A 66,527-nucleotide genomic window follows, 5' to 3' on the forward strand; every position below is an offset into this window, starting at 1 on the left:
AACTACCAAACAGGATATAAACGGTGCCCTTAAATGTGGTCGAATATTTCAAACCCTCTTGGTGCATTTGAGTTTGCGAGTTGTTGGTGTTTTCATAAATTGCTGAGATGATTATAAAGATAATTATTTAGCGGGTGGTGAGTTAATATATTGTAATTTTAGGCATAAAGAGTTTTTTTTTTTTCTTAGTAATAGTTTGCCCAAACGTTTCCCGCTTGCTAGCTAGCTAAACTGTTAGCTGCAGTTAGCTTGAACAGCAAACAAATCGCGTGCACGACCTTAAACGTCTTCAGCGGGAAAATACAGCACACGCATGAATGCAGCAGTGGGATTACTGATTTTAATGATTTAACGCCGTAATCGGACATTTGAGGCTTCTTCCACAGCGAGGAGGAGGAGGAAGAGTGGCGCAGTGCATTCTGGTAGTTGTAGGTTTTCTGCCTTTAGAGATGGTGTCTACATCTGTCTTCATTTAAGGCTTTTTAATGCCAACGTTTAATCATATTTAAAGCCAAAGAGGCGACAACGAAGCGCTTTAAAGCCTTGAGTTGTGTCCTTGGTAACAGAATAATGGAGACATTTGAATTCAACTCTGAAAAAGAACATTTTTAATTAAATGTTGAGGCATTTTGAGCTTGAAGTGGATTTAAGGCTGACAGGCTGACTCAATGAACCATTCAAGACCTTCACAAACTGACTATTAAGACTATTTAATACTTTTTGAGGCCTAATGTGACTTTTTTCTCCGTCCTCGCTGGTCATTTAGCTCCAATTTCAAAAACATTTGCACCTTTTCAGCCCAAATTTATGAACAAACAGCAGTGAAACACTAATTTAATACAAAAACATCAGATATTATATTCAAACGCTGACTTTTTTTTACCATTTTACTGCAGAATGAGCACTTTGACTTGCAGTGGAGTGTTTTCCCGGTGTGGTAGTAGTACTTTTACTTGAATAAAAAGGAGTACTCTGAGTACTTCCTCCTCCTCCTGTCGGGCTAAACTTGTCACGTTAAAGATCTCAGAATGCCGCCAAACCGGTACCGAGTTCCTGGGAGCGGAATAATCCTTCAGAGGAGACCCACGCCGTATGGAAACATAATTAAGGTCAAGCTGCAGAGGGAAGCTCGACCTGCAGCTGAACTGATTTACAGCCTCACATGTGGAGGAAAAGACCCGCTGACGGGTCGGAGAGATGAAATATTGGCCGGCTGATGCCACCATGCACGACACCGACCCACATTCCCATCTGAAACACACACACACACACACACGCACACACACACACACACACACACACACACACACACACACACACACACACACACACACACACACACACACACACACACACACACACACACACACACACACACACACACACACACACACACACACACACACACACACACACACAGTGCTCGGTCGATCGTCCTGCAGAGGCCGAGCTGCACATCACGTCAGAGTTACTAAACATTGATTGTTTTATGACATTTCAGACACGGTCGCTCCATCCAGCTTCTCCAATAGGAGGATTTACTCTGGTTTTAAATCACTGGAAACTGATTATTGTTGGGTTTTAACATTTAAAAAGATGTTTCCTGTGACTGAATTGAAGTTTTTTCTGAGTTAGTAACAGAAATGAAGGTCAAAACTGTAAGAATCTGCAAAAAACACACAGTTATCCATGAAGATTAGAGCCAGTTTGAATAAATAACGTCACTAAACCATCAGGATGCTTCAAAGCAGCCTGACGAAGAGCCAAACTGCCATAAATCTGCCAAATAACATAAAACTTTACACATAAATCTGCCAAATAACATAAAACTTACAACATAAATCTGCCGAACTGTTAAATAACAGAAAATTGTAGCTTTGTGCTGAGAAACTTCTGATAATCAATTAAAACCTCTGACGTTTGTGGCTTCTCACGTGTAAAAACTAAAAGGTTCACCTGTTAAAAAGATGACAAAGGTGTTCGTGTTCGTGTTCGTGCGGCGTAACCGTGACGTAGCGAAGTACGAAGTCAGAGTGACGTTAACAACGAAACGTGAGACTTTAACACTGGAGAGCAACGTTTGTTTGCCGTTTCACACCAACAGTTAGAAAAAAAGCTTGACCGCGATCGTTTCCAGACGTTTTTCATCACGTGTTGTGACGAAACTGTGACGTTTCCACAAAACTGATTTATTTTTCAACACATTTTTGATTTTGTTTGATGGTTTTCTGCCTTTCATGATGATAAATTAAACAAAAGCTCAACATCTTTTGGGTTTGAACTTGAAAATAAACTAAATAAAACATTTGAAGACGTCAATTTGAGCTGCGTTTTTAATATTTTATGACAAATTTGACGTAGAACTAACAACCACACGACCACCGAGCGACTCCTGAACCTAATTACAGCTTCTGTTTTCATTTCTATTCTTATTTTATACACATTCAGACACACACACTCCAACAGCAGAGGATCATCTTATCTTACTAGTGATCAAACAATAAATTGGTTAATGATTAACTGATAGTGAACATATTTGTCACATTACTCCCCCAAAAGCAGCCTGAAAGTCCTGCAGTACTTTTATTTTCTCTTTTCATCAGATTGTTTAGAATAAATTTGTTCAGATGTTTAGTAAAGTTTAAAGAGTTTTAGAGTCACGGGATGTTTTAAAATCAGTGGATCCAACCACAGAAGCCAGGATATCAGACTGTCCTCTGATCTTTACCTTTATTTCTGGTCAAAATGTGGAATAATTTCCCCTCTAAAATTAAAATAAAGAAAAAACTGCAGTGTGGTTGTGTATCATGAGACTCGTGTTTTAAAAAGGTGCCAAATGCAAAAAAAAGGGCATGAAAATGATCAATTATTGGCTTAAAATACTTAGATATTGATTGGATCAGCAGGCAAGAGCTGATATCTGCCAAACAGTCCTGTGTGGGACAAAGTCCAACAAGAGCTGATCAACTTAACCTTCACTTTCTGTTTGCACCAAACTCCATTCAAAAAACAGCCGTTTTTAATCAGAGATGACTGGCAGTGCTGCTGGTCTTGCAAAGCTTCAAATAAGTTGTAGTTCCCACAAACGCGGAATTAATCACCCGATCTTTTCTTTTTTTCTCGTGGGTTTTCATACAAGAGTCTGGAAAAAGATCTTGAAGCGATGAGCTGAGCGACACAATGAGAGTATTTTTCAGCAGAATGTGAAGGGAAGATTTGTACTGCAGCAGCTCACTGAGTAACAAGTGGTCTGACAGTGAAGCTCCTCACCGAGTCACAAACACATAAATCACACTCGGGCGCCACATCACCAGCTCACCGCCTATAAATCCACCAAACTGCGCCAAAACGGGAACAAACCAGCGATCAATCGATAAAAGTGCTGATCGATCCGGACCTGATCAGACTCTCATACTCACTAAAACAGAGAAAGACGCACCAGAGGAGCAGAGTTTGCAGGAGAAGTTTCCCCAGCTGGAGGTTACTTACATGCGTGGGTCTGTTTGTTTTCTCCTGCGGGGATCCTGAGTGCGGGTCTGAGTGCGGGTCTGAGCGGACTGAGTGACCTCCGGACCGACGGGAGCAACAAAGAGTGTGTGAGGAGGAGCAGCAGCAGCAGGAGGAGGCGGACACACACACACACACACACACACACACACACACACACACACACACACACACACACACACACACACACACACACACACACACACACACTCCTCCGGTCCACCGTGTGGCAGATATGAGAAGTAACCAGCCTGCTGCCCCCCCCCTTTAACCCCTGAACCCCCGCAGAGCTCATCAATAACTAAACATGCGTCAGTTTATCATAATTATCACTCAGAGGGCTTCGATCAGAGAAAGGTTTCTGTTATTTCATAGGAAGTTTTCAATCATTTTGGAAAAGTTTCTTATTAATTTGATACATTAAGTCATTATTTGGAGAAATTAAGTCATTTTTTAATATATTAAGTCATTATTTGGAGATATTACATCATTTTTTTAATATATTACGTCATTTTTTTAATATATTAAGTCATTATTTGGAGAAATTAAGTCATTATTTGGAGATATTAAGTCATTTTTTAATATATTAAGTCATTATTTGGAGATATTAAGTCATTTTTAAATATATTACGTCATTATTTGGAGATATTACATCATTTTTTTAATATATTACGTCATTTTTTTATATATTAAGTCATTATTTGGAGATATTAAGTCATTTTTTAATATATCAAGTCATTATTTGAAGGTACTACGTCATTATTATAAGAAAGTTCCCCGCAGCTCATCATGGAGGATTAAAAACAGGCTCCTCTGCAGCTGCTCCACTAAATATGAGCCTTGTACTATTATATAGTCATTATTTTGATATATTAAGTCATTATTTTGAGAAACTTTCATTATTTTGGAGAAGTTCTGAGTGTCACAGCCTATTATATATTCATGTACATATATTATATCTGTATGTTGTTAAATGTTGAGAGAAACAGAACATTTCTTGCATGTAAACACATTTTTGGCCAATAAAGCTGATTCAGCATTAAGAAAACATGCACACAGTGAAAAACATTACTGTACATTCACTTGTTTTTCATCTATTGATTGATTAGATATTTAAAAAGTCCTGGGATCAGCCGGTGAAACATTAAGCATGTTTTTGACAATAGATAGAGGAGAATAAAGACATGACGTCAGCGCTGGCGAGTACAAGGTCTCCAGATAACAGTGGTCATACCAGGAGGAGGAGGAGGAGGAGGAGGAGGAGGGTGATGAAGTCAGGGTCGGTCTGAAGGGTACAATGCTCCTCCACACACCACGACACACACAGTCAGCGTGAGAGTGTGTGTGTGTGTGTGTGAGGCCCACGAGTGATGTTATTCTGGCTGGGTGACAGCGCTGTGTGATGAAGAAGAAGAAGAAGAAGAAGAGGAGGAGGAGAAGAAGGAGAAGAAGAAGAAGAGGCTTCTCTCATGGGCCTCACATGGTTTCATGAGCTCTGACTCACAGACGGGATCTCTTCTCTCTCTTCTTTCTCTCTCTTACGTCGCAGCCTCCTTTCTTTACTCCACAAACGTCATGGTCACGCTCAGAAGCGCTTATATCATGTCCTTAAAGGGCGACTCCGCTAAAACAAACAAGAAGACCTCTGTAGCTCCTCATCTCTGCTGCAGTCAGATCTGTTACTACAGCAAAAGTACTAATATACTAATAATAAACTGTAGAAATACCAAATAACAAATAAAAGTCCTGCATTGAAAATGTTACGTCTGTATAATGAGGAAAAGGTTGTTAAAGTGTTTAAGCAGCAAAGTGTCCTGTTGTACTATTATATATTCTATCAGTAGATTATCATTGATTGAAAAGCAGGATTTTACTGTTGGAGCTCATTTTTATGTGTTTTTAACCAGAAACAGCTCTTATATAGTTCTCTTCAAAGCCACCAGACTCCATTGACAAAAACACTAATTTTACCTTGAGGGCCAAATGAGTTGCTGGTCTTCTGCTGCCTCGGTCGGTTAGTTTGTTTGTGTTATTTTGTGACTTTGGTGTTTTAAAGAGTTACTTGGGATCCAACTCAGAAGTGGTGTAACATATTTTAGCACAAACTAACTAACTGACTGAGGCAGCAGTAGGCCAGCAATGCATGTGGCCCTCAAGGTAAAATTAGTGTTTTTGTGAATGGAGTCTGGTGGGTTAGAAGAGGGCGCTATAATGGCTGTTTCTGATAACTCCACATTAGTCTGAGAACAACCTACAGGGACTAAAAGTAAATTCATTTGCTTTATAGATTTATGGCAGATTCAAATGATAAAGCTGGTGTTAATACTGTATTTTTTTTATCATTGTGATCAAGTCTATGAGTGTAGAATCTACTGAAAGCATCAAGTGTCGGTGAACCGGCTGCGTTTATAGTTTTATATTCCACTAATAAAGGGAATAAAAGACCAAACAGAATAAAATTAACCACCTGAATTCAAGAGATTTAAGCATGAAAATATTTTAAACATATAAACATAATGTAAACACTGATTGTTTCTCGGGTTGGAAAGTTATATTCTGATTAAATACTCACATTTTATCAAACCACTTTATTTAGCATCCAAGAAAACAGTTCAGTTAGTCTCGAATCAGACTGATGAGAAATTGTCCATATAAGTATTTCTTTATTTTATCTATTTGGTACCAAGTCAAGTACTTTTAAGCAGCATTTTAATGTTTGTGTCTTGTTTTTGTCCCTCTAAAGCACTTTGAACAGCCCTGTGTCTGAAAGATGCCATATAAATAAATGTGTCTTGCCTTAATGTTGCAGCTGGTTTAGATGAACTAAACACTCCATAAAAATTGAACGCCTCATTTAGTAGTTTAATCAGCAGCTCAGCTGAGGAAAATACACCAATATTTCCCCAAGATCCTGCTTATTACATGTCTTTGTACTAAAAGCATCAATAATTTAACAAACATTGATTGAGAAATGATTTTATTGCTCATTTAACACAAATACAACTGTAGAACATTGTGATTAAATCAGAATCAAGTACTCAAAAAAACAACTGCATAATAAAATGAAATCTTAACTGTACAAAAGTGCAGGACTTAGTGTTAAAACTTTCCCATCTGTTACACTAAAACTAAACACATTTAAAGACTAATTTCTAAATGATGAGTGTTTTTGGTGGGTGAAACTTAAAAACCAGATCCAAAAGTTTGGTAAACAAGTTAATAGTTTAACTTATGAACACAGTCGATGGTTCAAAAAAAATGAAACGTCCATGAAATGAGGCCAAATCCTGCATGTGTGAGATTTAACACAGAGAATTTCATTTAAATTCCAGTTATGTCCAGGTTTTTTTAAGATAAAGCAGCATGAGGGAGGAAAAAGAACAAAGTTTAGTGCTGAGAGTTCATCCTGGTGACCCAGAGGTTGATCGATCAATAAAAAAGCTGCACTGGAGTAAAATCTGTACCTTTGAGTTGCGCCCACATTTCTGAACAAACCACAAAGTTTGGATCAAAAATTATAAAAACATTTTATTAAAATCTAGTCTCCACAGGTCGTGATCGATCTAAAAATAAAGTGCAAGTGAAATGTCGGAAGGAAACGTCGTCCTCAGGGGTCTTTGAGCAGAGCGGCGGCCATGTTCCTCACGATGGAGCAGCTCAGCTGAGGGATGAGGCTGATCTTCATCAGCTTGCTGCTCGAGTACTTTCTCTTGATGGCCTGGAAAAGAAAATATAAAATAAATGTAAGAGCATCTAATAATTGACCTGAGAGCTCTTAGTTTAATACAGGAATGTTGGATCATTCCACCACACCAGACTCCATTGACAAAAACAGTAATTTTACCCGACAGGACATGTGAGTTGCTGGTGTACTGCTGCCTCAGTTTGTTAGTTTGGATTATTGAGAGAGTTTGCTTTTTATTAAAGGGTTTACTTTGGATATGAACCAACATGTTAAAGACTCTAAAGTCAATGCAATCAGACCAAGAAACTCCAGGGTTCTGCGAGGTAAAATTACCATTTTCATCAATGGAGTCTGGTGTGTTTGCAGAGAGCGATATAACGGCTGTTTGTGGTTAAACCAAAAGGATCTTCCAGGTCTCTCTCTGTAGGGATCCTTTCCATGATGCTGTCACACACTTAGAATAACACTCTGAGCCTGTCAGTGGCTTTGTCATTCACTCCGTCTAGTTCTTGTGCTTCGTTTCTCACCTGGAACTTTGTTTTCCCGTCGTTAACCATCACAACGTTTTTGGCGATGTGCTGCATGACTGGCTTCAGGTGGGCCTCGTCGTAGGCGGAGTAGTGCTGCTGAGTGGACGACTGAAGGGGAGGAGACCAATTAAAGAACACAGCTTTACTAAAAAGCGTCAATGAGGCAGATTAACGACATTAAACTGCTTCAGTTCTGTCAGACTGACCCACGGCAGCCCGTCGAGCAGCAGCTGGGAGAGGCAGAGGGAGGCTGCGGCAATCTCAGAGGGCCGGTAGTGCACCATGTCGTAGTCGATGAGGGTCAGCTCCATCAGGTACTTGGCCAGCGTGTGTCTCTCTACGTCAGACTGAGACAGAAACAGTCCAGGTGTTAAACACACAGCTACACTCATGAATTCAGTCCTGGAAAATTATGGCTGCAGCAATTAAGCAGTTTGTCAAAATGAAATTAGAACATCTGAGTTTCCACTGGAAGGGTTTTAAACTGAGAAGAGCTTTTCTCAGCAGTAAAAAAAACAAATTCAGATAAATAAAACTAATGAAATGCTCAAACCTGCCTGTAATAGAGTCTGATGTTTGCCTTTGTTTGTTCTACACTCCCTTAAATTCAGCCTGCTCATAGAAAATGGCTGCTGGTCTCCTAGAAGACCTTGAAGGTTATATTGTTGTGGCAAACGTATCCAAACACTCACATTAGCCACCTTGGAGGCCCGTCTGAGGAAGTGTAAAGGAAGAGGACGTCCCAGCTGAAAGTTGAGGCTCCTTAAAACCACCTGCTCCATCTCCAGGATCTGAGACTTGGTGAAGGCGTTGTCTGTGATGTAGGCAAAGTCTCCGACCTCCGGAGCGTACATCTCCTCGTACTTGCAGGCCACCAACATGGACGTCACGCCGACGAGCTGCAGCTTTCTGCGAGAGACCGGCTGGACCTGCAGCACAGCGAGGAGAAGAGGGGTTTTCAAACAGAGCTCACAAATCCCCCAGAGAGACGAGCACGCAGGCGGTTCTTACCTGGAGGAAACGATCCAGGACGGCAACTGTGAGGTACAGAGTCTCCTGCAGCAGCTGGAACCTGGAGTGGACCTGGACCAGCCAGTCGATCAGCAGAGCTCGCATGCGTTCTGTGATTTCATAACCCTGCATGTAGTTTGCTCGTACGGCCTGCTCCACCTGAGGACACAGACGGAGACGTGAGACAACCCCACGCAGGGCGAGAGCCCAGAGTTCGGCCCCCAGAGGGATTAAGTTACCTCCAGGGTGTGCAGATAGTGGTAGATGTCTTTGACATATTCGGAGCAGAGCTGCGGCAGGTCCGAGTCCTGCGCGTCCACGTCCTGCACGGTGAGCAGCGCCTCAGAGAAAGCCTGGCACAGCTCCGCCTCCTCCCTCATGGACACGTCGGCCGACTCCTCTGACACCGGGGGGAGGGGGTCTGCGGGTGCTTGGACCTCCCGGACCGCTGGAGGCGCCGCCTGGACCGCAGCAGGTTTGGCCGCCAGGGTCGACGGTTTGGCTGCTGCTTTGCCTCGTCCCGTCCTCTGAGGAAGTGAATCAAATGCAGGGTTATTTAAAAATGGATGTTTGAGTTTTGGGCTGTGAGGCTCGTTTAGCACAGCTTTCAATTCAGCTGTTTAAAGGAAACTTAATTTGCAGCCAAACTGTTGTGAAAGCACATTAGTCATTTCAGGTAAAGACGCCGTCCAAAACCTACTTTTACATCTGTAAAACCTTTATTCCATTTAAAACCAGTATACTTTGAACCAAAGCCGTCTCAAATCAGAAATTTCTAATCTGGGTTTTTGTTCTCAGCCTGGTCTGATGTGGTTTACCTGTGGGGAGGAATAAAGCAGTGAAGTGTCCTTTATGCATTTAGAAATAGGGGTTTTAAAAAAGTGAACGTGGGTTTGAGACAGTGTTTAAGTCTTTAGCTGACACGTTTAACACTTTCACAACCGCAAGTGCTGCAAAAACGCCAAAAGCTGGAAGTTTCTCTTAACTATCAAACTGACTTCAGTGTCTTTGCTTCTCTGTACATTAAAGAAGGTTGGAGTTGGAGAACAAAACCAGATACTTTAGTCCAGCTGCAGTCAGTGAACACTACAGCCTGATGATGGTTTAACAGCCTCCACACATCGGACCATGTGGAGCAGCTTGTGTGTCTTCCTGTGAGTCATCATGTGATCCACAGAGCTGATTACAGGTGAATCACAGCCCAGAAGCCGTGTGTTGCTCCCTGATGTTACCTTTGTGTTGACTGCAGCAGGAAAGTTGGTGATCTCCCCCAGAGCAGCTCTCCTCAGACCCGCTGCGGTGCTTTTACCCATCTTCACCGGGTTCTCTGCGGCTGAAAGCTGCTAAAAAACAGACAGACACAAAACTAAAAACGTCAGAAAAACACAAACGCTGTCTGGTTTTCACTGACAGTTAAATTACCTGCATTATAGAAGCACAGGTGAACTAAGAGCCGAACAGGCAGGAGACGCTGGTGTTAGCTAACAATGCTAGCTAGCTAGCTAAAGTTAGCTAAACGCAGCAAAGCAGCGAAATAAACTCACTTTACTCACCGCAGCACGAACTTCAACAGAAGACATCGTTAGTGTCCGCAGCTACGAGGCCAAACTGTGACTCAGAGAACCGAAAAAAAAAAGAGGATTCAATTTATTTACCGATAAAACAAAAGATCCGTGGACGCCAATTTCTGCACGCTAACAACACGGAAACGAGCAGCTTTCAAATAGCGCTCCGTCAAATCTGATTGGCTGCAGCTTTGATAGGACGCTCCTGATTGGCTGACAGCCTGAGGTCACATGAGCAGGTCTGCAGGTGCTTAATAACAAAACAAACATGTTATTATTTGTTACTGTGACAACACGTGAAAATAAACAGATGAATAAGGTAGAAAACATATAAACTAACTCATTATTAAATTAATTAATATAATTCTCTCATTAGGGAGTTTTACTGGATGATGTTTAATGGAAATATCTTTACTGAAAAGTCTGTTTTTATTCCGTTATTTCACCTTTAGTGACAGTGGTGATGTGGTTAACATAATTATAATTAAAGGTAAATCTCATTTACATAAATGGGAAAACTATAAACCCTTCATTTGTATGAAAAATGTAAATACTGTGTATTATCTATAAAAACTGTATAAATGACTGGAGGTATATGTGTGTGTATAAATGTATATTATATATTATACTATATATTATATTATATCTTCCCTTCATGAGATTAAGTCATTATGAGTTAAAAACAAATAAATTAAAGTGTTGATGTCAGCGCCGTCCGACCTGTCAGCCAATCAGATGCCTCCTTTCTCTGACAGCCAGGAACTAAACCTCTTTATTTTAGCTAACGCTAACTAGCTAGCCCAATATAAAGATGTTTCTTAGTGTGTGTGTGGAGACTTTAGCAGATATTTGATTCAGCACGACTGTGACGTCTTTTCCCAGGAGAAAAAAATTACATTTAAATCTATTATTTTTTGGAGACTGGAAACATGAAAGTGAAGAGAGTCGATCAAAACAATAAAGCTGTGAGCCATAAAACCAAAACAAGAGGCTGAAAGACGCCAAAACTAGGAGTTCATATTAAGAGGCGAAGAATAACGACAGCGAGGAGTCTTTTGTTTAGTCTAGAGACGTTCGGCAAGAATAAAGTTTTCATTCTGTATTTGTTAGAAAAATGAACACAGTTTTGTTTTTACGACGCTGGAGTCATCGGCATAAAGTTACACTTTTAACGTTAATACATTTTGGTGACTGAAACTTTGAACTCATCAGCTGCTAAAAACAGAAGCCCCCATTTCTGAAAAACAACAATCAACAGCAGCATCTGAGTTTTACGACTTTTTTAGGACATAACCAGTTTTTCGTAGTTTTTTACGTTATATAAAGCAGCATTTTAATATTTTATTGGAGTTTTTCGACTTTTTTAAGGACATAAACAGTATTTTTCGTAGGTTTTCACGTTATATAAAGCAGCATTTTAATATTTTATTGGAGTTTTTCGAGTTTTTTAAGGACATAAACAGTATTTTTCGTAGGTTTTTACGTTATATAAAGCAGCATTTTAATATTTTATTGGAGTTTTTCGAGTTTTTTAAGGACATAAACAGTATTTTTCGTAGGTTTTCACGTTATATAAAGCAGCATTTTAATATTTTCCTCACTCACACATCAGTCATTCAGGAGGAATCTACGTTGGAGGAAACTTTTCTTTCGCACACTAAAGCTGCTTCAGGAGCAAGTTGTGGTTCAGTTTCTTGTCACGCTGACTCAGAGGAGGATCGAACTGCAGACCCTCCCATTGATGGACGACCCACTTTACCTCTGGGACACAGCTGAACGGTGCTTTTCAACTTTTTTGTGACGTAAAAAACAGCGTTTAGCAAATATTGTACGAAAAGCGACGGTATTTGGCACTTTTTGAACATTTGAAGGCAGCATTCGAATAAACCTGTTCTGTATTAATGCGCCGCTGAAAGTAGTCCCCAACAAATGCACCATTTTCTTCTGTTTGAGTAACATTTGATTTAAGCAGTTTTAGGAAGTTAATGATCCTTACGAACGTCAGAAAATACTGACAGAAAGACTAACACACTGTTGGTTTTGGTCTTTTAGTTGGATTTGTTCACAGGAATAAAAAATATAGAATATAACTAAGGTCAGACACTGCGACGGCGATTAAAGGAACATTTCAAAAAACTAAAAACTTTGACGTCAAACATCCAGCCGACCTCAAAACAGGCTCAGGAAACAAGAGTCACAAAGAAACTTTATATAGTTTTCAAGTATTCAAAACTGTTAAATAAGTACAAGATGTGTTCACATGATTTACATATTGGACAATATATGCACTGCCCATTTTTAATTCTCTTTACATGTTTCCCACTACCCACGCAACACGCTAAAATGTCCGCAAACTATTCACATTTGTTTTACTTTTTTTTTTCTTCAGTTTTTTTTATTTTTTAGACTTTTTGAATCAATTGGAAATCTTGACAGCTGTCTATTGGACAAAGACCACACAGACGGTACACCTGGAACAGTTTACAGTGTAGGATGGAGACGTCCGACGAAGGTGGTGGGGGTGGTGGGGGGGGCCGTGGGGTCGGGTTTAAGGGGGTCGGGGGTCGGGGGTCACGGACTGAGCCAGGTTCAGAACGGCGATTAGCTGCTGGTGATATGAACAGTACATATTAAACACAGGAAAAGTGGGGTTAACATTCGGTCTCAGTTGATCCCTTGATCTGTTGGACAGTTCGTTTACTTCCACACAACAAAAATAAAATAATATACAGAAGGACTGACGCGTTTCTGACGGGGGGAGGGGGGCAGATGGTGTTTGCATTTCCACTCGTCGCTGATTAATGCGGAACAAATTTGGTCTAAATGTGTCAAAAAGCTGTTCGTTAAGGCACCTAATGCTGTTGGATAGACTGTTTTTTTATGTTTTTTTTTTTGAGGGGAAACTAAAACAAACTGAACGTGTGTGAGCACCTGCGAAGACATAAAACAAAACGTTAGGAAACACTACAGATATAACTGATAAGAATTTGCATTTCTGGCGTAAAACTGGCGTGTATTTCTACAGAGATGTGGCCCGTTGGAAGTTAATGCTGCCACCATCTACCAATAATGAGGAACACAGGACAGATGAGGAAATAAAAGTAGCACCATTGAGAAAACAATACATGATTATAAGCTAGTGAGAATGTGATTTTCCTCCCCAAACTCTAGTGTCAAGAGACATTTGTTAACTTCCAAAATCAGATTCGGGAAATAAAAAGTGAGAATAAATGTCATGGTTGAGCTGAGGGACAAGGAGCCAGTCTTTCTGTACATTACTTTCAGAATTAAAAAGCATATAAGCAGCCGTTATAGATGGATTTTGCCTTTTCAGTCATTTTTTTTTTTTAAAAGGGTCGAACCACCATGTTACCATTATACAGTAGCTCCGAAAACAAAGAGGAAACACCGATCCATTTATTCTCCCGTCTCAACTGTACTCAACTGATTATAAAAACCTTGTGTGCTTTTATTTCTAGGGGTTTTGCAGCTTAGACAACTTAATTTATTTACAGAGCTCTGAATAAACCGCAGGAGGTCGATTCAGTGGAAAATAAAAATTGTGCGACGCCGTTGCAGCGCTCATGAATGTGTGACGACTGCAGGCGAACTAAAAACACACACACTGTAGTTCCTCATGCACATATTGTTACGGCCGACGTTTCATTATGATTTTTCTTTCATGTGAGATTTGTGCGTCAACACTTGGACGTGGTTTTGGTGCATGTTGAATCCATAATATACATAAAACTGTAAATCCTGCTTCAACAACTCTTTCCATCAGACCCAAGTGTCCAACATGATAGCATAGACTGAATAACTGAAGTATCTTTAAACCTGGGCCCCATTTTTTTTTTTTTTTTACATATTTTGGTGTCCACAAGACTGGCAGGTACAAAAAGTGTTGGAATTGGTCGACGAGTGCCGCCAAAATGGGGTGCAATATCTGTCATGTGATCCTTTGGGGCAACTTAAATCAAAGTAGGTCCACTAAAAGTGCTTGTTTGATCCACTGACAGGCTCAAATTGTTATTCTAAGTGTGTGACAGCATTATGGAAAGGATCCCTACAGAGAGAGACCTGGAAGATCCTTCTGGTTTAACCACAAACAGCCGTTGTATCACTCTCTGCACACACACACCAGACTCCATTCACGAAAACAGTAATTCTACTTCACTGAACCCGGGAGTTGCTGATCTATCGCTGCCACGATTGATTGATTAGTCTGTGTTGCTGTGTGACATTGGTGTGTTTAAGAGTTAGTTCGGATCTGAACCAACGTGTTAAAACGCAAAAGTCACAGCAACTAAACCAGCAACTCCTGTGTGTCACCCTGGAAGTAAAATCCCTGTTTTAGTGAATGGAGTCTGGTGTGTGTGCAGAGAGCGATATAATGGCTGTTTGTGGTTAAACCAAAAGGATCTTCCAGGTCTCTCTCTGTAGGGATCCTTTCCATAATGCTGTCACACACTTAGAATAACAATCTGAGCCTGTCAGTGGATATTTTGACTAAGAGTTGTTCTCCATGATCCTAAACAGTCACTTAGACACCAAAATATGTAAAAATGAGGCCCAGGTTTAAAAAAAACAAAAAAACAAAAGAAGTTCTCCTTTAAAAAAACAAAAAAGGTTCAACATTGTGTGATTGGACTTTACAGAGACACATGATTAACTTACACAGTACATCCTGTTGACAATTAATGAATGACTGAAACTGAAGCAGGTCTTTACCAGGAAAGCTACTGGGATAATGAGAACATGGCAGCTGAACCCACATGAACTGACTGACTGATCTTATAATGCCTCTGGACCAACCACACCTTGCTGCGCGCTCAGCACGGTGCGCCACACACAAAAGTTACAAACTATGAGACAGAAATCAAAGTTCAATAAAAACCTGCCTATGAGACAGAGGGGATAGTCACCATACTGTACACTTTCTACAATATCCATGTCCATTATGAATATAACAAGTGCATTCACTTAAAGGAATAGTTGAACTTAAAACAAAATCTCGTTTTTCACTTAAAATACGGCCAAAAGTTTTACAGAAACGATGAGGACAAACTCCTGAAGTTAACTTTTAGCGTGGGGTGCAGATTAAATGCCAGAGAAATGTACTGGGTGAGTAAACTTCTGCTTAAATGTACTTTGTATTTATAAAAAGAACTCAAATTACACTAGAAACTTAACAAACACAACTTAAGTGAATAACAGAGATTTGTTTTAGGACAACAGCACCCTCTAGTAACGTTCGTTCGGATTCTTAACTTTTCAGCAATTTTTTTTGTTTGTTTTTAAATTACTGTACTTCTTTTACATCAACACAACAGTTGATTAGCGAGTCGTCTTTATTTACAGGGGAAGGTGGGCCTGACGAGCTCCACAGCTTATGCATTGAGCCTCAGAGACTGATCCTCTCTCCTCCTGGAGGAGATATCGATGTCTATGGAGTCTTTACCCACGATCAGTCGGAGGCGCTTCGCCGGAGGAAGTGGAATGAAATCGTCTTCGAACTCGTTGTCGAAGTAGTCATCGTCATCCTCCTCTTCCTCCCCCTCGTCGTCCCCTTCCTCCTCCTCCTCCTCGTCCTCCTCGGAGGAAGGGTCCGCCAGGACCTTTTGGGTCCGATGTCCACCATTCCTGGCCTCCAGACTCTGACCCATGTCCCCGTTGTAGGACATCTGGTCGGCCTTGGTCTGGGATATTCTCCGTGCATCGTCCTCCCTCTTCAGCTGGATCTTCAGCTTGGTGGCGTTGCTGTGGACCACAGGAGCGAAGCCGTTATTCAGTTTGGCTATGTACGAGCTGCCTTTGTCCTTGTCGTGGTCCTTGCTGAACTTGATGCTGATTTTGCTGGAAGAGGCCGAGTTGACCGAAGAGGCAGAAAGGTTGGAGGAGCCAATGGGGTCGTTGGCGTCATTGGTCTTGCTACTGCTGCTGTCCCTCCGCCGGCGGAGCGTCAGTTTGGGGATGCCGGTGTTGTTCTCCAGGATCAGCTGAGCGTCGTATCTGGTGATCCGGCGCTTCTTCTTCCCCTTGTCCTGTGACCTGCAGCCACTCTTACCCTTGTCCCTGCGGAGGGATTTGCCGCCGTTGGCCACCCCGTTGTAGTCCCTGTGCCGGTCGGCGAAGCTCAGCAGCACATTACCACAGTCTGAGAAGTTTGCGGCGTGGCCAGAGGCCACCGGCATGTACGGCTCGCCATACGAGTCCTCACATTTAATCGTCCGCTCCGTCCTGAGCCGTGTCAGCCGTTTCCGCCTGGTGCACGAGCCTCTTCGGGCATAGCCGGCGTCCAAAGCCGACTGCTCCAGCCCGACTCCATGGTGGAGGTACTCCTCCATGTCAGCTGGCTCCGTCTTAATGACCACTCCACCAGGGACTGGGCTCAGGCCGTCCATAGCACTGGGCTCCAACTTAACGCCAGTTCCCGTCTGCTGGGCTTTTACCAGGGTCCTTGTGGACCTGCGAGTTCTGTACGTCGAGCACTGGCTGCCCTCACTGCTTTGCACATGCGGTAGATTGCCGTTCTCCTTGGCAGCGTGACGGGTGAGGCAGCCCCGCTGGCCTAGTGTCTGCTGCACCAGCTCCTGTCCGTCCTTCTCCTTCTTGACGGTGACGCCTTTACACAGCGACACCTTTGAGTCCCTGAGACCCAGCTGGCAAGCCTCTCCTTTGGCCAACGCCTTGGGCTCTGCACCCCGCCTGCGACTCCGCAACTGGACTTTACTTAGTGAAGGCTTGGATTGGGATTTTAGTCTCTTTGGTACCCTGTTATTGTTTACACGACCTTGTTTTGAACATGAGGTAGTAAGGGCTCTGGACAAAGTCTGTCTGGATTGAGTCCTGTTTTTATACTTCAGGCCAGATGATGATGATGATGTTCTTTTTCTGGCAGCTGCTGGGAAAAGACAAAACGCACATTAGGTATTTATAAAAACATTAACAGAAATACGAGGTCACTCTTTGTCTGGGTGATATTTACTGAATCAAACATGATGTTATAATAAACTATACAAAGAGCGACTGTTACATAATATAACTTGTATATAAAGACAAGAGAATCAAATGTAGATACTACACAGCAGGGACAGAGTGGGAATTCACCAACTTCTGCACCACAGACTTTTGTTGACACTTGTTGGGGTGGAAACTTAAAAAAAACAAAACAAACCTAGGTCCCTCTGACTTCGGCCTCTTAAAACACCATCCTTCAGTCATTAGTATGAATTAGTATAATATTATAGCATTAAATGTAAAGTATAATGTTCATATAAGGATTATAGTTAGTATAATGTTTAATTTAATAGTGTACTATATATAAACTATACCACTAGTGGTTTAAAAAAAGAATACAGAAACAACATTTATCATTTTTGTAGTTTTTCATCTTTGTGGAAGATAAAAGTTCTTTTTTTTTTCTTTTATTTCTTATTGCCGATTGTTGTTTTTACTGTTTTTATGATCTTATTTATGGTTTTTAAATACTTTTGTACTCCTGTGAAGCTCTTTGTTCTGCGACACTTATTACACTTTACTTAATTACTGGTTGTTTAAGGCTTTTTTCAAGCACAACTATTAAAAAAAGTTTGTTAGAAGTTCTCAAATGTGAAATTTAGCTTCTTTCTTGGTTTTGTGTTACAATAAACTGGATATTTTTGGCTGTTTGTCGGACAAACAGAGACATCTGATGGGGTCACGGTGAGCTCCAGGATGTTGCACGTTTCATAGAGCAAATAATAAATTTAGAAAATAACCGGCAGATTAACTGGAAACAAAACTACTCCTTAGCTGCGGAGCCCTATGCAGCACATCTGATACAGGCCGAAGCCAAGCGTTGCTGATCTCGTCCCCGCCGTCTCCTGTCTGAACGCGTCAGCTCCACTGGACTGAGTGAACTGTTGTCGCTGGGCTCAGTGGCCGCTCTCTCTGCTGCCTTCAGGCTCACTCGGCTCAGATAACAGGCAACCGATGGCGCCAAATGAATCATTTGTTATTTTAAAACATTTGTCTGCATCAGCTTCATCCTTTGGAGGGGGGGTAAAAGGCTAGAATGGACCGGATCGAACCTGATTGGCTGGGAGAGAGGCTGTCAGAGGTAATAGCCAATCACAGTCCACTCGCCTGGGCCAGTAGGGTGTTTTTATTGAAGTGGGGTTGAGGGTTCATTAGAGAAATGTATATTTTATGGCTTATCGTCACCGAACTGCACTGCCTGTTCCCCAGTTTTTGAGTTTGGGGATGTGAATCTGTGCAGCAACAGCACGAAGAGACGGGTCACATGTTTTGGGGGCTCTTCTTACATTGATGTGTTTTTGGCATTTCCTGAGAGTCGACGTCGGTGTGGGAGCCTACAGAGTGACTGTCTGAGCTCCGGTTTCCTTCGCCCAGCTTCTTCAGCCTGTTCAGACGCTTGTCCGTCTCCCGCAACCCGTACTTGCTGTTGATCACCGGCACTTCCACTGGCAGCCCAGCTTTGGATTTGAAAGCACCAGTGCCCCGTCTGCACGACCACAACACAGCAAATAAAAAAGATAAAACGTCACTGAAAAGCTGAACGAATTAAACTGCTCTGAGTTCATATTTTCCTGTGTTGTATTGGCTAAAAACAGCTTATCTGCATCTTATGAATCAAAAGAAATTCCTACTAAATGACTGAACTATGACACACTACATATAACACCTAAAAGACCGTATGTATTTACCATTTATGTAGTAAAACATACCTTTCACACGTATAGCATTCACAAAACTCATTGTTTTCCCCAAAAAAACCATCTCCGTAGTAACATGAGATTTCCTCTCCCGGTTCAATGTCCCTCAAAACCTTCACGCAGGCCGTGTCCCGCCCTGTCGATACAAACTGAACAAAAAAAACAACAACAAAAAGACAAACACACATTTATTAACAGAGCTTCCACACTGAGCAGCAGCTGATCCTGTGATTCCTGAGGAGACCTGTTAAAAAGGAACCTACCTTGCAGTTTGGCCGACAATCTGAAAAAAAGAGGCACCAGCAGAAAGACAAAGTTAGTATGCTCATGGAGAATATTGGATGAGTGGAGATCAAGAATTATCTTATAAGAAAACAATCCCACAGATTCATATGTCCACTTCTAGAACTGCAACAATTAATCCCCAACTATTTTGATAATTAATTGGTTTGAGTAAAAATCTAAATTCTCTGATTCCAGCTTTATTAAATCTGAATATTTTCTGTTTTCTCGTCGTCATCTTTGGCTTTGGGAAACACTGATCGACATTTTTCCACAATCAACTAATAAAATGCTCTACAGATTAATCGACGAAGAAAAATAACACGTGACAGCCAGTCAGTAGAGACTGTTGGGCCGTAATACCGTGATTGATGAACGCAGCCGGCCCCAGCCACAGCTGTGCACAGTTCTTGCGGGTTGAATACATGACGCTGAAGTCATTCTCGCCGTGCCGGAGCAGCAAGTTCTCCTCGCTCTCTGAAAGCTCTGCAATGCATCCCACCAGGTACTCAATCTTGTCGTTTCTTTTCCTGGAAAACAAAGCAAGGCAGACAGACTTGTTACCATGTGCCGACGTGCTTTTACAGTCATAAGGTGTCCACGATGGAGACGTTAGAACAGTTAAGACGCATCTATTTAAGGGTGAGGAGGGCGAATCAAAGTGTTGACTAGAGGTGCTGATATAATCAGGAAGAACAGATGACAGCACGTGCTCACCATTCCTTTGTTGCCACTATCTTAGCTCCATTTTGCTCTGATGAATAGCGATTGCAAGGAAGAATCTCAAACCCGCTGTCTGTGGCAAACATCCGCAGGTACACAAACACCTGTGCAGAACATAAAGTTAGTCATCTGGCTGTTTGGTCGGTCAACTGAGGTGCTGGAAGAAAAACAGACTAGATTTTAGATATTATTATTGTTATTATTATTTATTATTATTATTATCATGGTTATTATTATTACATGCTGCTTGAAAAGCTTTTCTTGAGCTTTCGTCTTGTGGAGAAATAGATTTCGAGACCAGTCCCCGGACGTCAAAGCTCTGAAAGCTTTCTCCAGGTTGTCGTGTTTCTTGAAGCGCTCGATGACCTCCTTCAGCTCCTCCTGTCTTCCCTTGATTGGTCGAAATCTGCAAACGATTGGCACAAAACAAAGCAAAGAAAGGAGAAAAAAAAAAAAATCAGAAATAAAATACAACATGATGGAAAATGAAGGCGTCTGTGCTCATCGATAAGAATGATCCAAAATGACTGATACGATACCTGGTGTTCATTTTGTGAGTTTGAAAGCCCAGATATGGATCCAGGATGAGGCTCGTGGTCATGTCATCGTTCTCACACAACTCCTTAGCAGTCATTCCTGAGGAGGGCACATAGCGTCTCTCTGCCTCCAGATTGGCTGCATTAAACCCTGTAGACACCAAACACAGACCAGCGTTAGCTAGCGGACGTGACGTACACACGAAGAATCTATACGCTTCTCACACATTCAACTCACTGCGGCTACATCTTCGGTTTCTGTTTTTGTTGTGGCGCAGGGAAGCCCGCTGTGAGTGCTGAGAGCGAGTCTGGCTCTGGCTCACAGGTTGCTCGCTGGTCAACTTGTTTCCGTGTCGTCTGCCATTTAATACCATGTTCTTGGATTCGCCCAGCCACTTCATGCCCACAAGCCCCCTGGTCCAGTTGCATTTAGTCTCCGAGATGAAGAAACACTCTTGCGTGGGGAAGACTGGGGTCTACAGTTTGAAACCTGAAAACAAAGCAGAAACAACACACAGTATGAGATGCACAGCCAGGATGTAGCAGGTGGATTTGTTGTTAGCTCAAAGACTGCCAATACAAAAATAAACAGAAAAAAACTCATACAACTAAAAAGCTGTATTCTCCTTGTACCTGAGAATGAATTAAGACTCTTTATTCGTTGCCCTGTTTACACTTCACGCTACATTGATTGTGATCATAAGCTTTAAACATAAATATGGCACTGGGATACAATCACTCAAGACATGATCAGGTGTGTAGCGGAGTGAATGCTTGAAATGTGTGGTCTGGCCGCTTTGCAGGTTTGTCCAAAACAACCTGGACAAGGTTGCCCATCGGCTTGCAAATACTCTGCAACCATCAAAACCTTCGACTGGCAGCTGCTGAAGTGCAAACTGTGTCCAGCATCAGTCAGCTCACCAACCAGAGGCGGCTGGTGTTGTTTACACTATGGTGGGGCAAAGACACAGAGGGAAGCAGTGTTGGTGAAACTAGTCTAAAATGATCCTGCAGCGCCGCTCAGTGGTAACCCCAAATAACGCACTGGCTTACTGTCAAGTGCAACAGTAACGTCTTTGGTTCATCCGTATATCTAAAGTATCGCTTTCATAATTTATGGATCATATAATCACCTCACTTCACGTCCACCTTTATAGTTGCATAATCACGTGGTGCAGCGTGAACGCTCCTATCGTCCCGGTAATGTGGCATTCACACCGAAAATGCGTCGCAAAGAGCATCATCTTATTTGCAACCGATGCATAAAATGCTTGGCGTTATTTAGCCCAGAGGCTAACGCTAGCCACGGTTAAAACACAGCACGCCACGGGGATCGGGGGCGGCCGTGGAAACCCGGAAGGCCACACCGACAGCTGGGGCCGAGATTGTATCGGAGTTATCAATACAGCTTGCATTGTTTGCTAACTGTCGTCTCTCCACCCATACAGCCAGCGTTAGCATGGAGCTAACCACCAACGGCGACGCCAGGGAGATGTTCGGCCGTGGTGGCTAGCTTGCAGCAAACGCCGGCGTTGTGCCATGACCGTTTCAAAACCAGCCAGTTGACCAAACCTCAGAAACACTAGCAGTTAACTTGTACTTCAACACAAAACCCGGAACATTACCATTATATTCTAATGATGTGAATATTTAATGATAGTATTACAGGAGAATGCAGTCACTCATGCACACTTATGCATCCAAGCTGCCAGCAGTCACAACACAAAACCCCCTTGTGACTAACTTAATAACACTTATTAAAACTCACAGTATTCAGAGTACAAAATCGTGGTGAATTATCCGACATTACCGCACTTCTTACTTTGTGTTAGCTAGCAACTGATGCCAGCTAGCATCAAACTAAACTTCAGCAGGCTGCTAACTTAGCTTCGTTAGCTCAGCCAAGGCAACACCACAACAGTCAATACAAACACAATGTCGTTACCTCTTCTCCCGTTCACTTACATGCGCATCAAGTATTTGACGACAATAGCAAACAGCTGTATTTGCACACATGTCCCAGTAAATAAGGAGCTAACGTTATGCTAACTGACTGCAACACACTGGAGGAGAGCAGCTAGCTAGCTAGCTAGCTAACGCTGGCTAACATACACTGCGTTAGCTTTGGTTGTTTGATGTACGGAAGCCATTAGCTAGCTTAACAGGATAAATCTATAATTTGGAAGCGAATTAAAAGTTAGTTTGAGTGCCGATAGGTCAACAGATACGATGAACAGTCGCCACCACAGCCAGCGGCTCAGTGCAGGTAGCTAATGTTATTTATCATGATAGCTAGCAGTTAAATAGCAGTGAGCTCCGTTCACGCGTTGGGAGCGTTAAATGTCTCCAGTCGACAACAGAAACGGAACAAACACAGCGTTTACTCACCAGGTGGCTCCGCGAAACAACGGCGAAATAAAACACTACTCATCAAACTAATCCACATTTGGCACGACACCCTAAACGAAAATATCACAGGAAACACATTTTTTTTTTTTTTTTTTGGGAAATTAACATTAAAATTCAAGATGGCGGCCTAGCACCGGAGCGAGAGCGAGAGAAGGGCGCAGCACAGCCGTCCAAGAGAAAGTAGATCCAGGCAAATACGCACCCGTTCTCCTCCGTCGGGACCGAAAGGAGCCACGGCGCCCGAAAAATCAGCCTGAAACTCAAAAAACGAACATTGTTGGAGACTTTTTTCTAATTTTTAAAAGAAGATGTCGAAAATCCCCATCTTAGTGTGTGCCAGTACTTGTCGGATGTACACAAAAGTAGTGCTGCATAAACAAACCCCTCCACTGAAGGATCCAGAGGACGGACAGCGGTGGGTTCTACCCGCTGGACCCGCACAGAACCCCTCTAGAACCCTGCTAGAACATACATCCAGACCTGACACTTTATGACATGTTCTCCCATTGACGTCCCCTCCCTTCCCTTCCCTTCCCTTCACTCATCTCTTGTTAATGCAGGCAGTGGAGGCTGAGAACAGGCTGGTTCTACTACTGCAGAACCTCACTGTGTTAGCATGTAGCCGAAGCTAACTGTTCCATTAAAACTGATTTATCCTTAATTGCATTTAAAATAGTTAATTAAAAGTTAATACCCATCAGTCTGGGATCATTATGAGATATTTATTTCCACCAGTTCTAATTAATGAATGATAGTGTTTGGACATTATTGCTTCAAGACTTTGTATTTTTATTAATTTTATTTATTTAATCTTTATTTAGTCCGTTTATTTCATTTATTATGAGTAACCCATTGAAATTAAGATCTCTTTCACAAGAGAGAACAAGCAACATTCACAAAAACACACAGAACAAAACACAAAACATATTTAGACAATAAAAAATTAAACTATAACAATAAATAATGAGTCGGTTACATGAAGCAGATCAACAAAGACATCAGGTAATAAGGTTTTTAATTTATCTAACGGTGATGAGTGACTCCAGTTTGAGGGCAGGTTTATTTAAAAAGGTGCATAAGACCTGAACCCAGTTCTGCTAACGTTAGTGAACAACACTGGATCAAGTGCTGAGGTTAGTGGATTAATAAATAAAAATAAAATTATTATTACGTGATGGTGTTGTTATAAGTCCACTTTAATATTATCCATTATGTGACTATTTTAATTTATCATGCAGTTTGCTGATCAGACAGATAAGAAATAAGATATTTTGTCCTTGTCCTCTATTTTATTAATATTACCTCATTCATGTCACATGGGCTGTGGTCGTCTTGCTATTTGTTCGATCTAGAGTCATTATGAAATACATAAAAGCCTCTAAAATGTATTTTTATAATAATACATGGAGTCAGTTTGCCGACTATTCATATTTAATAGGTTTTCAGACGCATGTGTCATTTAAAATAGGCCATTATAATTATACTCTCCTGAATGCACCACAGTTAAATCATGCAAACCTTAAATATAATCAGAGTTAATGTTGCAGTCACCAAGATGAACATTAAATGAGAGATTCTGTATTTTCTTTAAACCTGTTTTTACATATTTTGGAGTCTAAATGATAAAGTACATCCACTAAACGTGCTTTTTTTGCCACTGACAGGAGCAGATTGTTATTCCAAGTGTCTGATAACATACACCGAAGTCAAACACCAAAGATACACAATAATACAAACAAACTAATCGATCGAGGCAGCGGTAGACCAGCAACTCCCATGTTCTTCAAGGTAAAATGACTGTTTTTGTGAATGGAGTCTGGTGTGTTTGCAGAGAGCATAATGACAGCATTATGGAAAGGATCCCTACAGAGAGAGACCTGGAAGATCCTTTTAGTTTAACCACAAACAGCCGTTTTATTGCTCTCTTTAAACACACCAGACTCCATTCACGAAAACAGCAATTCTACCTCACTGAACCCAGGAGTTGCTGATCTATCGCTGCCACGATTGATTGGTTAGTTTGTGTTACTGTATGACTTTGGTGTGTTTAAGAGTTAGTTCGGATCGGAACCAACGTGTTAAAACGCAAAAGTCACAGCAACTAGACCAGCAACTCCTGTGTGTCACCCTGGAAGTAAAATCCCTGTTTTTGTGAATGGAGTCTGGTGTGTGCGCAGAGAGCGATATAACGGCTGTTTGTGGTTAAACCAAAAGGATCTTCCAGGTCTCTCTCTGTAGGGATCCTTTCCATAATGCTGTCACATATTTAGAATAACAATCTGAGCCTGTCAGTGGCTAAAACAAGCACTTTTAGTGGTCTTTGGTGGTGGTGTGTCTTTGGTATTGTCCAAAAACAGCGATCAATACCTTTATCACACCTGTTAGTGATGTGTGAAGATACACTGAGGCTGTTGTAAAGAGAGAAAAGGTGTGATAGTCTGTTCATTGATATCTGTGGATTGATGTAATATGAACCTCTCCTTGAAAACTTCTTTAAAATCTTTTAAAGAGAGAATCATCTTCACACCTGCTGCAACTAGTGGACATGTTTAATTCCTGTTTTTCAAAATCTGGTCCTTATTTGCACATATTTTGGTGTCTTAGTGATCAGACTCCATTGATAAAAACAGCGATTGACCTGACTCGATCAAAGTAGGTCCACTAAAAGTGCTTGTTTTAGCCACTGACAGGCTCAGATTGTTATTCTAAGTGTGTGACAGCATTATGGAAAGGATCCCTACAGAGAGAGACCTGGAAGATCCTTTTGGTTTAACCACAAACAGCCGTTATATCGCTCTCTGCACACACACCAGACTCCATTCACAAAAACAGGGATTTTACTTCCAGGGTGACACACAGGAGTTGCTGGTCTAGTTGCTGTGACTTTTGCGTTTTAACACGTTGGTTCCGATCCGAACTAACTCTTAAACACACCAAAGTCATACAGTAACACAAACTAACCAATCAATCGTGGCAGCGATAGTACTCCTGGGTTCAGTGAGGTAGAATTACTGTTTTCGTGAATGGAGTCTGGTGTGTGTGTGCAGAGCGTGATACAACGGCTGTTTGTGGTCAAACCAAAAGGATCTTCAGGTCTCTCTCTGTAGGGATCCTTTCCATAATGTTGTCACATATTTAGAATAACAATCTGAGCCTGTCAGTGGTTAAAACAAGCACTTTTAGTGGACCTACTTTGATTTAAGTTGCCCCAAAGGATCACATGACAGATATTGCACCCTATTTTGGCGGCACTCGTCGACCAATTCCAACACTTTTTGTACCTGCCAGTCTTGTGGACACCAAAATATGTAAAAAATAAAAAAAAATGGGGCCCAGGTTTAAAGATACTTCAGTTATTCAGTCTATGCTATCATGTTGGACACTTGGGTCTGATGGAAAGAGTTGTTGAAGCAGGATTTACAGTTTTATGTATATTATGGATTCAACATGCAGCAACTCCTGGGTTCAGTGAGGTAGAATTAATGTTTTTGTCATTGGAGTCTGGTGTGTTTGCAGAGAACGATATAACTGCTAATTGACCTGGAAGATCCTTTTGGTTTAACCACAAACAGCCGTTATATCGTTCTCTGCAAAACACACCAGACTCCATTGACAAAAACAGTGATTTTACCTCACAGAACACAGGAGCTGCTGGTCTGCCGCTGCCTCGTTCACTTAGTTTGTTTGCGTTGAATTCCTGTGTTTTGTCAATGGAGTCTGGTGACTTAAACACCAAAATATGTCTCTAAAAAAATAAAAATAGGACTGAGGTTTTAAAATAACAGAATTACCATTTAGCTGAGCACAATGGACGTGTGTGTTGCAGCAGTGATATTTCCATCAACATCGATATACCTCAGCTCAAGAAATTTTAGTATCCTGGAGCGCTGCCCAGAAAAACAGCTACAGACGCTTGAACCTGGTGGGCGTCGAAATTCACCTTTCACTGCATATCCCTACTCTACAGAGTGGTTTACAACGTGTGGGCTGCATCGCCTCCTGCATGCGCGAGGAAGCCAGCTGCCATGGAAACCACCTAAATACCCCCCACCCACCCCCAACAAACCCTGACCTTCTCCGCTCGGTTTGAAACGAAGGTGTGAGCTGAGCTGTACGTCTGCCCAGTGGAGTTTTTAATATTCAGCATATGTGTGACGAGGCGAGTGGAAGTATTATCACTTCGCCGTGGCCTCTTGGTTTTACGTTTAAATGATGGGACAGCCCACTGAGGTGAACCACTCCACACACAAGTCAGTTGGGATAATTTGAAGTGGGGTTATATGAGGTGTCCACAGTTGGACGAGGGCTGCAGAAAATGCTATATGTGTGTACATGTATTCTATATTTAAGATCAGACAGCTCTGATGGGGAACCGAAGTCCTTCTATCCATCTAGGCTCTCTTCAAAGCCACCAGACTCCATTGACAAAAACAGTAATTTTACCTTGCAGGACTTGAGAGTTGCTGGTCTACCGCTGCCTCCATCAGTTAGTTTCTTTGTGTTATTGTGTGACTTTGGAGTTTTAAAGGGACTACTTCGGACCCAGCCAAATATTTGTGTTACACACAATAACTTAAACAAACTTCCCAATCAAGGCTGCAGTAGACCAGCAACTCCAATGTTCTCCAAGGTAAAATTACTGTGTTTATCAATGGAGTCTGGTTGCTTTTGAAGAGAGCGATATAACGGCTCTTTCTGGTTACAAACAGGATCTTACAGATTTATCTCTTCCGGGATCTTTTCTATCCATTTAGGCTCTCTTCAAAGCCACCAGACTCCATTGACAAAAACAGTAATTTATTTCACCTTGCTGAACACAGGAGTTGCTGGTCTGCCGCTGCCTCGATTGGTTAAATTTCTTGTTTTAATTTGTGATTTTGGTGTTTTAAGTGGTTGGTCCAGATATGAACAGCGTTAGCTCACAGATCAAAGCAGCAGTAGTACAGAGACCTCCCTGGTTCTGCGCGGTAAAATTACCGTTTTTGTCAATGGAGTTTGGTGGCTTTGAAGCTAGCAGATAAAGATAGAGAATGGCCTCAGTTCTGTGTCTGACAGCAATATAAAGCGGTGAAAATGCTGTGAATATAATGTGCACTTTAACAGATGGTGATTTGTTTAGGTAGTTTAGGTAGGTCACTGTAGTTTTTAACAAATATTACTCAAGTAGGAGGAAACGGTGCATTCATCAGGGACTATTACCAGAGGCGGATTAATCCACAGTTGGTGCTCTAGTGAGCGTTTGGTGTCATACAGTGCAGCCTTACTGTGTCAGCTGATGAATACTCTGAACGATTACGTGATGATGATGATGATGACGTCTCACTGTGGCTCACTGATGACTGGCTGTGGTCTTTAAACACTTTAAACGTTATCTGTCACGGTTAACGGGCGTAACCTGGAGTTTTTCTCTCAGCCCTAAAATACAGGTTTGTGCGTGGAAAACTTTATAATAATATGTACCTATGAACGTCATGGCTCATCATAAATAGACTTAAGACTTAAACACACTTCAGTCTACAGAATACAAGATAAAATACCTCAAATTTAAAAACACGAACGCATAACACGAAATAACTTGGAGCTGATTTGTTGTACTTTAGCATGACCAAATTACAGTGACAGGATTTACATTTATTCACGTATTTACGTTTAAATTTATAATAATATTGTACTTTCTGCTTCACTACATTTATCTGATAGCTTTAGTTACCTTTAACATACAAAACATATGAAGAGTTTATGAAATATGATGTTTTGTTATAAATTAAACTCACACTCAACAGTACAGCTGAAACAACTGGCCAATTAATCAGTTAGTCCATTGACAGAAAATTTATTGGCAACTAAACGACATTTAATGCTTCCAGCTTCTCAAATGACAGGATATGCTGCTTTTATTTTGAATTATTTTAATAATTGTAGTGTATTTTTTAATAACATTGAGGTTTAGCCTGTTGATTGGAAACAACAAACATTATGAAGGACTTTTCCAAACCAAACAATCAATGTATTGATGGAGAAAATGATCAGCAGATGAATCCAGAATGAAAATAACCATCAGCTGCAGTTTGATACTAAACCGTTCAGAATGAGCTCCAACTTTCATGCTATTAGGTAACATGTTCCTGCAGACCTTTACTTGAAACTGAGTGTTTTTACTGAACATGAAACATGAAACATTAAAAAATCCTTATCAAAGCAGTGATGTCAGCATCTTTATTGAAAAGCAGCGTGACAAACATAGACGCCATGTGAACAAACATTGCCAGAGATTGGACCATTAACATAAATCACATCAGCTCATAAATATGTTATAGTGGGAACATACAGTATGTTCCGTGTTTTGACTTTGAATTTAATTGTGTGACTTCATTTTCAAACATTATACAATTTGGTTTATGATTGGAAAATTTTGATTTATGAATAAGTGATTTTGCAAGTAATAACATCAGGTTTATTTTGGTAGATGGACATTTTTTAAAAAAAAGCCAAACAACAGATTTTTATAGGAAAAGGAAAAATATGAAACAATCTTTTAGTAAATAAATGAGCCGATATCTTTCTACAACAACAAAGACCAAAATAAATGAAAAAATCCTCTGGGTTCACATGATAAAATTAACTTTCCACTATTTTATATTTTATTATATAATACAGCTCCTCACTCTGAGTGTACATGTTGTTATATATTATTAGTAGTAGTAGTGGTATTATTATTATTATTATTATTATTATTATTATTATTACTATTACTATGTGTTTGAAGTTTATTCTTATTCTTTTGGAGCTGTGTGTAACAAAAAGCAATTTCCCCCTGGGGATTATTAAAGTAATTCTGATTCTGATTTTATATTTTATCTGGTTATTTCCTGTGTTGATTACGTAACCGTGGACGTGCGTCACGCATGCGTCAGAGGTCAGAGTTGAAAGGTGACGGAGGAGGGCTCGTGCTTGGACGGTTCGCGGGAAACGTCCCAAAACAAATCGGTTCTGGTGTCCACGCGAGCGACTTCAAACACAACCTGAACTTCTTGATCAATCAAACTAATCGACCGGATCGATAGCAGCCCGCCAAAAGTGAACATCGCCGTGGAAGTGCTAGTAACTAGTAGAGCTAGTAAGGTTAGCTAGCTGCTGCAGGTAGCCCGGCTAACCGGCTAACTGGTTAGCTTCCACCAGCGGGCGGAGAGGAGACCGTGACCGGCGACAGGACTCTGTGAGCGGCGAGAGAAATGGCGGAGAGGCCGGAGGATCTGAACCTGCCCAACGCGGTGATCACCCGGATCATCAAGGAGGCGGTGAGTGGACAGAGACCAGAACCAGGACCAGGAGGTGTCCACACACAAGGAGTCTGACTCCGGATTAAAGTTACTCACTAATACAGAAATAAACAGACAACTACGGAAGAGGATTAGGGCCACGTGTGGGAAAATGAACTCTGTTAAATGTTTCACATGTGGCTCTAAAGTCTTTACAGACATAAATAGAGATAAACATTTACCTTTTAGTACAAGTGGGTAAAGAGTGGGTGTTTAAATATAAACAGTGAGCTACATTATAGTCTGTAGTCTATTTAACTGGTCCAAGTGTTTCTTTACCTGCAAACCAAAACAAATGGAGCAAAAGAATAAACACTGAATAGCTCATTTTAATATTTATTCCTTTGTGTTGTTTGTACTTAAACACCAAGAGGTGGAAGAAAAAGCGTTAACGTTATGTTCGTTACTGATTTATCTCATTTTCTTAATTATTAGAATTGTTAATTATTGAATAAACAATAAAAATATTAAATTTACTATAATTTCAGTCCAAGGAAAGCAGAAAATCTCATTTGAGAACCTGGCGGTGTGTCATTTTAGGCATTTATACTTGAAAAGTAACTTTTAACGATTAATTAATTATCCAAATAGATGCTGGTTAGTTTTTTCATGACTAATCTTTACAGCTGCAATGCAACAGTGTAAAAATACTCAATAACAAGACTTCCTTTCATAATGTGACTTAAGTAAACGTAGAAAAGTGTCTCAACATGTCAGGTGAGGTCCCTCCAAAGGGTCATCAGGTGACACTGAGGGGTCGTCACATGATTAATAGGAGAGAGAAGAGTTCTTATACACATATCTGTGTTGTATTCTTATTGTTTCTTTGATCCCTTTTGGCCTCAAAGAATTATTTACACGAAAATGTGAGCAGTTTGTAGAAAAGGTCTCCTCAGTGGTTTTTCTCCGCCTGCCTGTGTGTTGTGATAAAATGTCCTGCAGCTTGGAGATAACTCCTCCGCACCGTTTGTTTTCTCATCAGCTCCCAGATGGGGTGAATGTGTCGAAAGAAGCCAGGAGAGCCATATCCCAAGCTGCCAGCGTGTTCGTGCTGTACGCGACGTCCTGGTAAGAATAAAAACAGCCCACTTGGATCGTCTGACAGACGAGAATTGATTCACAAAATTCTGCTCGATTCAAGTTCTGTTGTGATTTCACACATTTGAGACGCCGAGAAAACAGAGTAAGTGTTTTTTCATCTGTTCATCTTCTCAAAGCGCAAACAACTTTGCCATGAAGGCCAAGCGGAAAACTCTGAACGCAGGAGACGTTTTGGCAGCGATGGAGGAGATGGAGTTCGAACGATTCCTGGAGCCCCTCCGAGAAGCTTTGGAGGGTCAGTGACGGTTTCAGGCTTTTAAGGAAATGTGACAAAGAACAAACCGACTTCTGCACTTTAAACCACAACTTAAGTGTTCAGCTGGCTCAAATTACAAAAAAACAACACACGTGACATAACGGCTTGTTTCCTACAGGTGAGGACACGTCCTTCCTGAGCCACAGCAGTGTCCTCACTACGTCCAACCTTTAACAGAACAGCTCAGGTGTTTTTAAACCTGGGCTCTGTTTTTACATTTACACTATTTTCACATATTTTGAGTTTGAAAAGACTGGTGGGTACAGTTTTGGAATTGGTCCAGTAGATCACTTCAGCCAGCAGCCGCAAAACAGGCTGTAATTTAATCCTTTGGGGCAACTGCACCTGATAAAAGTAGGTCCACTAAAAATGCTTGTTTTAGCCACTGACTCTCTCTCTCTCTCACTCAGAGTGTTATTCTAAGTGTGTGACAGCATCATGGAAAGGATCCCTACAGAGAGAGACCTGGAAGATCCTTTTGGTTTAACCACAAACAGCCGTTATAGCGCTCTCTGCACACACACCAGACTCCATTCATAAAAACAGTGATTTTACATCACAGAACACAGGAGTTACTGGTCTACTGCTGCCTCAATCAGTTAGTTTCTTTGTGTTATTGTGTGACTTTGGAGTTTTAAAGGGACTACTTCAGACCCACCTCAATATTTGTGTTACACACAATAACTCAAACAAACTTACCAATCAAGTCTGCCGTAGATCAGCAACTCCCATGATCAGCAAAGTAAAATTACTGTTTTTGTCAATGGAGTCTGGATGCTTTTGAAGAGAGCGACAAACCAGCTGTTTGTGGTTACAAACGGGATCTTACAGATTTATCTCTGCAGGGATCTTTTCAGCGGCTAAAAGAAGCACTTTTGGTGGATGTAATGAGCCGAGGCACTTGCCCCAAAGGCCGTTCTGCAGCTGCTGGCTGAGGCTGATCTACCGGACCAAATCCTAAAAGTTTTAGCACCTACTGGTCTTTTTGAAGCCAAATAAAAATAGGCTCCAGCTTACATAATACTGCCGTTATCCTTTTAAATATGCAGTGAGAGACTCTTGCTCTACTGAAGCTGAAGCTCTGAAAGTTATTTCCTGACTTTAATCTAATTTTAATGATGTTTAATTAACCACAACGTGTTCCTCAACAGTGTACAAGAAGGGCCAGAAAGGAAAGAAGGAGGTGTCTGAGCAGAAGCGCAAAGATAAAGAGAAGAAGACCGACTCTGAGAACGACAAGAGCCGGGAGGAGGAAGAGGAGGAGGAGGAAGAGGAGCGCATGGAGGAGGAGCCTGAAGCCGAGAACGACGCTGAGGAGGAGGAGGAGGTGGAGAACTGACGAGGCTCCGACGACAAAATGCACTCCCGTCGCCTCCCCGGAGGTCATCGCCGGCCGGGCGTGATGCGTTTAAGGGACGCTGGGTCATCACAGAGCCACACACGAACCAACACATCCAGGTTCCCAGTGTGATGAGCTCATTAGAGGTCAGTCCTGCGTCTTGTGGCGGTGCAGCTTCTGTCTTCCAACCCAACGAACAAAGCACAAAGAAACCACTGCGTCACGCACTTCCTCATCTTTGTCTTGGTCCATTTTGTATTTTTATTATTATTTTTTTTTTATACGTGTCACCTTTTGATAAAAAGGCTGTAACAGGATTTTTTTGACAGAAATATTCAGTAGTTAGTTAACCCTAACCCATAGAAAGTTTAATACAAAGACGCCCTCAGTGAACTAGTACTCTGCTAAATGAGCTTTGCAGTCAGTTTACCACTGGAGGGAGTGAGAACACAGGCAGCAGACTGACTGCTGTCCCTCTTAGAAAAAGGCTTCGTGAGTCCGTTACACCTTCACACTTGGAAGCACATTCACAGAAACCCTTTTTTTAATTTAACAAAATAAGTTCTCGAATGTCTGGATACAAGAAGCCAGAGGCTCATTAAATCACAAACTTCTTGGTCAAAGAACAAGAAAAACAAAAACACCAAACTGACCTGAGATCTGACGCTTTTGGTACAAAATCTCAGGCTGGTTTTGAATTTAGGGTTTTTGTGTCTTGTTCTGTAACACGGTGCTTTTTTTTTTGTCCTGCCCATTGTTTGACAAAATACTAGAAACAAACACTGAACTAAATGTGAGTACTGATTGTCTGTAAGTTCAGACCCGGTAAGAACAGCTGCACCACATTCGCAGGCCTTTTTCTCTTCCTGATCTGCTGAGTTTTTGAACCGTTTGTACTGTTTTGTAGAATTGTATATGACTGGCTGAGAGTTTCAATAAATATTTTGTATAAAAAGCAAAGCTGGACTGAATCCTGACTGACCTAAAGCCTCCTCGGGCTGATCTGGGTCCTGCTCTACATGAGAGGCTCTTGTGAACGATGTATCAGAGTTCGGAATTCTGTGATTGAAGTCGGAATTCTGAGAATAGATTCTTAGAATGTTGTCAGAATTCCGACTTTGGTCTCAGAATTCTAAGGACGTCAGATTTAGTTTTAGTCTTTTAAGTCCAAATCTGCAGAAGTGCAGCTGACTGAGTTACATTGACATTTTTCTTAGATTTAGAATGAAATAGTGCCTGTTATGATTCAGAAGAGATCGGGGTTGTTGAAACATCCACGACCTGTCGATGTTAATGCAGAGGATCCACAGGTCGTGGAATAAAGAAAAGCCTCTTCCAGAGGGGAAGTTGGGGAATTCCGGACTTACATTCACCACACCAATATTTCAGTATTCTTCTGTTCTGGACATTTGTTTAATGCACTTTCTGATGGGCTGTGGTTCCCTGAAACCTCTGACTCAGATCCTCAGTCACGATTAAGAAACTCACTTCACATCCACAACTGTATTTTTACTAAAATAGTAATAACTGCCAGAGTGACTCACTTCAGTTATAACTGAGTTGTAGATCTGATGTAGGACATTTTCCCATCAATAATTTTACTGCAAACATCCAGGATGTTGGTGATTGTTTTTAGTTTTGTTCTTGAGGAATTGAAATACAGATCTGATGTCAGAGTATTAAAACACCTTTTAGTTTAGACTATAAACTTGTAGACGTTCAAATACAATCTCTGCCAGTCAGATTGTTGGAATAGATCTTGGATTACCATTTTGACTGGGAGAAAAGCTGTTATTCTTAGTTTGAGGTCTACATAAATTACTCTTCTGGTTTTTATCTTGTTTTATGTACATTTTAGATTATTAAGTAAATAATTCTGTTCCAGCTGTCTCAAATTGAGACATTACATGAAATCTGATTAAGAAATAAATATGCTCAAATAGCCTAAATCTGGGTGCATTAAGATCTATATCCTCATCACTTTATGGGACATTTCTGCAATAACAGATGATTACCAGTTTTCAGACCTTTAATGTTGTAGTACTTCAGTAAATTGGCTTGAAACACTTTTATATCCTGAGGTTTTAAGATTTTATAGTAAAACCTGAGGCTGTAACATCATAAGGAAAAAAGAACAGTTCACAGTAAGTTCTCACTTCACGAACACTTTATTTGTCCTCATTTACTCAGACGGGCACTCAATTTTGCCGCTGTTGATGTCATCGATGACGTCATGGGGAGGGCGGCCATCGACGGTGCATCCAACAGACTGAGCGGTTCCCAGGATCTCTTTGATGGTTCCTGAGGGAAACAGGAAAATACAGATTTAATCTTTAATACGGGACACATTCATTAGCTGTGTGTACACAAACAGGATAAAGTCTAATTATGGATAAATAGAATATAAATCCAGATTAAATAGTTTTAAACTGAGTTAAATGATTTGTTCCAGACTTTACGGCACAGAGTTGCCCATCGGTCTGAGCAGCCCTGTTTCCTAAAGCCGGGTCAATCTGAGCCCCCACTGGATTATACTCAGTCACTCGGACAGACAGGCATAGTGGCGGGAGGCTGAGCGAAACACTGAACTATTAGATTAAAGAATACATCAGCCTGTTAAGAGAACGGCAATATAAATGCAGATGTTGTCTGATGTGTAAAGTCTTACCGGAGAGCTCCCTGGCGATGGAGCGAGGCCTCATGACGCGAGCGACGCTCACAATCTCATCGAAGGTCACGCTCCCGCTGTGCTTGACTGGAAAACAAGGGGTGAAATGCAGTCAATCCACTTCATTCAGCCGTGTTTCCCTTCTGTTTAAAATTCATACGATTCTGCAGAGTCACTCACTGTTCTTGACCTTCTTCCTGTCACGAGGAGGCTCCTTCAGAGCCTTGATGATCAGAGCAGACGCAGAGGGAACGACCTCGATCTGAGAGGAAAAACGGGGAAGTTGTTATTCAGGGTCATTGCCTGGCCTCCACAGAGCTGGGTACTTATATACATTCACAGCATCATGGAAAGGATCCCTACAGAGAGAGACCTGGAAGATCCTTTTGGTTTAACCACAAACAGACGTTATATCGCTCTCTGCACACACACCAGACTACATTCATAAAAACAGTGATTTTACCTCACAGAACAGAGGAGTTGCTCGTCTGCTGCTGCCTTGATTTGTTGCATTATTGTGTGCGACATATTGTGTTGGATCCAGACCAACCCTTTAAAAAACACCAAAGTCACACAATAATGCAGATAAACTGACCGATCAAGGCAGCAGTAGACCAGGAACTCCTGGGTAAAATTACCGTTTTTGTGAATAGAGTCTGGTGTGTGCGCAGAGAGTGATATAACGGCTGTTTGTGGTTAAACCAAAAGGATCTTCCAGGTCTCTCTCTGTAGGGATCCTTTCCATAATGCTGTCAGTGGACCTACTTTGATCAGTTGCCCTAAAGAACATTACAGCCATTACTATTTGTACTTATCTTGAATCCAAAAATATTGCACAGGTTTCAAAATACCAGAGCTTCCCTTCAGTGAATCCCTTAACATAACTGAGGGGGGTCATATAGCACATGTTTGCCCCCTGAATGTGGCCATGCTGGGGGAGGACGTACCGCGGCCTGCCTGTTCTGGATGGTCAGTTTGACGGTGATCCTCAGGCCCTTCCAGTCACCGGTGGCCTTGGCAATGTCGTCACCAACTTTCTTGGGAGACTGGAGAGAACACAGAAGGAAAAAAGTGACCTAAATGCCTAAAAAAGATGCAATTTACAGAATTTATGTTTTAAAATCTAATGTTTTCATTATCTTATACAATAAATATAAAAGTTTATGGACAGGATAACGGCACACAGGAGCCTCAGCTTGTGTTCCAGACTTTACGGCACAGAGTTGCCCATCGGTTTGAGCAGACCTGTTTCCTAAAGCCGGGTCAATCTGAGCCCCCACTGGATTACACTCAGTCACTCGGACAGACAGGCATAGTGGCGGGAGGCTGAGCAAAACACTGAACTATTAGATTAGATGGTTCTGTTTGTACAACAACATCCAAAACACTCACCAGACCCAGAGGTCCGATTTTGGGGGCCAGAGCGGAGGTGGCGCCGACCTCTCCTCCTGTGCATCTCATAAACACTGAAAAGAGAAGAAGAAGAGATGCTGAGCACAACCTGATTACCAGTCAATCCAGTGTCCTCACACACCCACTGACGGCCGACTATAAACAGGTTTGATAAGACAACTTCATTTAAATATTTTCTCTACTCGGTCGGAGCTCATATCTTCTCCTGCAGCCTTTAATTTATCAGACTCTTCTTTTCCTGGCACATATTAACAGAACACCTAGAATATTATTATTAGTTATTCCAAGTAGGCGTCAAACATCACATACTGTAACCAAACACTCAATGAAGGAGGAATTTCACACAAACAAGCCATTAAATTATGAATTCATCCACAGCCTCTAAACTCACTGAAATTAAAAATAAAATCACTGACGACTGAATTGATCTTTGCATTTATAACTAAACACATGAACTGATTAGTCCTTTATATTTTGAAGCAGTTCTAACATTATATTACTCTTATATTAAATGGTGGGCCAGCTCTCACTGATTAGAAATAAAGCACAGTTTAAGTTTTGGACATCAGCACCTTCAGTTTAGATTAATACCATTCAGATGCTTTAACGCTTGCAGCCATTTTCACTTGTAACGAGCACATTAGACTTTAAAGCCAAAGACACAAGCAGACTGCCAATAAGCTGTGCGGCTTTAATAGTGTTTATTAGGAATGGTTTAATTATTCACTATGTTTAAAGCTTCATTAGACCCTGCAGGTAAAAATCTTACTGTGGTTAAGTGGAGCTCATCCCTCTATAATCTGTATTATGGAAGAGATGTCATTTATGGAGGAAAACAAGAATTGAGAGAATGTTTCTGGACCAAATGTCACCATCACAACTCTGGTCTTTAACTGGAAGAAACTCAGTGGATGAATTAATAAAGCCAGTAAATTAAACTTAACACTGCGGAAACTAATCACAACATTAACACCTCACTGTATTAGAAACAATCACATGAAATCTAGTTCAATGTAATTGGGTTAGTCACGTTCAAAACCTAAAATCTACATGTAAAACTTGTTTAACTTCCCCTTTTAATTGTATTTTTAGTTGATAATTAACCATTAAATATAATTTCAAGACCATCTGATTTAAATGAAAAGCACCAAACTGTACTAATGTGCTGCCTCCACCTACTAACTCTATAGGTCTAACAAATGACTATTAACCCTCTGGTTACTTGATTAATTCACCAATCTTCACTTAAATGATCAATAAACTAGTTACTGCGGCAGTTTATCAATAACTACAGTTAACAAATGAACTGAGATGGAAATTATTTAAGTCAAACAAAAGTGTGAGCAGTTTAAAGGAGACAAATAGTGCGATTTCAACCGAGTTTAACCCCAAACTCTCGTCTTTACTCCACATTCAGGAGGCTAACTCAGCTAGCATTAGCTGTTAGCTGCTAATGCTAGCTAGCTGGCCCACGTGGAGGAGCCCGTAATCCACCCAGGACACATTTTCCTCTAAGTCAATCAAACATCACCCGATTAAGACATTTCAGCATGCAGAAGAGACGTTAAAGATGTTTTTTTGCTTTCCTCGCCGCGTTTCGTGCCCCGTCTTTACCGTTTTCTCCGCGCCGCTCGGCAGCAGCGGCCACTGAACGACTCCATCTTGGCTGTGAACAAACGTCTGCTTTTATTACCCGGATGACAGTGAAAACATACCAACTTTAACCTCGTTGGGGTCGAATTTGGGAGGCATGTTGATGTCTGGTGGTGGAGCTCAGTTCAGCTTGGTTGGTGAGGGTGTCGGATGAACCCGGACTCGGGACGACCGATTACTGTTGCACCTTCACCGCTAACGGGGAGGGAGAAAAGACTGAACAGAGGGCCGCGGCGGGCTTTTATACGGCAGCCAAGTCTCGCGAGAGGTGGTGATTCAAATCTCGTGGCGTAGCTTCAATGGATGGATGGATTTATTATACATTTAGGTTATTTATTTTGTTAGTTTGCTTAGCTATTTTTAATCAGTGGTAGAAGAAATATCCAGCAAGTAAATTATTAATTAATATTAATGACTAATATTAATATCACACAGTAATATGACTTCACTACAAGTAATAATTTGGAGTATTATTAGTATTAAATGTTATTAAAAAAGGAATAATACTAATCAACGAATTAAAAGTAAATTAAAATACTCATTGTTTCCTGTCAGAAGTATATAACTGCATAAAATGGAAACCCTCAAGTAAAGTACAAGTACTGCAAACTACTTATGTTGCACTAATGTGTATTATGATGACTGTATGCAGTAATAATGTAATCCTCTGAATAATAGAAGCGGAAGATAATACAATGATAGTAACCAATGTTTTCAGTCCCTCACTGCTGTTCCATAAATTCACCCCTTCAACTGAAATAAGATATGAGGAGTTTTCACGGTTCTCCTCACAATTTCCTCACAAAACCAAGATGGTGGCGCACATAAATTAGAGATGGCTTAGAAGAGACGCTCCACTTCAGAGTGACTTCCTGTACCTGTAGACAGTCTGTCAACGTGAACAACAGCTGACTACAACCTCCACTAAGCTCCAGTCTGACCGTCATTAAAATACTAGGAACAGCTGCTAGCCTGTTGTTGTTGTTGTTGTTAGCTTCCATGCTAACTAGCTGTGAACCTAAACCCACCTGAGACAGATACAGGAAATAACTCTTCAGTGAAGTGTCTCTTTCCTGTTTCCATGTTAACCAAAGACAAACTAATGTCCTCAGTGACTCTGAAGCTGTTTCTGATAGAAAGCTGTCACTCTGCACCTGGAGCCTAAAGCTAGTTAGCATGGAAGCTAACAAAAACAGCCTGTCATGTGTCATCTTCAGTTATCAGAGGATCTTTGGCCAAACTAGAGGCTTCAGAGCGACACCGACGGGTGACGTCACCATGGCGACGTACACAACGCAGGGGAGGCTACCTTATGACCAACCAATCAGAGGCGGTCTTCGTGAAACGAGTCACTTCTGGCTCCAAACAAAAACCAAGATGGCGACGCCCATGAAGCCGTATTCAGAGCTTCCAAGATGGCGGCCTACAATCCAACAGGTCACGTCATGGTGGCGACATCCACTTCTCCTGATGACCGAAACAAGTCAGTGTGACAATATATTGGCTCTGCATCAAAATAAACAAATCCCCTTTGTATTTCTTAATTATATTTATGTTAATTAATGAAAATATTTTCTCAGAAACATAAATTATTCTGATATTTAACTCTAAAACTATTAAATCAGCTTGAATTGTATAAACAGACTAATGGCAGCTGCAGTAGAGAGGCAGTATATGATGATTATATTCATTATTGTTGCTATTATATAGTGTTCTAAGCACTATAATTCAGACTTTTGTGATGGACGTTGCATGTGTTTAAAGGACTTTGAGATGCTGAGAGTTTCGCCGATGCCGGAGAGTTATTTTCTGAACTGGTTCATGAACTGAGAGGAGGCCAAAGTGCTGCATGTGGGTGCTGAGTGGATGAACATCCTCCGTAAGGATAATGGGCCTGAAGCTGCATCGCCGAGCACTCGCTGTAATTTACAGAAAGGTATCATGTCAGTGTGATTGTGTGTGTTTTAACCGCAGGTGTTTGCCACGTCTCCAGGTGGTCGTTAGCTGAATCACCACGTCCGTCCGAGCGGCGTGTAGAATAAAACCGACGTTTTCCTGTTTCTGATTCCTGCAGGACTTTTTGACTCAGCGCAGCTCTACAGGAATAGAAACAGAACACAAGAGGGAGTAAGTGGGTGAGAAGCAGAGATCATCACTGTGGCGCTGTTTAATATGCATCATGAAAATCTGTGAGGATAGTCAGAAATTCACAGCTCATATTATCAAAGGATAAGCTTTATCTGTGTTTTCAGAAAGTCCTCAACACTTACAGGGAATGTCACGTCTGAATAATCTGTTTCATTAGACGCTATTTGTTTTTTTTCAAGCTCTAATGCCCAGAAATCCTTTTGTTTTTAATTTGAAATGCTCTTTGCTTTGGTAGAAATGTTCTATTTTTCTGCACTCTGCTGCTGAGAAGCTGAATATTAAGTTTTCCCTCCTGTTTTATTCTGTCATCTGGTCAGTTTTATGTTGTTTTTAAGTGGTGAAAGTAAAGACAAATAGCCGAGGGAGATAATACCTGTTGTCTGGCATGATTGTGACTCACCTGTGTAATGTAATGGACACTAAACATGATTTAACGTCGTTTAAACCGCCCTTAAAACACCCAGTGTTGTTGTTTTTCGGTATGAGGTGGTGCTGAAGTATAAGGTAACATTAAATAGAAATACTCAAGTAAAGTAAAAGTACTTGAGTAACTCTTCACCACTGGGGCGTGATGAGGACGTGTTATTTAGATTATGGTCCCCACAAGCAAACAGAGACAAACATGTATGTGTGTGTGTGTGTGTGTGTGTGTGTGTGTGAGCAGGGTGAAGGCCAGCTGTTATTTCTGCATAAACAAACTGAGCCCGAAGCAGAACCGGCGAGCCAATGTTGACACACACACTCATGGACACACTCGACAGCTCATTTGTTAAACTCTGGGGAATGATTCGATTTCAGGAGAGTTCCTCTCCTCCATCTTTTCGTCCTACTTGACCTTTTCCTTGTGTTTTCCAATCAGCAGCTCTTCTCCTCTTGTTTCTTCTGTCTGATTTTCTCTGCTGTACAATTTCCTCTATTGATTTTTTTTCTGGAGCCCGGCTACAGTCGGGGGAGTCGGGGGCTCAGTTCGCAGCTTGTCTCTTTTAACTGGATTCAAAAGAGGAGAACAAATTGTCTTTGGATTTCTGCCACTCATCTGTGTCAATCTATAAGAATCTATCAGCATCTACAGGTTCATCAATAGCTACAAAGCCCAGAGCAGCTGATTCATGATTGGGTTTGTGAGAAGGGAGTCGATGACGCAACTTTAATCTCCACTTCATGTAGTGCAGATCTGATATTTTTAAACCTCGGTCCTATTTTTTTTAACAGATTTTGGTGTCTAAATGGGCCGGTAGGCGCAAAAAGTGTTGGAATTGGTCCAGTAGATCACCTCAGGCAGCAGCTACGAAACGGGCTCCTTTGGGGCAACTGCACCTGATCAAAGTAGGTCCACTAAAAGAGCTTGTTTGATCCACTGACAGGCTCAGATTGTGGAAAGGATCCCTACAGAGACAGAAGAAGATCCTTTTTGTTCAACCACATATCGGCCTCATCAAACACACCAGACTCCATTCACAAAAACAGCGATTTAACCTCGCAGAACACAGCAGTTGCTGGTCTACTGCTGCCTTGATCGGTTAGTTTGTTTGTGTTTTTTGTGTCTTACACAGATATTGTGTTGGACACGAAAAACTCTTTAACACACAGAAGTCACACAATAATAAAAAACAAACTAATCAATCGAGGCAGCGGTAGATCAGCAGCTCCAGAACTCTACAAGTTAAAATTACTGTTTTTGTCAATGGAGTCTGGTGGCTTTGGGATCCTTTCCATAATGTTACACTTAGACACTTAGAATAACAATCTGAGCCTGTCAGTGATACTTTACTTACATTTAGCTTCTAAATGCTTGTGTACATTTAAATAAGAATGATTGCAGGACGATATTGAACTGTATTTTCACAGTGTTGTATTGATACTCACACAAAAATACTGAAATAGACACAATATGTATACAAAGTCAGACATGCCAACCCTCACCAGCACTGTTTGGTATGTTGATCTGTTTGTTTGTTTTCCATGTTGACAAATGGTTTCACTCTCTATTGACTTGAGCTTGTTCAGGTGGAAAACAAAAAACAGGACATCGCTGCGCTGAAACAATCTCCCTTCCCTCTAAGGCGCTTTAAAGATAAGTCGTTCTTCTTTTATTTTTTGTGTCTGAGCTAAAACATCTGCAGAGATTTGTTTTCCTGACACGGAAAAAAGAAAAGTATCAACATTTAAAGGAGATGGATATTTAGAAAACGAGGGATTAGATCTTTACAGATTAAGAGATTACATAACTACAAGTTTGTGAAGACCAATCTGAGTTTTTATTCTGGCAGGATATCAGGTCTCGTTTTACCGCTAGAAGCCATTTGAGTTGTCAGTCACCTCATGCCCAGAAATTATCATCCATAATTTACTAAAAGTAATTAGTTAATTTTAGGAATCAATGGACGCTTATTCACTTTCTTACTGACAGTTAGTCGATAAGACAAATAACGCTCACGTCTGTGTTTTAAGTATTGAGCTACAGGCGGGGGGTGATTAGCTTAGCTTAGCATAAAGACTGGAAGCAGGGGGAAACAGCTAGCCTGGCTCCGTCCACGTTCAGAAACACACCTAAAAACACCTCTAAAGCTGACAAATTATAAAATATCGTGTTAGATAGGAACAGAAAATTAAAAACAAAACAAGAAAAAACATCAAAAAACTACAAATGATGGTTTAACAGGGGGTTATGAGCTATAACTACTTGCTGAAAAGTCCTCTATAAGCAGAAAAAGTCCTTCCTGTGACTTTACTATTATATTTTCTATCATTAGATTATTGATCCTCATCATTGATGGAAAACAACTGTTTAGCATCGAACTGCAGCTGATGGTTATTTTCATTCTGGATTCATCTGCTGATTATTTTCTCCAACAATTCATTGATTGTCCAAACCTCAATATTATTAAAAACATATTAAAATTATTAAAATCAGAGGAAAAATGACAAATCTTCACTTAAGAAACATAAACATGATCAAAAATAAGTTAAAAAAACTATTAAACTGACTTAAATGACATAAATCTCTTTTTTTAAATATTCTTTATTTTAATATTTATTTCTATATTCTTTATTTAAATATTCTTTATTTCTATATTCTTTATACTCCTTGTTTTCGTACTATTTCTGTTAGTGACACTTTATATCCTTTTCACTTCAACAGTGATCAAATATTATATTTCACAAGAAAAAAGAAAAGACTCCAAATTGACGGACTAATCCTTTAAGGGGCCCTGCTGTTGAGATGAGGACGTCTGGTTTTGTTTGTTTTGGGGAGAAGTGAACGGAGCTGTGACTGTTCAGACTTCAGCCGAATGTCTCCTCAATAAAACACCGTGTCCTTGTTCTGGTCCGTCTCCGAGCTCGGCTCAGCTCCATTTATCTCTGACAGCTCTGGGAAATATCAAATCGCTGCCGTCCCCACAGGATCACCTCCATCCCATCATGCATCTCTTCCCCAAAGATAACAGCGGCGTCCGGCGTCCTCCTTCTGAAAATTAAAATCTCTAACGGTCGTCTTGTGCTTTGATTCTGTGGTTTTCATGGACTAAATCTTGTCCAGTTTGGTGACGTCGGTCCTGCAGCTCTTGCAGTTTGGATTTTGTAGTTTTGTGTAGTTTTGTTTTGTAGTTCTGATGTCGCACAACCCGATGTGGCGCCAAAAGCCAAAGCGTGTAATAAACCCGCTGTTCCACTAGAGAATCTGCGTCAGTTTTGTCCTGAATAAGCATCAAAAATACGTGTTTTCATTCATTAGCCGTGTGATAAACGGGATAATTCACAACGAGCTGGTTATTATTCCAAAACAAACCCGACAAGGTGACTGAAATCATCCTGAAGTTGTTCTTTGCAGTAATGGCCGCCGCTTACTCTACACAGTTAGGCTTATTTGAACAAAAGAAATGAACAATTTGACACAAATTACTGACTTGAAAATGATTTTTATTGCTTTTGCTTTCAAACCTGCGTCCATGTCAACGGCCTGTTATACAGAAATAACAATAATACTACCACTAAGATAAGATAAGACTGATAAGATACAATAACAGTAATAATAATACATAACGTAGTAACTGACCAATCAGAGTCAAGTGTTCAACAAGGCCAAGTAATAAATATACACCCTCCTGTGATGGAATTTACTTTTACAACACAACAAACATTTTGAATCTTGAATCTTAAATCGTCTCAAAAGCCCTCGAACACACCGCAGCCCCAACTCAGGAAACTGGACGATCCGAGCAGCACCTGAATGCAGCAATAGTGCAGTAAAATTCAATATTTCTCTCTGAAACGTTGCAGAGTAAAAGTATAATGTGACACACAAAGCACATTCAGCTCTGTTTACAGGAGGACGCACTCTGTTTAAGACTGTCGAGCAGCTTGTAAGCCGAGTCGGGTGGCCAAAGGGGGGCAGTTCGTCAATAACCGTAAAAGGACACCTGACCTATATAATCTGATTCCTGTCGGAGGGTTTTCCTCCGCGGACTTCCTCCCTTTCTTCATCCCATTAGGAGAAACAGGAGACAGACAGGAACGGCACAAACAACACCTGAATGCCAAATGAAGCAGCGCTCACATGTAACATGCTTTATTAATGAAATACAGTTCAGCAGCATTTGGAAGTAGACTTTGGGAGACCCGATAAGGCCGGGATTTGAGGCGGGGGGGTTAATTAACGCGGAGTGTTTGTGCTGAATCAAGGGTGAGTTATCGGTTGCCCTGCTGCACGGGTCCCCCGGCGCTTTGGTGCAAATTGAGAGAGCAAAGCAATTCCCCAGGAGTCTGGTTTAATTTCTTCTGCGAGAGATTCCACTGAACCATGTTAACCCCCCCGGCAACGTCAGGAAATTAAGTTGCAAAAGAGGCTTAAGGTTTTCCAAACAAAATGAAATGAAAGGCCGGCCGTCGTCTTCTTGTCGCCGTGCGGCCGAGAGAACAATATTTCAAAATGTAAATGAGCTGCGGGAGGAGAATTATTTAAGTGGCTGCTTCCTTGTTGGTATGAGAGATGCGGCGTGAAACAGGAAGTAGTTTAGGACCGAAACATCCCCGTGGAAAGCCAGGGAGTCAGATTAACCTCCTCCTACTCTGCCTGAACTGTTATCACAACATGTAGGTGCAAACTGTGCAGATTCTCCTCATAAAAAAACATTATTTTTACATCTACCTATAAGTGTTTAGGTGAATACAGAGGGGGAGGATGTATTCAGGTCCTTTATTTTACTAAAAGCACTAATATTATTATTATATAAGTAAAAGTCCTGCAATGAAAACCTTACAAAAGTGCAGCAAAATGTTCCCGTCAGTGTTTCCCAGTTTCACCTAATTAATATTCCTGCTGCATTAATGTGTTGTTGCTGCAGATGTTTTAAGGTTGAGCTCATTTTATCCTCTCTTCATATCCCGTTGGGTAGTTTAATCTACAGCAAAGCATCATGGGATATAAGATCACCATATGTTTGAGGGAAAGAAAACAAAAACAATCCGGCCTGTTTTTCCAGCTGATCCAAGAGGGTTTGAAACGAGGAGGAACTCTTCATCCTCCATCATCATCCTCCATCATCATCATCATTCTTCTGTGGTTTTCACTGGACAGGAAGTAAAAACTGTGTCATGTGACTGAAAGGTGTTGCAGGACGAGATAAAGCTGCACAAAAAGGGAGAAATACTGATGTAAAGCACGATCTGTCCGAACCGGCCGCTCGTTTAAGATGAGATTTTGTTTCCGTTTTTCCGTTTCGGTCACTTTGAGATGCCGTAATCGACGAGGAACAGCTGATGGATGACGTTGAAATGAGGAGTTCCGTCCAAAATTTCAGTATAAAAGCTGCTGTCAGTGGTAGCCATCTTGGTTTGTTTCCATGGTGACGGCAAAAGAAGCACATATTTGACGTAATTGAAGGCGTAATTGCCCTTTAAAAAGGTGATGACATGTCAGTGCTCACAACATGTTGAATACAAGCAAACAAAAAGAAACAAACAAAAGTTACTGCGGCTTTAAATATCTCAGAAAATACGTAGAATTTAAAATGTCCTCAACTGGGAAGACGTTGAAGGTCATGCGATGTGACTGAAAGCTCCAGAGCAGCTACTAAAAGGTCTCCGTTAAGGTCAGGACTGAACTTTGGGCCTCTGCTGTGCAGTTGTTTTGTAATTTGCTTCCAATGCAAAAAAAAAAAAAGATAAATAAATGCAGTGTTGACCCCAGTGACATCACTGTGACATCATCAGGGTAAACCAGGCGCCTTACTCCCTCGGACTCGGCGAAAAAATGCGCCGAGAGCCGCCGGAGACTTTACACGCCGCTGTGAGCCGAGGCTGAGCGGTAGCAGGGGTTGTGCTACTGCCCTCTATGTGAGAAATTGGTGGAATGGCCCTTTAATACTCTGGATGATAATCTGTGTTTGTCTGGATCAGCGTGATTCCAAATCCTGTTCACACTTGATTGATTACTGTCTTACTACGTTTTCCCTGCTGCAGGTTCGTCGTGTCCCAGCATGCTCTCTGGTGCCCCCCCCCCCCCCCCCACCCCCCCCCCCCCCCACCCCCACCCCCAGCTGGTGGATTATCATGTAATCCCTGATATTCATCAGCCCGACAGGTCAGAGGTCGTCTGGTTATAATCGTCGGCTGTGATGTGGATCAAGACGGTTGTTCTGGTCCTGAGGACACGGCGCCAGGTGTGGAGCGCCGCAGGTAAAACAACCACGCATCGCTGTTCAAATGCACGTCAGTAAGTGAACGCATCACCATTGAAATTTACTTCAGTAAGTGAACGCAACGCTGTTCAAATTTACTTCAGTAAGCAAACACATCACTGCTCAAATGCACGTCAGTAAGCAAACGCATCACCATTGAAATGTGCATCAGTAAGTGAACGCATCATCGTTCAAATTTACTTCAGTAAGTGTTCAAATGCACGTCAGGAAGCGAACGCATCACCCTGCAAATATACATTAACAATCGAAAGCATCATCAAAAATGCATTTAAATACGTTTGTCAGTGAATTCATGTAATTAATCTACACTCATGTCAGTTATTCATATTATCATGTGCAAATTACCAATCCAGGATTTATCTCATCTCTGCTCCATATCTTTGGTATCAGGTGATTTTATGAACATCTTTGCATGTAAAACCTGTCCTGGAGCTGTTAAACTGAGTCGTACCTGCTGAATAAAATAAAAATATTAAATATATGACGAACTTTAAGGATTTCAGATGCAGGTGTTGAGCTCGTCGTCCATGTTTCTGAAGCTTACAGGAGAGTTTATGTGGCGTAAAACCCTTTGAGAGGAGGTCAGCTGGTGTTCATCAAACTAGACAACCAGCCACAGGAACAAAGGTAAAAAAAAATAAAGCTGTGTGTGTGTGTGGAAATAAATCCTCATCTCATGAACTAAAACACCAAACATTTGTCACAGAGGTCGAGGACGCCGCCGTCAACGCCGCTGGACGGAAACAACCAGCTGCTTCATGTAAAGCAGATCATTAATGACATAATACTGTGTGTGTGTGTGTGTGTGCGTGCGTGTGTGTGTGTGTGTGTGTGACAGGATGAAGCTCTGTGTTTTATCCTCTGTCCGTTGTTATTAATCCGCTCTGTGTTTGGACGTCTGCCGGCACCAACGTGGTCGATCAGCGTTCAGCTGCATTCAAACAAAAGCTTTTTCAGTTTAAACCAAAGAAACTGTAAAAAAAACAACAGCAACAAACTCTCTATTTTTTACAGTGTTTGTTCTGTCATTATACAAATAATAAGACTTTTACTCCTATTGAAGTACTTGTACACAGTGATACTTGTACTGCAGTACTGGTACTACATGACTTTTACTCCTATTGAAGTATTTGTACACAGTGATACTTGTACACAGTGATACTGGTACTGCAGTACTGGTACTGCATGACTTTTACTCTTGAAGTACTTGTACACAGTGGTACTGGTACTGCATGACTTTTACTCTTGAAGTACTTGTACACAGTGGTACTGGTATTGCAGTACTGGTACTGCATGACTTTTACTCTTGAAGTACTTGTACACAGTGGTACTGGTACTGCATGACTTTTACTCTTGAAGTACTTGTACACAGTGGTACTGGTATTGCAGTACTGGTACTGCATGACTTTTACTCCTATTGAAGTACTTGTACACAGTGGTACTGGTACTACAGTACTGGTACTACATGACTTTTACTCCTACTGAAGTAGCTACTTGTACACAGTGGTACTGGTACTGCAGTACTGGTACTGCATAACTTTTACTCCTATTGAAGTACTTGTACACAGTGGTACTGGTACTGCAGTACTTTTACTCCTACTGAAGTACTTGTACACAGTGGTACTGGTACTGCAGTACTACTGGTACTACATTACTTTTACTCCTATTGAAGTACTTGTACACGGTGGTACTGGTACTGCAGTACTTTTACTCCTACTGAAGTACTTGTACACGGTGGTACTTCAGTACTTTTACTCCTACTGAAGTACTTGCACACGGTGGTACTGGTACTGCAGTACTTTTACTCCTACTGAAGTACTTGTACACGGTGGTACTGGTACTGCAGTACTTTTACTCCTACTGAAGTACTTGTACATGGTGGTACTGGTACTGCATGACTTTTACTCCTATTGAAGTACTTGTACACGGTGGTACTGGTACTGCAGTACTTTTACTCCTACTGAAGTACTTGTACACGGTGGTACTGCGGCCTCACCTGGTAAATTTAGCACGTGGGCACCTGTTCCGCCATGTTGTGAGTTGCATTGAGTTGCCGTCGTTTTTTACAGTGTAGAAGAGGAGAGAGCTGGGAGGAGGGGGTGAGGAAGAGGAGGGAGGGGGCGGAGGAAGAGGAGGAGGAGGAGGAGGAGGAGGACCGTCCTGCTGTCAAACACAGATGAGAGCTCCGGTCTGGAGGAGGACGCCGCCGTTAGATGATCTCAGCTCTACCGGCTCCTCCGAGGCGGCGGAGACCGAGTGGAGACCGAGTGGAGACCGAGTGGAGACGAGCGGCGGCCGAACAGCAAATCATCTCATAATTCAATTCCCTCCAACTCCGGAGATGCTGCACAGACACACGTCGAGCCTGCAAACTTCAGAGAGGATTTATAAACTGTAGGAACACCCTTCCTCCTCCTCCTCCTCCTCCTCCTCATCTTCTTCTTCTTCATCACAGCAGCAATTATACAATTAACATGGATCAATCAGAGAGGAGCGTCTTCATCACAGCAACAGATGGGAGGATGAAGCAGAGGCGGTGAAGAGCTCCGAGGAAGAGCACCGAGGAAGAGGAAGAGGTGGGTCAGTTTAAACTTTACCTCCATTTCATTACACAGGAAACACTGAGGCTGGAAAATAACATCAAGTAGAGTTAAATAATAAATATAATATAATGTAATGTAATGATAAATAAAATAAATACCATATAATGTAATATACAGTAATATAATATAGGGCAAAAATTAATATCAACCAATAGAGTATCATGTAAGATAAAATAATGGGAAATTAATGTAATGATAATACTAAATAATACATACAATATATAATAAGTAATATAAAGTGGTATAATGTAATTTAGAATAAGATTAAATAATATAATTACAATATAATTCAATGTAATATACAGTAATATGATATAATTTAACACAAAGTAATATAATGTAAAAATAATACAATATCATGTAATAAAGTATATGTCACATAATGTAAGGTAAATATAATAGATATAAATATGAAGTAAATAGTATAAAATCATAATATAATGTCATGTGATGTAATATAATAGTATTTGTTAAAAAAACTTTACTGGTACAAAGTACTCGTGTACTTAAATTTTGAGGTATTTGTACTTGTACTATTTGCATTTTCTGCTGCTTGATGTTTCTGCTTTTTTTTTTCTTTACCACAGTAATTTGCCACCTTTGGTTACTTTGGATTAATAACACAAAATATAATCCACTATTGAATATATCATTATAGATTAGAAATACTGCGTTAATCTCTCATCCAAATGGTCAAAAATACACCAAATAAATCACATATAATTAAAAATAGATTAACTTTCTGTCTGTTTTGGTTTATGGTTCCAAGAGACGAGTTTCACGTGTCCTCCAAACTTAAATATTTATTGATCCTGAGGGGAAATCCACATGTGAGCTCCACCTTTATCAGCTGCAACATTAACGTAATTAACGCAATAAACATTATAATCCATTTACGTTTCGATCGGTTAGTTTCGAGGCAGCTGTAGACCTACCTGTGTTCTACGAGGTTAAATTAGTGTTTTTGTCAATGGAGTCTGGTGTGTTTGAAGAGAGCGATATATCCCAAAGGATTACGTTACAGCCAACATTATACTCACATACTTTTACTTAAACATCATAACAGAGTATCTTTACTGTGTACTTTTACAGGTAAAGTATCTGAATATTTCCTCCACCACTGCTATTTATCTAAATGATGTCCAACATGTAGAGTTTACTGTAATCCTTAAAGCCTAACCTGCATAATGTGACAGCTAGAAGATTATTTCACTTATTTATTTTTCACTAATTAGTGGAAATCCAGCATCGGTAATTTCACTCAAATAGAAGTACAGAAGTACTGCGAAATGCTTATAATTATTTATTGTTTACAGTAGATATATAAATATAATACTGATAAATTAATATGTTAGTAAAAGTTTAATAGTGAGTGTAGTTGAGATGGAACTCACTAAAATACTTTGAGTATTTTATACACAGGAAAATCTAAACTCTGTTGAGGAGTACGAGTACAACAAGTACAATATTTACCCCTGACATGTAGCGCAGTAGAGGTAGAAAGTAGTATAAAATAAAAATACTAATGTAAAGTACTTGGTAATTGTACTTAATTGGATCTGCGTCTCATCAGGAAGCTTTCAGTGATCCAGAAAACACATCAGAGCTGCAGTTTGTTGTCAAAATGACGTATTTATTCCCCTGAATTACAGGAATAATCAGTGTTAAGTCACTTGGTGTAGCTGTGAAGGCTCAGAAGAAAAAATAAAAGCTTGAACCCAAAAGCAGGACTGAATCAATAAACAGGCGAGGGTCAAAGCCAGGAAGCCAGGTAACGTGTCCGAGGGGGGTTCGGGTGGGGAATCATCAATCCAAGGGTCAGGCAGGCAGAACAGATGCCAGGCTGAATGCCAACTAGTTCTTCTGGGAGGGGGCGAGTGGAGGTGGGCCGGTGCAGGTACTGGATCTGCTATGAACCTGTAGTGGTACCTGTTATATTTGTGTCCTACTGTCACATGACGTGGTTATAGCTACGTTTGAGTCAAAACAAATGAGCTGAAAGAGAAGTTATGATGAAGCAAATAGTGATAATGAAGTTTATTAATTAGACAGTATATAAACCAGTAAATGCAAGGAAGAATACAAGATTTTTTTTTACTGGATTGGAGCATGTGTGCTAAAAGAAAATATGATATAATAAGAGTGTAACGACATATAGCCTACTGCACATAAATAGGAAGATGTCGTTATCTTAGTATCGTAGAATATTTTAACCACCACCAGGTAGGCTGGATTGTTATTTTCCTTCAAGATGGTGGACATATAAAATAAAACCCTCAGGACTGTAGTCCAAAAAACAATGTAGTCTAAAGTTTTTGTTTTAATTGGTGGAATTTCCTTTAAACACTTCTTGAGTCTTGGTTTTAATGTCCTGCAGAAAAGCTGAAGACTTTGAGAGTGTTTGGATTTTGCATCATGTCAATTTACCACCAAATTATAGGTGACAAATCTCTGTGTTATGATCTTTAAATAAATATACTTTAACTCAAGCGGTGTGTCATCTGCATAGAAGTGAAAGTCGAGGGATGATACTGGTCAGAAGTGGACCCAGGACGGAGCCCTGTGGCACTCCAGATAGTTTGTATTGATAGAAAAATACAGTTTTACAAGGAATTAAGATGCTTTTGTCATTGCAGCTTCACTGTGGATCCTCCTCCAAACTTCCTGTCAACTAGACATACAAACACGTCTTCCATCCCGTCACACATCCTGAAGCCAGCATGCCCATCATCAGCAATGCCAACCACGACTTCGGCACCTACTCCATCAGCAGCGATGACAGCAGCCTCGACCGGTTCTTCACCGAGATCCCGGAGACCGAGACCATCAAGGGCGTTTACTTCCAGCGCGCCCAGCTGCTTCGTGACCCCAAGGCCTCGTACGTGGTCGACCACACCCTGCAGGTTCTCATCAATGTCGGGGGCAACCGCTACACCTTCCCCTGGAGCACCTTGGAGCAGTTCCCCCAGAGTCGCCTGGGACGCCTTCGCTTCTGCACCACCCCTGAAGAGATCGCACGGCTCTGCGACGACTACGACGAGACGTGCCAGGAGTACTTTTTCGACCGAAACCCGACAGCCTTCAGGGTCATCCTCAATTTCCTGGCCGCAGGAAAACTGCGCCTGCTTCGGGAACTGTGTGCCGTGTCGCTGCACGATGAGCTTGACTACTGGGGCGTGGACCCGGGCCACATGGAGCGTTGCTGCCGTCGCCGCATGATCACCCGTGTGGATGAGGTGGCCGAGCGAGAGCGCAAGGAAGAGGAGTGGAGGAAGAAGAGGGTGATGCTGAAGAAGACCACCACGCAGGCTGAAAAGGGCTATCGCAGACTGATCTGGATGCTGCGGGAAGTGGTGGAAAACCCTCAGGGGTCGGGGTTGGCCGGGAAGATGTTTGCCTGCCTCTCTGTCATCATGGTGCTGGTCACCGTCATCAGCCTCTGCATCAGCACCATGCCAGACCTCAGAGACGAAGAGACCAGGGTGGGTAACATCCTGTCAAACCTGTTTTTCACACATGAATCACCGGCAGAGGTTTCATAACATAACATCACAGAAAGAAAGACGCATTAAGTGACACTATTTTATGTAAATTAACTGCTTAAGATTCAACGTTAGTTATATTTTCTAACTGTCTCCTAATATATTTCACAAAAGTGGACGGAAAGACGCATAAATCTGCATTTTCTTTGGCAGATTTTTAAAAAAATTGTTGAAATCTGTCTTACAGTTAGATGGAGAGCTGGTTGTTAATTTATTGTCCGGCCCTCATCGCTCTCATCAGCAATGAGAAATCTACTCTATGCCACCTGAAAGGGCTCCTTCTTAACTCAAATGTGAAATCCCCTGACTTTTACTTGAGTTTCCATGACTAAAATTTTGCATTTCCATGACCTATAAATGTAACATGAGGTGCAAAAACAAATATTTTTAAACACACGGTTGATCAGTTGATCAGATCTCACACTCCTAACCTATTTATCATTAGTTTGTAACCAAAGCTCCAGAAATTTACGCTTTCTCTGCATGTTTATCAGCTCAGCATCAGTTTTTCATCCATTCAGTAGCCAAAACATCGCTAATGTTTGAGTGGGAGCTAAGGAATAGAAATGATTTCATGTAACCATAAACTAGGATGGTAGGATGCATGTGAAACTCCCCAAAAATGAAAAAAGTTTTTAACAATTTAAACAATAGTTTATTAAAGTCCCTGATTTTCCCGGTCTAGAATGAACTTTTCTTAATTCCACGACCTGCTCAGGACCAAGCGACAGAGACAGTTAGCATCGAGCTAAACGAGGCGGAGAAATTAGCAGCTAAAGATTCAGATATTTCTCTCAGGGGTTGGTGGAGCGCTGAAGCTAAAAAGCGAGTTAATATCTAAACCATGCCGGCGTTACAAGGCTGTAAAATGCCAAAAACAAAATCACTTAATGAACATGTGAATAAGGACTCAAGGCCCATTTATGTAAAACTCACAACAACAATCTCACCATAATCTGTTCAGTCTATTTTTCCTACTAACAGAACTTATAGATTAAAATGAGCTGCAATCTTGTAAAAATAAAACCTAAATATACTTTAAAGCTTTAAGTTTTTGTATGAATATATGATTAAATGAGATAAAGATGTTAAATGTCAATTAAAACCAAACACGGGATCAATTATGTTTATTTTAATAGCAATACAAATTGATAATTTACAGAAAGACAGTAAATAAATAATCACATCAACACAATATTAATATTATCAATATGTAACTAATATATAATTAATATATATATTATTTATATTAAACACAATACTTAATAGATTGATGATATACAATCATTACAGTAAAATAAATACAGGTAAGACACAGTAAAGGTTAGTGTTTGTAAAGCCGTGTGGGGAAAGGAGTTTAATTTTTGCTTTTCTTTTGTTAAACATGAGACTTTTTCTTGTCGGAGTTAACAGAAGCAGACAGGCAGTCGAATTGATTATATAACTAATTGTCAGGCCGTGTGATTATGTTTCTAAGCTGGAGACGGCAGATTGATTTCTCCCCGGTGTACGTGCAGTCAATCGCACTAATCAAGAAACGAGAAAAATCAAAGCTCGGACGTGTTCAGAAACTGAAATCCACAAAATTGCTTTTCACATGTTTCGTAATTGACGAGCGTTCGAATGGACAAACATCTGGAGTTGTGTTTCTCGCTTCGGCTCAGAGGCAGAAGCAAAGCCAAGATTCCTTTTAATTCTTGGAAACCAGTTTTGTTTTGGCTTTGGGGTTTTTCTGGCAGACATTTGAAATTGAATGTTGGCCATCTGGTGTAATTAGCTGTTATTCAGCTTGACAGGCAAATAAGGCCGATCAGAATCAGATGAAGCTGAAAGCTGGTTTGTCCAATAAAGAAACTACAAAGGGACTCAAATTTGTACTAATTTATAAAATAACAAATGTGGTCTCCCTCCACTTGTGCTTATGTGCATTTGCAATTTATACATAAATCGTAAAAAGTGGATGGAAACTAGCAATCATTCACATTTTCTTTTTCTGATTATCAGTATATTGGCTCTTTGACTTCAGAAGCAACATCTTAATTTGATTTTTCCAGCAGAAATATCAACTATCATGATCAGATTCATCTAATAGCTCATTTTTTAATGTCCCTGAAGACTGATATGAAAATGGAAATAGTCTTAATTATGTATTTGATGACTTCATGACATCATGCTGATTCAGCGCTGCGTAATAGAAGCTTAATTAGCATAATTTATTAAAAGAACAGCATATTGTTCTTGTGTTTTGAAGCAAACATGTATTATCACTTTTTCACATTAAGTTGTTTGAATGTTCACACGACACGACTTTGCCAAACTCAGGAGCTACAAATGTAAGATACAGAGCTTAAAAAGTGATATTACATGTTTTCTTATAATGCTAGCTACTCCAAAACACAAGAATATGCTATTTTTTTAAATTTATTATGCTAATTGTGCTAATGCTATTATGCAGCTCTGCATTAGCATTATGTCATGTAGTCAAAGAGTTAGATAATGTTAGCTTAAACTCTGCTAGTAGCATCTGGGACCAGTGGTACATCTTCTGCAACGTTGCAGATGTGTAAATCTTGAATGGGGCTTTTTCTTAAGTAACAAAACCCAAATTAACCATTTTTTCTTGGCTCCAAAGTAAGAAAATTAATTAATTAAGTTCGCTAATGACAAGCTAACTCTTAGCCTGAGAAGTAACGCTAGGTTCAGTATCAGATTTATCTAATATGTAATATTTCTAATGTCCCTGATGACTGATATGAAAATGGAAAAACTCACTAAACAGTCTTAAATTTGTATTTGATAACTATAAGACACAATCTGCTAATCTAGCGTTGCATTAGTAGCATTAGCATAATTAGCATGATTTATTAAAAACAGCATGTTGCTCTTATTTTGGTGTAGCTAGCTAGCATTTAGCTAGCAACATTTAATATCACCTTTTGACATTAAAAGGTGTCTAAAGTAATTAAACCTAAATTAACCATCTTTTCTTCAAGTAACAAAAGAAATTAATTTAGTTAGCTAATGATCAGCTAGGTTAGGTCGCTCGGTTACCGCAGGTGTTAGTTAGCCATGCTAACATTTTTTAGCGCAGATGAACAATTGCTCAGTATGATTTTTCTGTTTAATCCATTCGTTATGCTTAAGCCGTTTTATTTTTGATAAAAGAGACACCCCTTGAGGTCAGCTTTTCTTAGCTATGGCTGCTAATGCTAATTGATCTCAGTTTTGTGGAGGGCTTTTGGTGAATTGGCTAATATTCAAAGAAAAGTTTAATATCCTAATAGCCTCGATGTTGAGACAGGCAGCTTTTACAGCCGCATATCGACGGTTAATTGGTTAAATTATGCAGTAAAACTATCAGCATGTTGGCAAACAGACGGTTCAGATCGAGTTCACTCTTGTTTCCTGAACCGGACTTCCTTCACAAATAATTAACTTATTCCCAGGTTTTGTATTTCCTCCGGTAACAAACGTAACACAGTAATGTAAGTTAATGTAGGTTAAAAGTATTGATGATCTAATGCTTAATGAAACCAGTCTTTTCTGTAAACACAGTGATAGAAGAGGTTGGAATTTTCTTATTTTATTTTTCGTGACTCTGGTATTTGTGACAGCGATTCCTCATTAGACATTATCTTGTTTTCTACCATCGCTCAGTCAGCTGAAATAGATTTTTCTTTTTACCATTGATTTTTTTAAATGACTGATCCTCATCACACCGTACTCAGTTTTAACATCAAGAAATGTTGTATTGAAATCAATTGAAGCGCTGTGTAGACACACAACGCTGAAAAGATGTTGATTGAAAATACTTCAATACATTTATCAGCGTGCTTCTGCTGACAACATGATTCATTGTCTGGTGTAAAATATTTTTTGCAACCAAAACAATAATAATGCAACTCCTTCATCAAACCTCTCCGCCTGATAAATGACCACGTCATTCGAGCAGCTCTTTATTATTCATTTGAGGTCTCGAGTCCAATTCAAGATCTCCTGATGAGAAAACATTGGCTCATTAGACTTTAGGACAGTGCTGGGAGAAGTAGTGAGATCAGAGAAGTAAAAGTGCTAAGATATTACTATAGTAAAAGTATCCAAGTGTAATCAGGGAAATGCAGTTAAAATATTAAAGTGACTGTTCCTCATTCCTCATAATTCATAGAAAATCAGGATTTTACTGTTGGAGCTAATTTTTTAACAACTTTTAACCAGAAACAGCTGTTATTTTGCTCTCTTCAAAGCCACCAGACTCTATTGACAAAAACAACAATTTTATCTGGCAGAGCACAGGAGTTGCTGATTTACTGTTGTCTGGATCAGTTAGTTTGTTTGTGTTGTTGTGTGACTTTGGTGTTTTAATGAGTTAGTGTGGATCCAACACAATGTTTGTGTAACACACAATAACACAAAGCAACTTATTGATCGAAGCAGCGGTAGAGCAGCTACTTCTTTTCTGGTTCAGGTAAAATTAACGTTTTTGTCAATGGAGTTTGGTGGGTTTCAAACGTGACAGTGGAGTCGTCCTTTCACGCATGCAGCCACAACCAAACTGTTGTCTAAACAAACAACAGGAGACCGTCTGTGTCAGACTGTTATAACCTACTGAAATACTCTGAAATAAAATGGCTTTTATTTCACGAAAAGATCACAGGAAATCCTTTCTGTCATTAGTGCTGCTTCACAGCGGAGCGTTCAGGCTCAGTCAGAACTAACAGCTACAGCAACAAAACACCAGAGAACTACGAAAGATATTATAACTTACTACTTTACTGCACTCTAAATATCTGTGTGGTTGGTTTTCAGTCATAAAGAAGTTTAACTTGAGGTCTTTCTGCCAGAAAGAATTAAGGGAATCAGGTGACGTAGTTTAAAGTCCGATAAAGGCTCACAAAGTGGTGAGATCCTGATGGGTGAACGGGTCCGTAGGATTTACGTTTTTAGGGTTTAGAGTTACTTTCCAAGTTTATTGTGGATCAGAGACTGAAATGCACACAATGTTGAATCAGGTCACAAACTAGGGTTAGGGTTAGCTTAACCCTTAATAAAGCTTCTTTATGAGTAGAAATATGTCCAGATGAGTTAAGAAGCTTCACAGTTTGTCTTTGCAAACTATAAAATATCTGCATTACGTCACTCAGAGACAACATTTAATCCTTCACTCACTGCTGAAACTAGGACTCTCTTTATGGTGCAACATAAACCGAGCTGTATACTGAAAGAGCAGCTTCATTGCTCATGATTGGAGGCTTTATAGATTGTAGGAAATTACATCTTCTGGTTATAATTAAATGAAAATTTTCCTGCACCCTCACTTTTAACTGCAGCTCCTGCTGTTGGGTTGTTACATCATATTTTATGAACTCTTCTTATGTTTTGTGTGCACAAAATCTTAATTTATGACGTAAGTTAACTGTCAGATAAATGTAGTGAGTGAGTAAATGTGTACAACAGACTCAAGTAAAGTAAAAGTATCTCAAATTTGTGACGAATAATTGGTGGAGTGACCCTTTATCTCTGTCTGCAGGGCGAGTGCTCCGCCAAGTGTCACAGCATGTTCGTGGTGGAGTCCATCTGCGTGGCGTGGTTCACCTTGGAGTTCGTGTTGCGGTTTGCGAACGCCCAGAGCAAGCTGGCCTTCGCTCGCGGGCCCCTCAACATCATCGACGCCATCGCCATCCTGCCGTACTACGTGTCCCTGGTGGTCGACGTCAGAGATGAGTCGGAGGAGGACGTCATCATGGGCGCCGGCCGAGGCTACCTGGACAAACTGAGCCTGATCCTGCGCCTGCTGCGGGCCCTGCGGATCCTGTACGTGATGCGGCTGGCTCGCCACTCTCTGGGCCTGCAGACGTTAGGACTGACCATGCAGCGCAGCATGAGGGAGTTCGGCCTGCTGCTGCTCTTCGTCTGCGTGGCCGTGACCCTCTTCTCGCCGCTGGTCCACCTAGCCGAGAGCGAACTGGCGCCGTTTGCCGCCACGCACCCGCACCACAGCTTCAGCAGCATCCCGGCCTCCTACTGGTGGGCCATCATCTCCATGACGACGGTGGGCTACGGCGACATGGTGCCGCGCAGCATCCCCGGACAGATCGTCGCGCTGACCAGCATCCTGAGCGGCATCCTCATCATGGCGTTCCCCGCAACCTCCATCTTCCACACCTTCTCCCGCTCCTACCAGGAGCTGAAGCAGGAGTACGAGCGGCTGTGGAAGGAGGAGAGAGGCGAGGAAATGGCCGCCGAGTCGGAGGAGAGTTGGTCCAAAGTCGATTTGTCGCCAGATGATCTCACGTCCGTGTCCAAGGGAGAAAACGACGGGCTGATATCAGGCCGGCGCCATCAAGCCACGCTTCCATCTACAGCTTTCTAATGGACGCGGTGCAGAGCAGTCAGACTCCTTCATTCAGTGACTTTATGTTGAAAACGATGACACTTCATCCTGAATAAGCACATTTAGACTCCTAAAGGACTGTTATGATGTGGACAGCGTATCACAATTTAAGTTCTCGTCTTTTCATGTTACGAATTCACACTTAAAGCTTTCAACAAACTATTTAATCAGCAAAAAAACGTCACATACTAGATCAACATCGACTATAACCTTACCGCAACTATTGTGCACTTTTTACGAAAGTATCAAAAACAGGGTAAATATATTCAACGTGATTTTATGGGACGGCGTATAACTAGCGCACATTTTTAAAAAGGACATTTTGCGTGTCGTGTCGACGCATTTTAAGCGTTTCGCATCTCAGTTTCATGTCATGAACTTGCCCAGCGCTCGTTAAAATACCTCACAGCTTATTTCACAGTCTCCTCCGTACGTACGTGGCTTCGTTTTGATTGTTTTCTGTATGAGATTTGTGCGTAAAATGACACGCCGTCTCTAAATAAACGCTAAAGGGCATGAAATTACATGTGAAAAGCAGAAAAATGCATAGACATGACACGTGGAATGTCCTTATGAAGGCGTGATATTCATTCACGTAGTTTGGTGACAGCGGGCTGATATATTATATACACACTGTATAACGCTAATAGAGCTAAAGAGACACTCGTCATGCTGTATAACCTTCGATAAAAAGGCTTTTTCAACAAGTTCACATAGCGTTAGCCGTTAGCAATTTAACCCGTTTTAACCCTTTACAACATCCACCGTTTGGAGTATTGTCTTGTTATGTTTGTGCTCCATTTAAATCCATTCACATCCCCGTCTCACAGTCCAGCTGGTTAACTAAATACAACAATACAATATGAGGATTAATGTCAGATTAAATCAATGACCACAGATAAATCAATACAATTATTTTTATAGATACAAATTTGACCAAACAGATTCACAAGTTAAAAGTATATTGTTCAATTTAACTACTTTAAAGATGAAATTTTTTGAAAGTACAGAAATAAAAATCAGCACTGAAAGATGAGAAAGTAAAATTCACTTTTGTTGTCGTGTTCATAACTTAAGTGTCTGCTTGTTGTTTGTCCTGTGGTGCTTTCACTTCATGTCACCAACTCTCACATTGTGGAGGGGTGTCCTTGAATGCACCATCGAGCTGAACTCAGACACACAAAGTAAATCTTCACTGTGATAGATTCAGTGGGAGTAAATGGCTGCCGGTCATTTAAAACCCTACAATATGCTGTTGCACACACGTCTTTTTAATGTGCAGATTAATCTTATCCTCCACTCCAACATCTTGTACCTCCTCCAGTCTGTTTGTCGAGCTTCCAGGCATTTTTAAAATAAAAATAAACTCTTTTGCTCTTTTGCTTCGCCTTAAAAGACTGTTTGTTCACACTGCATGAAAGTGATGCATAATGAACTTAATACTGTAGCTCCAGACCACACAGGACTAATTCAACTACTTCAATCATTATTATTATTATTGATTTTTATTTTTTAATGATTAATTTTTTTTATAAATTTCATTTTTGAGGGACTAACTTACTATACTGTGGCATTAACTTGGAAATACTCCAAGCGAAGTACACAAAAGTACAGTACTTTGTTACTTTCCACCATTTTTTGGGGTTCCTCAGGGAATCACACTAGGCCCACTGCTCTTTGTCTTTAATATCAAAGACCTACCCCCCACATGTGTTCTTTATACCACCAGAGAAGAAGTAATCTTCTTCTTCTCTATCAGTGTCTATCCTCATCCTCCATGTAAACAGCTGAGTCGAGGGCTTTTGGGGTTTTCCCACTTTTTTGCCACAATCCTAGATGATTTTTTTGTAGATCCAAAGTTTGGGTGACTTTACCAGGCAGGAGGGTGAAAAGTTAAAATACTCTACAACAACAGTTTCACGGCCGACTGACAGACAAAGTTGCTGTGAGCATCTCTTGAAAATATACAAATATATAGAGAAACTAAACTGCGGTATTTAAAGTTTTCCACATTTTCAACATGTTCTGCTCTGATTTTAGATCTTGTTTTGTGCAGATTATTAATTCTTTTGTCTCTGCCACACTGATTTCTAGCTGGCTGACCTGACTCCATGTTTGGAGAGCGCTAATGTGGACCAAAGAGGCAGCTTTTCTTACTGGGGTCAGTTTTTTTGTTTACTGCACAATGAGCACTTTGATACTTTAAGTACATTTAATTAATACATGCTTTTACTTCAGTTATGTTGTAAATGCTTGTAGTATCGGGGTATTTTCAGTGTGGTGTTTGTACTTTTGCTCAAGTAGACGATGTGAAAACTTCTTCCACTACTGCACACATGTACAAACTCCTTAAAAGACATTTAATGCATAACTGTGTAGCTTCAGCTTTAACAGTTCACCGTTACAGCCCACTATTGGTCGGCCACTTGGGATTTATTCAGACATAACAAAACAACCAAGACGCTGAAATCCAAAACCAAACAAATTAACTAAACGACAAACTGAGGCATAGAGGCCACAAAGCAATCAGTCCACTACTCAGAGGCTTCTTCTCTACTAATGGAGTCTGGAGCTTTTATCTCCTTCCTCACCTGCGCCAGCTGCACCTCATTGGGGAGTAATCAGGTGTGGCAGACCTGAGTGGAGCTATGGACAGAAGAGGAAAAGGGACAAACAGCACAGAGGACACATTCAACCTTAACAATTACGTGTTTGTTAAGTATTTTCACTATTTGTCTGACATCAGTTATTAGTTTGTGCTTTAATTCGGCTGATGAGACGACTAAAGGCAGCGTTCAGCATCTCCTCTCTTACAGAATTATTATTTTACTTAACACATAACACATAACAGCTATAAATTTATGTGCACTGATGCATCTGAAAGCGAGCAAACTCTCCTCCCGCTGACATCTGTTGTTATGACTGTTTCTGCAGCCACAGATGGAGTGTTTTGAAGAGCCTCTTTCTGTCTCCTCAGATCTTCTTAAAACACTGTTGCTGGCACTGATCACTTCCACTCAAATCAGAAACAATGGAGACATTGAAAAGTCCAACAGTCACTTGTTCCTGTTCCCCCGCCACCTCTTCTCTTCCTCCAACCTGCGCTGCCTGCTGTCATCACCGAGGAGACGAACACAAGGAAGGAAAGAAAACACAAAGGACGCGAGTGACACAGTGCGAACGACATGAATCAGGCAAAATTTTGCGAAAAAATTGGAGGGGAATCTCCAAACACTGATAGTCAATAAACCCTTTGAGGGTCTTCAGCACTTTCTAGTGTGTTATGATTTTTATATTATATTATATTATATATTATATTTTATCAGTTTTTCATGCATATTGCTTATAATTTTGCAAGATGGTGAATTTTTCAGAGTTCTCAATTTTTTTCATGTATTTTTTGTGTATTTTAGACCATAAAATGATGCGCATCATGACAAAAACATGGCAATTTAAGGGTTAATTTTTTAAAAAACTAATTAAAATTTGATATGTATGATTAGGGCTGATGCTGGTCTAAAAAACTATTTAAAAAAAAGAAAAAAAAAAAGAAAGATTTTTAACATTTTTATGGCTTGTTTTTATGCATACACATTTATGTGTGTAAGGATCTTTAACGTGATTATTTCTGAGGACCTTCAAGGGGTTAATAACATAGAATAACTGTGATGCTCAAAACTCAACACGTTACAGAAGAGCAGAAGAGGAAAGGTTTGGAGAAAAGGCCGTGAAAAAGTCGGACTACGTGTTAAATGCTGAAAATGTGTGTCCGTAACTTGATTGTAGCTTTTGGTTGTACTTTTCTATTAAGCAAGTTAGCATCAGCATTAGCATTAGTCATTGTGTTACTGCGTGAAAGTAAAGTGAAAAAACAAAAAAAAGATCCAGAGATCAAATTTGAGGCTTTGGGAGGCGAATTTTCACGTTGCGTTTGGTGGAAACATAACTTTGCGCTTTTTCAGTCACTGTCGTGTGGATTCGTCTTCTGTAGGTAGGCAATGTGGACTTACACTCTTTAAAGGAACATTCCCTTTTTTGTTCTGGATTCACGTTCAATCAAACCTCAAATTTAGCTCAGTGTGGTTGTTAGTGTTAGTCAGTAAGGACATTTTAGAACATGCTAATTTAGCATGGTTAGCCAGTGGGACTTAATATCTCACTACAGTGTGCTGTCAGGAATAAGGTGGAGGACTTGAAGTGGAGTAAAAAGTACAACGTTTGCCTCTGAATTGTAGTAGAGTAGAAGTATAAAGTACCTTAGCGTCGTACTTGAGTACTTCCTTCCACTGCTTTAATCACAGAGAAGTTGTAGTGGTCATTTCCCTTTTAAACTATAAGCATTCTTATTTAGTATAAATATTGAACAGCCTGAAGGTCACTCAGCGTCTCGACTGGTGGCCTCTAAAATAAAGCAAGCAGGTCAATAAATAAAAGAATAAAGCTTTTATTCAGACAGGGGCAGCACCTTGTGTCACAGTTATAAAAAATACATTCAAATATTCTCCTGTAATCACTGGAAATGTTGATATAGGACACAACTGTATATGTTTGGCAGAAGTACCTTTTGTTATTAAGTCGTATTTTAACATTTTACATTAAATTTAATGCAGCTGAAAAGCAACTGTTTTAAAGTTACAATCATATCGTGTTAATAAAACAACGTAATCTTCATGTGACTGATAAAAGGGAACAGCGCCCTCACACTCTGTTTTCACACTTTGAGGAATTGAACTGGGCAAATGGTGACTTCTTGCCGACCTTCTGATAATCTGCCAACAGTTTCTTCGCCCAGGGCCAGTCGGGATCAAGGCACTGCTTCGTTTTACGGCACACAGTCGTGACTCTGTAGGAAAACACACATGAACATAAAACACAAGTTATTAGAAGAGCGACAAGTGGCGCGTGACGCCCTGCTAGGTCCTGAACATAAAGAAATGCATCATCTGCAAAGAGTGTGACGTAAAAATGTGCTTAAAGCGTTGTCATCAATACTTTTATTGTATTGATGAACCCACAAAGACTGTGCAGTTCCTCCCAGCGTCATGGAGCTTTATAGCGTCTTTTAGCTTGTTGTTTTGGTTTTCTGGGTCACAGCTTTACTGTTTTGGTGTCAAATTCCGGTAAATAAAAACGGTAAAGAAAAAAACAATATTCACCCAGGTACCCAGGCGCATATAATTTTGAGGTACTTGTACATTACTTGAGTATTTCCATTTTCCATTCCATCCGACTGCTGATACAGATTAAGATTTTATATTTGAAACTGTGTTCAAATTATCCAATATTTCACCGAAAAGCAAAAAATAAATGGGACGTTAATACTACGCTAAAGCTTTTACTTGTATAGAAGTATTTGTACCTTGTGATGTTGCCCCCCCCTTTTTTTTTAGTTAATGTTTTTTTTTTTCCAAAACTGCATCTTTATTTTATTTCACATTAGAGATTTTGGTGTTTTTGTCTCATGTCAATAAAAAATACCTTTACTCTTAAAGGTTCATCGCAAACATAATTTTTTTTTTTTACATACTGCACGTTTTTAAGTTGTCACTTCAATTAAATCATAAAAAAACCTTCACTCTGTACTTTATAGTAGATGTCATTAACGTGAACACGTATGCTGTGAAATACGCGCCTGTGTTTACTTACATAATTGCCTCTTGTGAGCAGCTTCTCAAGGTCATCGCCACATGTGTCACCCGTCTCTTCGGAATGAATGTCTTATTGTATCCTGAGCAGCAGTCTTCCCACATCAGGGCCGATGGTCCCAGTGGACCTGTCAACACACACATTTAATCAGAATCAGAATCAGAATCAGAATTACTTTAATAATCCCCAGGGGAAAATTGTTTAAAACACATTTAAAACAGCTTTTAAACAAATTCAGACACATTAAACACACTTTTAACGCACAATGTGTTTGTGTTTAAATGTGTATTTAAACACAAACACATTTTTGAACACAAACAAAAAAAACATGATTTTAAGCACAATTGACGACCTTTTAAACTAATTTAAACACACACGGACCCCCGTTTTGAACATAGACATATTTAAACACAAATAAACATATGAACACAATTCTAAACATACTTACAGACATTTAAACACATTTTAAACATTTAAACACACTTAAACACACTTAAACATATTTAAACACACACGGACACCCTTAAAGACATTCAAAAACAAACACATGTAAACACATTTTTGAACATAGACATATTTAAACACAAATAAACATATGAACACAATTCTAAACATACTTACAGACATTTAAACACATTTTAAACATATTTAAACACATATTTAACTTATTTAAACACACTTAAACATATTTAAACACACACGGACACCCTTAAAGACATTCAAAAACAAACACATGTAAACACATTTTTGAACATAGACATATTTAAACACAAATAAACATA

At 40.6% G+C, this 66,527-nt stretch overlaps 7 protein-coding genes and 2 non-coding genes across 11 annotated transcripts in view; 2 read left to right on the forward strand and 7 right to left on the reverse strand.

Annotated features, from left to right (window-relative positions):
• LOC139200440 (CD82 antigen-like) overlaps positions 1 to 3,560 on the reverse strand; it is a 32,070-nt gene extending 28,510 nt beyond the window's left edge. The window contains exon 1 of the mRNA XM_070829740.1: positions 3,490 to 3,560. The gene's annotated coding sequence lies outside the window, so the exon portion shown is untranslated. The remainder of the gene's footprint in view (positions 1 to 3,489) is intronic.
• A 3,462-nt stretch (positions 3,561 to 7,022) lies between these two features.
• Positions 7,023 to 10,424, reverse strand: LOC139220812 (G2/mitotic-specific cyclin-B2-like). Of its 2 annotated transcripts, none has more exons than XM_070852698.1 (8): positions 10,287 to 10,424; positions 9,966 to 10,076; positions 8,973 to 9,260; positions 8,734 to 8,892; positions 8,415 to 8,651; positions 7,929 to 8,069; positions 7,720 to 7,830; positions 7,023 to 7,225 (listed from the first exon to the last, which is right to left on the reverse strand). In XM_070852698.1, the coding sequence occupies exons 1-8, from the start codon at positions 10,311 to 10,313 to the stop codon at positions 7,115 to 7,117; spliced, it is 1,185 nt and encodes a 394-aa protein (XP_070708799.1). In that variant the 5' UTR covers positions 10,314 to 10,424; the 3' UTR covers positions 7,023 to 7,114. The 2 variants fall into 2 exon arrangements, with proteins under 2 accessions (XP_070708799.1, XP_070708875.1); XM_070852774.1 differs by having other exon boundaries at positions 9,966 to 10,073; positions 10,287 to 10,370.
• A 4,577-nt stretch (positions 10,425 to 15,001) lies between these two features.
• kmt5b (lysine methyltransferase 5B) lies at positions 15,002 to 23,026 on the reverse strand. 2 transcript variants are annotated; one of them, XM_070827886.1, is made up of 10 exons: positions 22,945 to 23,026; positions 20,795 to 21,046; positions 20,560 to 20,707; positions 20,261 to 20,426; positions 20,015 to 20,124; positions 19,661 to 19,827; positions 19,279 to 19,298; positions 19,028 to 19,164; positions 18,605 to 18,804; positions 15,002 to 17,199 (listed from the first exon to the last, which is right to left on the reverse strand). In XM_070827886.1, the coding sequence occupies exons 2-10, from the start codon at positions 20,955 to 20,957 to the stop codon at positions 15,689 to 15,691; spliced, it is 2,622 nt and encodes an 873-aa protein (XP_070683987.1). In that variant the 5' UTR covers positions 20,958 to 21,046; positions 22,945 to 23,026; the 3' UTR covers positions 15,002 to 15,688. The 2 variants fall into 2 exon arrangements, with proteins under 2 accessions (XP_070683987.1, XP_070683980.1); XM_070827879.1 differs by having other exon boundaries at positions 15,002 to 17,202.
• Positions 23,027 to 29,895: 6,869 nt separating this feature from the next.
• On the forward strand, positions 29,896 to 33,940 carry pole3 (polymerase (DNA directed), epsilon 3 (p17 subunit)). Its single transcript, XM_070832017.1, has 4 exons — positions 29,896 to 30,263; positions 31,267 to 31,352; positions 31,502 to 31,620; positions 32,793 to 33,940. The coding sequence occupies exons 1-4, from the start codon at positions 30,198 to 30,200 to the stop codon at positions 32,978 to 32,980; spliced, it is 459 nt and encodes a 152-aa protein (XP_070688118.1). The 5' UTR covers positions 29,896 to 30,197; the 3' UTR covers positions 32,981 to 33,940.
• A 1,189-nt stretch (positions 33,941 to 35,129) lies between these two features.
• Positions 35,130 to 38,923, reverse strand: rpl12 (ribosomal protein L12). The gene is made up of 6 exons (XM_070834677.1): positions 38,777 to 38,923; positions 37,041 to 37,114; positions 36,596 to 36,694; positions 35,829 to 35,910; positions 35,649 to 35,735; positions 35,130 to 35,281 (listed from the first exon to the last, which is right to left on the reverse strand). The coding sequence occupies exons 1-6, from the start codon at positions 38,811 to 38,813 to the stop codon at positions 35,163 to 35,165; spliced, it is 498 nt and encodes a 165-aa protein (XP_070690778.1). The 5' UTR covers positions 38,814 to 38,923; the 3' UTR covers positions 35,130 to 35,162.
• On the reverse strand, positions 35,422 to 35,548 carry LOC139206736 (small nucleolar RNA SNORA65). The gene has a single exon (XR_011585009.1). It is a non-coding gene; the product is annotated as a small nucleolar RNA SNORA65 (small nucleolar RNA).
• Positions 36,845 to 36,971, reverse strand: LOC139206748 (small nucleolar RNA SNORA65). Its single transcript, XR_011585012.1, has one exon. It is a non-coding gene; the product is annotated as a small nucleolar RNA SNORA65 (small nucleolar RNA).
• Positions 38,924 to 52,886: 13,963 nt separating the features above from the next.
• kcng4b (potassium voltage-gated channel, subfamily G, member 4b) lies at positions 52,887 to 60,078 on the forward strand. The gene is made up of 2 exons (XM_070834499.1): positions 52,887 to 53,648; positions 59,236 to 60,078. The coding sequence occupies exons 1-2, from the start codon at positions 52,887 to 52,889 to the stop codon at positions 60,076 to 60,078; spliced, it is 1,605 nt and encodes a 534-aa protein (XP_070690600.1).
• A 4,449-nt stretch (positions 60,079 to 64,527) lies between these two features.
• The window catches only part of LOC139205574 (C-C motif chemokine 22-like), a 2,715-nt gene continuing 715 nt past the window's right edge, over positions 64,528 to 66,527 (reverse strand). Inside the window, exons 2-3 of the mRNA XM_070835835.1 lie at positions 65,746 to 65,872; positions 64,528 to 64,942 (exon numbers count right to left, since the gene is read on the reverse strand). Of these exons, the coding sequence (XP_070691936.1) occupies positions 64,798 to 64,942; positions 65,746 to 65,872 (272 nt within the window). The 3' untranslated portion in view covers positions 64,528 to 64,797. The remainder of the gene's footprint in view (positions 64,943 to 65,745; positions 65,873 to 66,527) is intronic.

This window comes from Pempheris klunzingeri, chromosome 1 (genome assembly GCF_042242105.1).
Source record: "Pempheris klunzingeri isolate RE-2024b chromosome 1, fPemKlu1.hap1, whole genome shotgun sequence".
In the NCBI taxonomy this organism is placed as follows: Eukaryota; Metazoa; Chordata; class Actinopteri; order Acropomatiformes; family Pempheridae; genus Pempheris; species Pempheris klunzingeri.

Bases quoted from the DNA above. Each gene is read 5' to 3' on its own strand.
- LOC139220812 (XM_070852698.1), bottom strand. From the start codon at position 10,313: ATGTCTTCTGTTGAAGTTCGTGCTGCG. The intron at 8,893-8,972 runs GTAACTTAATCC...CTGTGTCCTCAG, and splicing joins ACTATCTGCACACCCTGGAG to GTGGAGCAGGCCGTACGAGC. The intron at 7,831-7,928 runs GTCAGTCTGACA...CCTCCCCTTCAG, and splicing joins TGCTCGACGGGCTGCCGTGG to TCGTCCACTCAGCAGCACTA.
- kmt5b (XM_070827879.1), bottom strand. From the start codon at position 20,957: ATGAAGTGGCTGGGCGAATCCAAGAACATGGTATTAAATGGCAGACGA. The intron at 20,427-20,559 runs GTATCGTATCAG...AATCGTTTGCAG, and splicing joins ACTCACAAAATGAACACCAG to ATTTCGACCAATCAAGGGAA. The intron at 19,828-20,014 runs GTGAGCACGTGC...TTTGTTTTCCAG, and splicing joins ATAGTGGCAACAAAGGAATG to GAAAAGAAACGACAAGATTG.
- pole3 (XM_070832017.1), top strand. From the start codon at position 30,198: ATGGCGGAGAGGCCGGAGGATCTGAACCTGCCCAACGCGGTGATCACC. The intron at 30,264-31,266 runs GTGAGTGGACAG...TTTTCTCATCAG, and splicing joins CCCGGATCATCAAGGAGGCG to CTCCCAGATGGGGTGAATGT. The intron at 31,621-32,792 runs GTCAGTGACGGT...GTTCCTCAACAG, and splicing joins CCTCCGAGAAGCTTTGGAGG to TGTACAAGAAGGGCCAGAAA.
- rpl12 (XM_070834677.1), bottom strand. From the start codon at position 38,813: ATGCCTCCCAAATTCGACCCCAACGAGGTTAAAGTTG. The intron at 37,115-38,776 runs GTATGTTTTCAC...TTCTCTTTTCAG, and splicing joins CCCCAACGAGGTTAAAGTTG to TGTTTATGAGATGCACAGGA. The intron at 36,695-37,040 runs GTGAGTGTTTTG...TGTTCTCTCCAG, and splicing joins AAATCGGACCTCTGGGTCTG to TCTCCCAAGAAAGTTGGTGA.
- kcng4b (XM_070834499.1), top strand. From the start codon at position 52,887: ATGCCCATCATCAGCAATGCCAACCACGACTTCGGCACCTACTCCATC. The intron at 53,649-59,235 runs GTGGGTAACATC...CTCTGTCTGCAG, and splicing joins TCAGAGACGAAGAGACCAGG to GGCGAGTGCTCCGCCAAGTG.